We start from the raw sequence: 56,457 nt of genomic DNA, 5'->3' as shown, positions 1-56,457 counted from the left end.
CTACCGTTATAGTAGACTTAAAATATTAGTTTTTTTTTCCTAAAATTTGACATGTCTAACTCGACCCTATGTCTTGCATCATGCAATGACATTGGGGCAAATGGGTTATAGAATAGTGTAATAACTAACAATATGTTTGGAGAGAGAACATGATCGTCGATTAGTAAGGGCAAAGCGGGCTATCGCTTAGGATTTGAAATTTTTTAGGGCAAAGCGGGTTATCGACCATGATTCGAAATTTTTTAGGGTATAAAAAACTTAGTTTTATGTATATAAGATATTAATTCGAATTAAATTTATATATAAGTTACATTTTTGGTAAGTAATATGAGTTCATACTTTTTTTTATAAAGTTGGTTATATATTAACAATAAAAACAAAAGGTATATTATATTGTTCATTAGGCCTTAAGTTTTTAGGGTTATCTTTATCTTTTGCTCTGAGGCCCTAAATTAAACAAGCAACCCTAATATAGAGAATCAAAAAGAAAAAAAGGGAAGAAATTTGAAAAGATGAAATCTCTTGTTTAGATAACAAAAAGGAAGGGAAGGGATTTGGAGGGGAGGGTTTAGATGGAACATGAACATGTTTTATTAAGGATCAAATAGACAATTTTTCTTACGATGCATTTGGGAACAAACATTTCATTTTAAATTGTTGATTTCAATTATGAAATCATAATGAAGAATTTGAGAATGACAAGATTTTGGATGTCATTCTCAAATCCTCATTTTTAACTACTTTTATAATAATAATAACGGATTTTAACTCAAATCCAAATTTGAATTTTTGTTATTTGTCAAACACAAAATTTGAGTCAAATCTATATTTGCAAATGAAATCATCATTCCCAAATATAGCATTAAGGTGAATAAATTTGGAAGGAAAATACTCTTTTTTCCTTGCCTTTCCTTCTAAACAAACAAGATACACTTTCCCTCCTTACCTCTCCCTTCCTTTTTCTTCTTTCCCTTTATTTTCCCTTCTATTTTTTTCTCTTCTAATTTGCTATCCAAACATAGTGTAAGGAAAATTTTTAGACTGTTAAGGAAGAAATACATTGTAAACTTCTATACCCCTTAGGAAAGAATATAGGAGGGGAACTATATATCACCGGAGCCCTTGATTTTACGGCTTTTGGTATTAATTGGTGATAATAATAATAAAAATTAAAGTTTAATTCATGAAGGAATGACCAACTAACCTCTAATTGTTTCTGCAATACACATTTTTTTTGATTTCTTCGACGTATTTCCTCATAAAATATTTGAATTAAAATTTCTTGCTCTTTTTTCAGTTTAGCAATTTTCTCCTCGATACACATTTTTCTTGATTTCTTCGACGTATTTCCTCGTAAAATATTTGAATTAAAATTTCTTGCTCTTTTTCCAGTTCAGCAATTTTCTCCTCGACCTTCTCAAGCTGTAGTTTTGTAAATATAACATATAAATATTTAGTATCATTTTATGAACAATAAACACATCATATCATCATACATACTAATAATTTGGAAGTAAAATGACAAGGGCAAGCTTTTTAGTGTCTTGCCATTTATAATTATTTGATTGGGTGAAAAATCTAAATGGACATAATCTTTCCATATTAAAAGAATAATTTGATGGCATGTTAAATAAAGAATGTTTCAAATATATAATATATCATTATGCATGTCTAATTTGCATATTTTTGATTTCAAATGTTAATAAATGAACTAAAATCAATATCAAATTAATATTTATTAAGTATGTCTTATTAATTAAGTGTATAAAGTCATTTAAGTATGTGCCTAATTAAAAAGAAAAAGCTCGATATTGATGGTTGGTGCACTTATTCAAGAATTTATATATATATTTTTAGGGAAATTATCAATGGTACCTCTGTGTTTTTATACTTTATCTTTGGTACCACTACAAAAAACTATCAAATTGGCGACAGACGGTTTCGTCGCCATTTGATAGCTAAATGGTCAAAAAGTAGGGTTGGCGACCGGCGGGCGACGGCTAATGTGGTGGTCGCTAATCTCAAAGTGGACGCGTTTTCCTCGCCAGTAAAACCGGCGACCAACTGGCGACCACCACCCGTCGCCAAACTGGTGACCACCCCCTGCTAGCTGTTTGGCGACCATCTTTTCGTAGCTGTTACGTCGCCAGCATGGCGATCACATTTTCATAGCTGTTTGGTCGCCCCTTTTTTTAATTAATTAAAATATACATATATATAAATATATATATATATATATATATATATATATATATATATATATATATATGTATATATATATATATTATATTTATTGTAATATTAAGATAAATATATATATACACATAAAACAAGTAAATAAAAATAAAGAACTGGAAATATATATATATATAATTAAAGTTTATGTACAAATTCACAAAAAGTACATATATTTAATCATTCATTTGGAGGAGGGGGTTGATACATCTCGTTCTCTTTGAATTTGTTCAGTCTCATAGGCAGTCTAAACATTTCCCATTTGCACCACTTTCCATAATTGATTATTGAACTCCATTTGCCGTGCTTCTTGTAAATATTTCGTAGGCTGTGGCTCTTTGACCTTTCGATTGTTCTTGAAATATTAAAAAAAACGATATAAAACTAAATAATGAACATAAAAAAATACTGGAAAATTTTAGCACTAAATATGTTTCAAAAATGCCATTATTCGAAAATATAAAAAAAAAAACATAAAAATATATCGAAAATAACATAAAACAATATCTAGGCAAAAAAATAACATCATGAAACAAAAATTGGGCAAAAAAATAACATTACATCAATAATAAATTATAATAAACACTAACCTTTAAGTAACAAGATGAGAATTTTAGAGTTGGAAAGAAAGATAAGAAAATAAATAGAGAATGAGATTAATGGATGAAAAGAAAATTTAGAGTTGGTAAGATAATGAGGCGTATAAGGGTTGAAGAAATATAAGTTAAATAAAGATAGAGTTGTAGGAAATGAGAAATGAGGGCAAAGAGTTGGTTTTATAACCAGCAACTGGCGACCAACAGGTGGTCGCTGGTGGTCGCCATCTGCAACGACTTTTCACTTTCTGGAGTTGGCGACCGACCAACTGGTCGCTGGTTGGTCGCTGGTCCTCTGAAAAAAGTTTACGTGCTGCAGTAAAGAAAAAATTTGCTTGACTGTCTTACCTGGCGACCATTTAGCGACCACAGATCTAGTCGCTAAATATTTTTCAAAAAAATTATAAAATAAAAGCTTTTAGCGACCACCAAACTGGTCGCTAAATATTTTTTTTAAAAATTTAAAAATAAAAGCTTTTGGCGACCAACCAGCGACCGTACTTTTCCGTCGCTAATTTGCCTTTTCATTTGGCGACGTATCTTGCCCTCGCCTGTCCGTCGCCAGTGGCGACCAACGCATCTCATCGCCATTTTTCCATCGCTATTTCAATGGTTTTTTGTAGTGTACCCTTGTGTTTTTTCGATCATCAATAGTACCCCCAACATTTCATGATAATTACAACCGTGACATTATTCAAGTGTTTGCCGTTATCTTACCGTTAAATCTTTTTAAAAGGAAATAAATAACAACTGACCATGGTTGGTTTTTAAAAGGATTTAACGGCAAGATAACGGCAAAAACTTAAATAATGTCACGGTTGTAATTAGCATGGAGTGCTGGGGCTACTATTAATAATCGAAAAAACACAGGAGTACCAAAGATAAAGTGCAATAACACAGGAGTACCATTGATAATGTTCGAATCAGGTTCCAAATGAAACCGGAACCGGAACGGAACCGGCCCAACCCGGACCGTGGCCATCACTAGTTGCATCCACAATTCTAGCCCAAAGGGCTTTCATTTGAAGGGGCGTATTAAAGTATTTAACATATCCTATGACCTCAACCATCAGCTTAAGCTTTTGGTTGTTTTGATTCTTAACAATTTTAATACACACGCAATAATATAACATACCTCGGGATCAGTACCAAAATCCAGCTCTAATTGTCCCTCGTCATCTTCCCAGAGATTGTAGACGACAACTTAATTTGGTACCTTGGTTATCAATGGAATCAAACTACAGGAAAACAATAGGTCCATATTAGCACAAATATGTGTATAATATATAAATATACATATATCTTAGGGTCTTAACCATTAGTTTAAACTTTTGGTTGAGATGGTTCTTTTACATGGTATCAAAAGCCAGTTTGACTAGGTCACGGGTTCGAATATCAACCACCCCTCGTGAATTATTTAGTGACAGATATGAGGAGAGTCAGTGTTGCATCTACACTTCTATTCCAAAAGGCTCTCATGTGAGAGGGCGTGTTAGAGTATATGACATATTTAGGACTTCAACCATCAGCTTAAGATTTTGGTTGAAATAGTTCTTCGACAACATCATCTAAATGTGAATAATTAAGATTATGAAGCTTTGATGAAATAAAAGAGTGACTAGTAAAAAAAAATTAAATAGGTTGGAGTTTTAAATACAACATAGCTCTCAATAAAAATATTAAACTTAGACTTCTATTAAAAGGGTTTTAGGAGCTTAAGTAACCTGATTAAGAAGCTCTTGCTCGCTAGAGATTGAAGACCAGTCGGCAATGGTGTCCAAATTTAAGTGCCAATTATCATAACTTTTGCGTGTCATCTTTGTCCAAACTTCCCCTTTCTTCTCATAGTCAATCTAATTAAATATCAAAACACCAAAACAGAAGTGATAAGCAAGCTAAACAATGCATGTAATAAAACGTCGTATTTAGAGTAGGGCGAAAGATACCTGCGTTTTAAGACGACTTATAATGAATTTTATTTTATAAAGGATAAATATGTTTTAAATATTAATACTCTTTATTTTTATCAAGTCTATATATATATATATATATATATATATATATATATATATATATATATATATATATATATATATATATATATATATATATATATATATATATATATATGTATACATATATAATATATATATATATATATGTATATATATATATGTATACATATATATATATACATATACATATATATATATATATATTATATATGTATACATATATATATATACATATACATATATATATATATATATATATATATATATATATATATATATATATATATATATATATATATATATATATATATATATATATATATATATATATATATATATATATATATTCGCGTGTAATTTTGTTTTGAATTGTAAATTCTATGCTATATTTCTATTCAAATTGATCTTATGTTTGTTAACGAACATCTAGAGATTTGCGTTAGCAGATTTTGGATAATAAATTTAATATTTTGAAAAGAGTTGTAAATACTTTTAAAAAAAATTTCTATAATTATTCTTTGTCAAAAGTCCATTCGTTTATGTTTGCTAAAAAGATATGTAAGTTTTTTTTTTTTTTTTTTGAAGTGAAAAAGATATATAAGTTGATCAACTATATAAAAGTTGTTTAAGATCACCCACTAAAATAGTGAAAACCTAATCTAACTATATATCACATCAAAGACCTTGATGTTGGAAAGGCATGAAATGCAATACATCTCTGGTATGAAATCATGCTGAATTTATTGAGACAATATATCAAATATTAGGGCTTTCGAAAGACATATTTTTATACATAAAATTTAATCTTATTTCAGTGAGAACACATGTTTCTTTTTTCATGCAAGATGCTAAGTATAGTTTTCGTTGCTTCCTTCCAAGCTCCCAAAGCCCGCCTTATACTGAAAAAAATAGGAACATCTAAGACGGTTTTGAGTTTGATTATCACTCATGATTTCTTTCTATGTCCCGTGAGTTTGACCCAATTTTTCTTTTTAGATGGTCCTATTGAACTTGTCTCTTTCTATATTTTGTCATGGTTCATACGTATTATTAATTTTAGATCCACATTTAACTTATATTTTCATATAACTTTAAAAATTTTTAATCAATCACCGTAATTTATAAATCATTATAAAAGACAAAAAGAATAATAGTAAAATAAACAAAATCAAAAAAGATAAATTAAAATCACAAAATTCTCACCCTATCAAATCCTATCACATGAGTGTGATTTATTAACTATACAAATAATTGTTATTACTAAAACTTTCTCATCTAACTCATACTTCATATTTCTCTTACTTCTTCATGAAATACCACTTATATATATATTTTTTTGATTAACTTATTCACCAAATATCTATAATGCAAATTTAATGAGACAAATGGTTCCGGGTATGTCATTAGGACTATAGCTGACGTTTATTAATGATGCTTGCCTCTCAAAATTTACTAATAATTTTTTTTTATTAAATAAAATAGTCGACGGCAAGAATTATTTCGAACTAAAATAAATGACAATAATTAGCTTTTTGTTAATGGAAATAGACAAGACAATTAACTTCCCCATCCTCATCCGCCTATTGGTTTTTGCCCTGTGGCATGCCACCTTAGGCTCTTATCATCATATTGTTATTTGTTTAACTTATCATAATCTCACGACTAATCAACACTTCTAAACAAAATTATGTAGTATTCAATATTAAGAGTGGACTTAGAATTTTAACTATATAAGAGTTTAACATTGACTATAATAACTAGATGAAATAAAAAAAAATTTAGAAAAGTCATTGCATTTTTTATTTAAGAGATATTCAATATTTTTTAATAGTTTTTTTTAGTAAATTCAACAATTGTCACTCTACATTTTGATAGGATCTGTGCAACCAATAATCCCTATACAATTGTACCCGTGCTCAAGACTAAGCAACACAATAACAATCGATCATAATTCTTTTTGACTTAGTACGAAAAGTCAAGTGACAATGAATATTCAATACCAGCCTGTCAGGTATGGAAGGATATTAACTGCTTCCACACTTCCACTGTGAAGAACTCTCCTATGACAGAACATGTTATAATATATTTTTGGTTGAGTTGATTTCTTAATAAATTGTTATTTATAAGTAAAATCTAGGATAATAGGAATATTCTATTGAATATTCTCCACGAGATTTATTTTTGTTGGATTCATTAAAAATTGCAACATCCATTAAACATATATACCTTAATTTAGTAATTTACTAGACATACATTCACCAGAAAAAACTAAATACTCCTTCCATTCCAAAAATCTACTCCTATTACATAGAAGTATTTTTTAGTATTATTTTAATTAAACTAAAACATATTTATAGGCTATATTTAATTACTAAATAATTAAATAAATATATAAATAATTATTCTTCATTTACAGAAAAGGCAATAATGCAAAAGTCGAATAAAGAAGATACCCCAGGAGAAAATAGACAATATAAAGAAGATACCCCAAGAGAAAATAGACAATGTGGGCGTTGACAATAGCCTAATTCTACGTCATTGTCACCAATGGCCCATCTATTATCTATGTATGACAATACTATATGTTAAAAACTTTATTTGTTTTTGTCTATAACCAACTCAATCAAAAGTTTAAACTGATAGTCGAAGACTCAAAATATGCTATATACTCTAACACGCCCCCTCACATGAAAGCCCATTGGGCTAGAAGTGTGGATGCACATAGGCGCTGAATATTCCACTTTAAATGAGGGGTGATTGAGATTCGAACTTGTGACCTCTTATCACATTTGCTCTAATACCATGTCAAGGAAACAATTCAACCAAAAGCTTAAGCTAATAGTTGAGACCCCAAGATATGTTATATACTCTAACAGTTTTTTAATGTTCTTTAAGAAAATTATTTCTTATAAGCTTGGACCCTTATATAATCTTCCTCCATTGTCCTCCTCCTATTTAAGCTCTTCATCATTTTCTTATCTCTTCATCCACCCTTCAAATTAAATCCACAATCTTATATCCATTTGATCATCTAGAATCTCTTTGTTTCGAATTAGGAATATACAATAACAAGCACACACTTTTTCTGTATCATATTAATTGTTGAAATTTTTATGTTTAAAGGATAAGCTTTTTAAAGTTTTGTGAGGTATAGTATTAATATATTTTTTTTTGATGTGTCAAGATTTTTTAAGGGTATCAAATTTTTTTAGGAGGGGGAATATATATTTATATATATTTATGAAAAACACAATTAAGGCAAGACTTGGAAATTTTCTTCATATATGGATTTTTAGCTAGAGTCCTATTTTTTGTTGGAAGTAAGGTGTTGGATCTCTTTTTGGTTGCTTGACTCCTAAGGTTTAATTTGTAACTTGTTACAAGAAATAACATGGAGGGATTGCATGAAAAGAGAAAGAAGGGTAGTATATTAAAGAAGACATGGGAAAGATGCAAGTCATTTAGCCATGGTCAAACACAAAAGGGTGTTACTCAAACTAGTCCCCTTACAATAACACCATCACCAAACCATCCAATGGTGAAGAGCAAGTCATGGTCAAATTTTTTCCCCACAACTCCACTTAGCCCGCGAGTTGAAAAATGGGTCGGATCCAAAACCAACTTGAGGGCAATACCTATGTCACCTAAGGGTTGTTTATCGGTTTATGTAGGACCCGATAAACAAAGATTTGTGCTCAAAATTGAATATACAAATCATCCGCTTTTTAGGATGTTGCTTGAAGAAGCTGAATTAGAATATGGGTTTCATAGCGAGGGTCCATTGTTACTCCCGTGTGAAGTTGACACGTTCATTAAGATTTTATATGAAATGGATCCAAGTGATGAATATGATGATCAAATGAACACCAACACTTCACGGTGTCGGTTCCCAAGAAATCGTAGCTCGTACCGTCTCCTCAACCCATCAAGAAGATTGGTCGCTTGAATTCACCCCACTCTATATATACATATATCCATCCAAGTGTGTAAAATTATTTTTGTTGTATGAGACGGTCTCACTGTAAGATTCACCCTATACATAAGTTAAATAGTTTAATCAATACAAATTATTAGTGTATGGACTTTTTGTTTTAAAGTTGTCTGACGGGGAAATGATCTTTTACAAAAATAGCTAGTTCTGTTGATTTGGCACAAGCTTGTTTTTAGGTATGACTAATGTGGCTTATAGTGTTATCAGTTTCGAGTCAAATTGTATCGTGAGTACGTAATTTATCAAAATGATTGTAAATATATATATGTAGCCTAAAATAAATGTAAAATATTGGTATATTGCATGTTACAAACACTTAGCCTAGATTTAAGTAATTCAACACCACGCAAATATTCAAAGAGACTAATCACAATTCACAATTCACAATTACAAATAGTCCATATAGAAAACCATTTTTTACACAGTTCATTTAGTAAATATGCTGGTAAAATTATCATAGGGTGGGTTTAAGGTGAATTTAGAATACTAGTATATAATTGTATAAGGTGCGTCGAATATATATTTTTTTTTAAAGAAAAGGTAAGCTTAGACTAAGAATGAATCAAATGAAAGTATAAAACATCCTTAAGCCAGTTCAGGGATAATCAACCCAAAGCTCATCACTAACACCAGAAGCCGTCCAAAGAGTTAATCTATGGGTAGAACATACTTTATACAGGTGGAATGAGTCACTTCATTGTGATTCTTGTATTTAATATGTTACTTATGTAATATAACTAAAATTTTTAATTAAATGACCTGAATTATAAGTTAAATAGGCTAAGGCCTAAAAGTTTCATGCTTATAATTAAAAATTAATTTGCACATATGAGTTAGTGAATGATTAATTTATCAAGTAAAAGATTAAATGCAATATAATGAATTTGATTAGGGAGTTTCCAAAAAACATTGATTAGGGTTAGTTTCTCAACTTTAACTTAGTTATTTTTGTTTGATTCATCCAACTCAATTGAAATCTCTTATAATTTCTTTCAAGTACAATGGAACATAAAATCAGCCATATGTATGGTGATCTTCAACGTGGTATCTAATCGGATTCTCAAAACTTGAGATCTGGGAGACCCGTTTTAGGTTGGATTATTTCTAATTGGATTAATCGGGTTGAATAATTTTGAGGTTAGGTCATGTTCAATTATGTTGAAACTTTTGACCTAATTAATTGAATCGGACGATCCGACCTAATCTGTTTATTAAATGGGTTATCAAGTCAAAATTTTAAACCTGAATAACCCACTTGATTAAACGAGTTTATTCTGAGTTAAATACATAATAATAATAATAATAACAACTTAATTCATTTAGTATTTTTTTTTATAATAAATACAAAATAAAAAAATCATAAACAAAAATTATAAAATTATAGGATAAAAATTAGATGTAGTCCATATTAAATTAAAAACGCTAAAATGAAAACAAAAAACTCTAAACAAGTTAAGTGAGTCAAAATCAAATCGATTTGGTCTGTTGCAAGTCGAGTCAAGGTTTTGATTTTCAACTCAATTAGCTAAACGAATTAGATTTGGGTCAACGGATTTCTGATATGTTTATATATGATCCGAACCCAATCCAACATGTTATGTTTGATAGGTCTACTTTAATGTCTCCTTGAAAAGGTTATAATTGATTTATTTAAAATTATATGTTTTAAGTTGAAATTAATCACTTTTAATCAAATATTTTAAATCAAATTTGATTAAGATCAAAACTAAAAACAAATTAACTAAAAATAAACAATCTTCTCTATTAATTAGTACTTAAATTTAAAAAAAAAGGACCAAATCATAAATTCATAGTCGAAAATTTCCATTATTCAACCCTATTCCGTCAATTCCTCCCTAAAATTCTCAAATGCAAGTAATACGGACTACGGAGTAACATTGGTAGCAAAGTCTAGAAGATACTCGAAGCAATATTATTGTATCTTCCCAAACTTCCGTCGAGAATCATCTCGAATCTCTCACATTCTTCTAGAATTTCACCACTTTATTATATAAAAACCTTTAACTTGCCAATTTCATTCAAATCACAAATCACAAATCACAAACCAAACCAGAAAAAAATCACAAATCACAAACCAAACCACAAATCACAATCTTGACTCAACTATAAGGATGGATTCTCCATATTTCCAACCATACTTCCATTCTTCCTCACCTTCACCGTACCGCCGTGGTACTGCACACATGAGATCACCATACAATCACACTCCAACGGAGCCGTCTCGTCCAAAGAAGGTAATTTCAATTCCTGTACACTCTGTTGATTCGGAGATGAAGACCTACAGATCAGCGGTGAAGATCCAGAAAGCTTTTCGAGGGTTTTGGGTCAGGAAAACCGTGAAGAAGATTCTAGAATTGAAGCGACAGGTTGATGATGTGGAGAAGAAGCTTCACGACAGAGGAACTATGGTGTTGATTAAGAAAGATGGTGTAGAAAGGTTGAAGGTTAATGAGGGTTTAATGAGTTTGTTATTAAAGCTTGATTCTGTTCGAGGTATTGATGGTGGTGTCAGGGAGTTGCGTAAGGGGGTGATTAAGAAGGCGATCATGTTGCAGGAGTTGATCGATTCTTTGATAAATGATGAAAATATCGGTGATGATAATGGTGAAACCCTAGGAAATTCGGGTGAAAATATTGATAATTCTGCGGAAACTAGTAGTGAAACCCTAGAAAAATCTGAAGAGGACGCTGATAATTTGTTGGAGAATTCTGATGATTCGAGTAAAATGCAAGTGGAAAATTCTCGAGAATTCGACAATAAAACCCTAGAAAGAGATGGAATAAATGAAGAATTAGATTGTGCAAACTCAATGCAAATTGAGTCTCATCCTTCTCGTGCTGAATCCCGGGAATGTGTTGTTGATGAAACAGTGGAACAAAACTCCGAATTAACTGAAGCAAGCAAAGAAGAAGAAAACCATGGAGTTCATGAAAATTGTGAAGCTGGAGAAGGAAATACCATGAATGAATCCATGGATGAACAATGGCTTATTATAAGTGATCATAAAGAGGAGAAAGATAAGAAGGAGAAATTGTTAGAGAAAATGGCGGAAGATAATCAAAAGTTGATGACAATGATGGAGGATTTGTGCAAGAAAAATTCTTTGCAGACTAAATTGATTTTTTCATTGTCACAGAGGGTTGATCAATTGGAGAAGGCTATGAATGATAGGTTAAGGAAGAAAAAGAAGTCTAATGTACCTCCTAATTAATTTTTTTGGTTTTTGAGTATTATTGTCAATTGGTTCTTTATCTAGGGTTTTTGGTGAGATTTGGTAAATTGGGTTTTGATTAGTATGTATAATTGTTCTTGCTAACTTGGGTCGTATTTTGGGTTGATTACTTAATTGTAAAGACCAAAATTTGATGGGTAGTTTCGTGAATAAATATGGTTTTTGATTTGCAAAATTTGCTTGTTATATATAACTTGTTTGTGTTATTGTTTGTCTTGAATTGGAATCCACAAGAGCTCGGATGGTTACCCCTTATGTGTCCAATGAATAATCCATTGTTAGTAACTGCTCTTGGCGCTGGTCCTCGGTGCCTTACGCTCATTTGCCTTGCATTTTTCTGCACTCTGAGTCTCAGTGCGCTGTGTGCGCCTAAAAGGCTGAAACTTAAGCCTGAGTGCATTTTCGCATTTATTCAGTCTCAGCTCGATAAGTCGGAGTACGACTGTGCATTTTCCAAGCGTTGTGCGTCCATATGCCGTTTTTTCTACCCTCTGAAAATGAGTGCCTTAACACATTCTCCGGCACTCAAGTCTTGTCTGCAATTAGCCCCTCTGAGCGAGTACATTTGCAAATTCTGTCCATATTATTTTAGCACTTAGCACTTTGATTAAGATTTTGTCATCTTTTGCGACGCGTGTGCTATGAACTTTGAGCGTACTTTGAGCTTAGAATGTGTTGCAACTAGCATATTTAACGGCTTATTTGATAGTTCATATTATATGGTGGGTATTGTAATGAAAATTTTGTGTTATTTTTCATTATTATGGAAATGTTATGACCATCATTTAGTATCGACAATCAAGCGGACTGTGAGGATGGTGTATTACTCTTTTTGACTTATGAGTGCAGGGTGAGTATTTGAGTCTGTACATACTAAAGTAGTAGTTTTTATATATCAGTTATACGTAATGAAAAGCAACAAACAAGAAACGATAAAAAGGTATAACAACTTTATGTTAACTCACAACAATAGGCAACATTGTTTATCAGTAATTTAAAAACTCAAAAAGTGACATTAACGATTTTCTTATCTTGTTGTAGCTTGTGTCATAAATGCGCTGTTGAGAATAGTAATCAGTCTAATCAGGATTAAGGGCTTGTTTCAAGCCATGTCTTTTAGTATGAAGCTAATCTCGGTAATAATAATGTGATATCTCGGTTGAGCTTTAAAAATAATTGATAGACTACCTATATCAATAGGTGTATATTCTTTTCTAGAGAATCCACTTTCTAAGAACTCAAAAGTACTTCGTGGGGGTGGGGATGAGTAATCTTAAGATGGGTGATCTATTGGGAAATTTTCTTGGGTATGCAGGAGTGAGGTTAAAGTGCGTTGAATAAACTTGTGTTGATTTATGGGGTTAGTTAACAATATCTATGGCTTGTCACCGAGGATCGGATGGGATTGAAGTGTTACAAATAAATAAACACGACTTTCTCCTGATTATGAGTCTAAAAACAATGGTAATTTACTGGTGTTGTGCTTATGAGCGAGACTTTCTTCTAACTGGTTCAGTGTAGCTATACCTAGTATGACTTCAGATTCTCTCCAAAATAAGTTATTGTGTGTTGTAAATGTGACTTTAATTTAATTAATCAAACATATTAAATAAAGTTACATAAACTTAGTAGGTTACAAAAACATATGATAAGTTCAAACCTTTGCTTAACATACACCAAATGTGAATTTCAAAACTGGGAACATCATATATCGAACATAGTAACAAGAATATTTAGTATGTGAATTTGATATTCTAGGCGAGATGCTCTTTCCTAAAACATCATTTCCTCCCTACTACGGTGCTTGAGAATATAAATAAAAAATATGTTCTGAGATACAAAGAATTACACTAAATTCCTAGCTCAAGGAACATAGAACGACATCAGAGAACTTAAGTGGGAGAAGAAATAGAAATTTACAATCAAGGGTTGCAAGTTCTCTATGTAAAGTACTAGAAAAGAAAAGAAAAATCAGAAATTGCATGTATATTTCATGTACATCTAATGTAATAAATAACTTACACATGTCTTTTATATTTATAAAAAAGCATACAACCATTCATGAAATAATATGTCATTTCATGAACCGCAACATCTATTCACGAATCAATGTCAATATTAAATCAATTCATCCCAATAATTCAGTTAATATAATCATATTAACCGTAGGTATTTATTGCACAGCTAAAACCGAATAAAACGAACATTGCAAAAAACCAGTGCGAAATTCGCGGGCCGCGACCAGGCTAATTCGCGAGCCGAGACCTATGCTTATACCAGAACAAAAACTTTTTTGCAATCTTAGGATATTTCCAATTAATTATTAATTTAATTAATTTATTTGATTTAATTAATTATAATTTCCGATGACCATTATACGCTCTAAATGAGAACATTGTGGATTTTGTTTTGGACATTAATAAATTAATGACATGCAATAGATGTTTAAGTTGTATATAGGGGCAAATTCAAGATTTTGTATAAGATTGGTTAAATACTAAGCTCTGCATGTATGCTTAACAAACTCGATTATGCTTTTTTATGCAATATGCTATACAAATTACCCATGCGAAGGCCTATACAGGCTCGAGCCTGGATTTCTACCTGGGTGTATTGCGGACTTGAAACAATTCAGCTTCATAAATAAAGAAATCATAAACTTACAAGTTATATATATATATATATATATATATATATATATATATATATATATATATATATATATATATATATATATATATATATATATATATATATATATATATATGGGGTCAAATAAATAAACCCGTAATTTTTTTAGTCAAACCCTAACCACCCAACTCGGTCCAATAACTTCTTAAAATAACTACCCATTACTCACCATAATCTACCACTCACCCATCATCCCCATGATTCCCACATTTATTCACAATTTAACCTCCATTCTACCATGATAAATACATGTCGCGTACATCATTTGCAGGGGACTAAGCTTTTATATTGCTATCATTACACTACAATAAATATTCACCCTCCTACATACAATCTATATACTTGATCAACTATCCTTCAATTGATCGGAACTCATCCTACAATCCGTTAATCTTGTATTCATTCATTATCATATATTCATTACTTTCTGTCTCTCGATCTGACTTGAGCGTCGAAGGGGTTTTCCGGGAAATAACCCCCGGACAAGGCTAACGTTGTATTGCAGGATTTGAGGTCTCATCAGCGGAAGGATCATAAACATTTTCAGCATATTGATGGTTGTACCCGATTACACCTATCTCCAGGTATTTTAAGTGTCTTTTGCACTTCCTCGTTTCATTACCGAAACATATATATATATATATTGTGTACTTTGTTTTCATATAGATTTTCGATTTTACCGTTGCATTTCATGTCTTCAAGGTTCAAGGTATAATCGCTTTCTTATAAGAGGCTTGTTCTCAACATGAACATGGTAAAAAATTATGTTTTTGGCCTATGTAATTGTAAGTAAAAAATTGTTTGAAGATAGCTAAAAGCGTTTTAAGGTATTACTCTCTGGCTTGATGAGTTTGTTGACATTTCTATTTTGGTTTATTTTTTTATTTTGCAATATTTGATTTTGACCTTCTACTACTATCTATAATTTTTATTCATATATTTTATATTTTCTTCTTTCTTTTAACCATATCCACGTATTTTCAATGTTTGTACTATTTTCTTAATACTTGTATATATATTTGTTTTGAATGGATCATATATTTTACAATACACATAAAAATAATCATAATCACACAAACAAGTTAATTCTTTATGTACCAAAACAAAACTAACCGTCATGCAATGAAACAAGCTTATCCATTACAAACATCTTGCATGACATAATCATTTTGAACTTTCTATATAAAGTTTATACTTTATATACTCCACCTAATAACATTTTACATGATGACTTATCCAAAAACTCAAACAAATAATACAAAGAGGTGAAAAAAAAATGAATACTCTTATATTCCTTTAATTTTTATTATTATATTCCTTTAATTTTTATTATGTTGCAAATATTAAATTAAAGCGGGAGGTTTTTAAATATTGTGTAGCAAAATTAAAACAGAGGTGAATTTCATAGAACTCTCGAGTCTTGACCACCCATAGCATCATAACGCTTTCATTCCGAATCCCCGTCTTCTCTCCTAATACCTTCTTCCTTCAAAGCTTTATCCAATATCCAAATATCATTCCAATTTCCAAACCCTAATTTTCTCACTCACTCTCTCTCTCCCCTCGCGCTAACAATCTACGGCAATTTCTCTTTCAATCCCTCTTTTCCAATTCGCTGAATCTCATTTCTTGATTTCGATCTTAATCACCAGCCATGTCTGCTCGCAAAATTGATCTACCGGTCGATCCCCTTCTATCAACCACCAAAGGTAAACTCATTTTTTACTTACTCATTTCTTTTTTTTTTTTGGGGCCAAATTTTGTGTTGTTTTTGTAGATTTAATTTTTTGTAATCTGTTTTCTGTTGTTCGTGTTTTTACTACTCATAGTCAATTGCGGTTTTTGATCTGATAGTGGATCCTTTTTTGATAATTTTGTATGGGATTAAATATGTGATTAATTTCTTTAACTCTGGATCGGATTTTCCGTCCTCTATTATATTAATGTTGGTTTTGAATAACTCGTTTATTTTCGTTTTGTTCGTTTTAATTTGCTTTGAATGCACTGTTTGTATTTTTAATTCATTGATTGCGCGATTAATTCTATGAATATGTTCCAATCTGATTCATATAACTTATTTTGATGCAGTTGAAGAAATTTAAAATAGAAATGAGTATTCATTAGGAAAGTATATTATTCATAAAAAATTATTATATGTTTTTGAGGGTTTTTTATAATGATTGTTTTGCAACTTTTATTGGTTGATGATCTTTACATTAAAATCGACATGTCTAAAGTGCGTGCGATGTGTGTTGATTGTTGAAGCCTCTCTAGAAAATGGTGATGAAAAGGTCACATTGGAATTCCTTGATGAGGTTAAAGGTACAGGAGTTCATCATGGCTGTGAAGGGTTTATTTAGTTTACTTCTGGAATACTCGCGCATGTTCTCTCTATTTTTCTTTTTTCTTTTGCAGCGTGTTTTGTAACCGGTGTTTTTAATCCATGTAGATCAAGCAGCTTCTGAGAACAACATTCCACTGTCCCCGCAATGGCTCTATGCCAAACCTAGCGATGCTAAGTCGGTGCGTCTTTGATCTCTCATAAAGTTCCTGTTAATGCTTATCTTGAGACATCATATTTTCTATGTTACACATGATTTGTCGAATTGCTTTTTTTTTTTTTCCAGTTCGTGTAGAGGACCCCATATGTTGGGATCAAGCCATTAACGATTTGGCATTGTTATTTTTATTTTAGCTATGAAGACTCTCTCTTTAAGCTATTATGATTTGGGAACTTTAAGTAGGGTGTTGTTCCATTGGGTGCTCGTGTTGAAATATATTTGCTTGGTTGACTTTGTTCGTGACCTATGCTTATTGATTATTGTGAATTGGCTTCCTTGTGATGTTCTAACCTGAAGGGATTTAGTCTTTCCGTCTACTCTTTGTGATTGCCTTTGGTCTTTGATTTTGACTTTTAGTGGCTGAAGTTGCGAAGTGATAGAAAATTTTCTATTGGCTAAGAGAAAGAACTAACAAATTTTTGAGTTCAAAGCTCTCCCATGCAAGGTTTTGAGTGTCAAGGTCTTCTGTATATCCAGAGTTAGATAATAGTGTTGCTTGCCTTTTCATGATTCCGCTATTAAATTTCCCTATGATAGCTTGAAGCTTGAGACCTTCTATCCTTATCTCTTGAATGTGGGTGATAACCTTTCATTGCCTTTCAAAATTCTAAAGTTAAAGAATCTTTGTTTTTACTTTTTTTGATGGGAAAACCTTGTTTTGGTCACTCTTACTTTTTAGATCGCATGACCGGTTGAAGATCATGCTTTTAGTTTAGGTCATTTTTAATTCCATTCACTGGTTCAAGTTGTGGCCCTATTTTCTAATAGGATATTGTCCTTACTTTTTATCAGGATGTTCGTGGTCTGAACACGCTGTCTCTTGGAAATCCCAGTGATCAGTCTCAGAAGGAAAGTGACAAGAAGGACTGGAGGAAATTGGCTTCTGAAAATGAGAACACAAGACGTTGGCGTGAGGAAGAAAGGGAAACTGGCTTGCTTGGCAGAAGAGATGGCAGGAAAACAGATCGTCGCGTTGAAAATGTTTCTGTCAGGGAAAGTACCGAGTCAAGAAGTTTGCCCTCTTCTGAACGTTCAACAAATCGCAACTCTGTTCATGATGCAAGGCGTGATACCAAATGGTCTTCTAGATGGGGTCCCGAAGACAAGGAGAAGGATTCACGGCCTGAGAGGAGAACAGATGTGGAAAAGGAAGACGCTCATATCGATGGTCAATTAAGTGGAAGTGGCAGTCGTGATGCTGAATTCCGTGATAAGTGGAGACCTCGTCATAGAACAGAACCTACTTCCGGCGCACCTACTTCACACCGTGCTGCGCCTGGCTTCGGGGTTGATAAAGGAAAGCTGGATGTTCGTAATTTCGGATTTACTGTTGGAAGAGGGAGGTCAAGTGGGGGATCTATTGTAAAGCCTCCACTGGGGAGTACAAGTGCCACTGTCCAAGTTGACAAGGATGAGCATATTCTTGGGAAGCCTAGTCTTTCAGTGGATCCTTTTCGTTACTCTAGGTCGAAGATTCTTGACATCTACCGTGTTCAAAAACTTGATGCAACTTCTTTTTGCAAGCCTGATTTAATGGATGAAGTGCCCTCGTTAACCCGGATGGAGGCTGTTGAGCCATTGGCTTTCATTGCACCAGATGCTGAGGAAGAGGTTAGGTCTATATTAGGATATTTTCTAGTCCTTTGATTAGCTTGCTTCTTTATCTGATTTTTGAGTTCCTGGTCATTATTAAGGCCTCCCAGCTCATGAGAAATGTACACATACTCTCTGAGAAGCCTTTTGGGGGATTATCGAATTTTGTCCTGTTTTTGCAGATTTTGTGTTTTCTAATCTTTTTGATTCATTTTTTTACTTATAAACTTTCCGACAAGCATTTTTTACATTTCCTGATTGTTACCACTGGATCCTAGTATTGATGTTCTGTGGTACCAACAGGCAATACTTAATGATATATGGAAGGGGTCAATCATTGGCAGTGGGGCTTCTTATAGTCCATTTAGAAAGGGAAATTTAGCTGAGGTCGCCACAGGTAATCTATTTACAATTGCTTGTATTTTGTTTAAGATACAACCGCTTGGACTATCCTTGGACCTTGCCTGATGGTAGAGTGGTATTTTGACCAGGTACTGGCCACATGGATTCTATTGAAGAAAATCAGAATGTTTTTCCTCCTAATATTGCGAAGGACGCTGTTGAAGGTAATGACCTCTGTCTACAATTCATTTTCTTCATATTTTGCTGAACACAATAGCTATTCTAACTTTAACATCATTTGTTGTTCCAGAAAGACCAGCTGAATATGCTGCAGCATTTAATGTTTGGGTCACAGAATCTGCGGGACCGATGTCAGGAGCTCCAAAATTTTCTGATGTAACAATAACCCATGATGACAATTATAATATCAAGGCTGCTGAGATTGAGCGTGCTGCTTTTGATATGAGTTCTAAACTTCCTGATGATTCAAACTCTTTGTTTGTGTCAGAATCTCTTGATGATAGCCGTTGTAACAATCTTCTGTATTCTCAGAGTGTGAGAGATGTTAATTGTGTGGGAGACTGTGTATCTCCTGAGGAGTTAAGCTTATATTACCGGGATCCTCAGGGAGAAATACAGGGTCCATTTCTTGGGGTGGACATCATTTCATGGTTTGAACAAGGTTTCTTTGGTGCTGATTTACCAGTTCGCTTGGCAGATGCTCCAGAAACTGCCCCTTTTCATGAGTTGGGTGATGTAATGCCTCACCTCGTAGTTCAAGAAGGGCTTGGTATCAGGTCAGATATTGGTTCCAAGATGGATAACCTGGGAGGGTCTGCACCTTCCAGCGAAATCAATGATTTGAGCACATTAGATTGTCAATCTTGGCAGCGGTCTGAACTGGACGATCACTTAAATCAGCCAGCTCACTCTCTAAAAGTGGAGCATGATATTCCATCGAAACATGCATTTTCTGATGGGAAAGGTCATAATGATTCTTCTGCTCAGGATGAAGGTACTCTCTGCGTCCTAATTAATTGTTACATAAGGTGGTTCATCTCTTTGGAGTGTAGGTTTAATATTTAGCGTTGTAAATTTTTATTTTTGGCATGGTAAATTTTGGCTTGGGAGTTGAAAAGTTGAGCTTGGATATTATAAATGCATTAGATTAGTTGGTATTTTTGTATATATATATACATTGGTTAATGCTTAAAACTAGGGTAAGTTTTAGAGTTGCTGAGAGAAAGCTCACTAATGATATATATTATTAATGAGCTCGTCTTGTATGAGACCGTCTCACCATGAGACCAACTCATATAATTAGCTAATTTCTTTAATTGATCACTTTAAAATTGTAAGTAATCACTTTTACACATTAAGTGTACATGGGCCAGCCCAATTGAGATGAACTATCTCATTCAAGAATTTGTGTATTTGAAGTGGGATGGCCCAAAAAGGATTATATATCAGCTAATTTGTGACGGGGGGTATTTGTTTATGAGATTCTATCTATGTGTTTTTATAGCATGATGTTAATGACATAATGCTGCTTAATTTCAGAAATTGTTTTCCCTGGAAGACCAGGCAGTGGTGATAACTCTGTTGCGAGAAATTTGAGAAGTGCTGATGGGCCCATTGCAAATATTGCTGGGTATCATACCCATTCAAATGGAGCTAAAGAAACTGGCATGTCAATTCAAAAGGATGATAAGCTGCACCCTTTTGGCTTGTTGTGGTCTGAACTTGAAGGTAATTCAACCAGGCATTCCCAACCCGTAAATATGCCTTCTACCACGGGTATGCCTGGCCCTCTTTTGGGTCATTCAGCTGGTGGAGTTTCTCCTTTCAGTGGAATCTCTGATCAGAATATTGATGAAACATGGTCCAACTTTTATGACAAGGCTCCGATTTCTAATTCAAACATACTTTGGGACTCATTGGATGCCCAACAATTTTCTCACCTTGATCAAGAATCTAATCATCGTGAATTAGCTGAGCATATAATATCAATACAACTTCAGCAGCAGCAGCAGCAGCAGCGTATTCAACAAAGAAATCGGTTGTCTCAACTTTCTCACTTGAATGATTCACCTCTAGATCAAGTGCCTGGTCGAGCTTCGCTGCATCAGCAGCTGGCTAATCAACCTTTATCTGAACTTGAGCGCATTGTGGCTCTTGAGCAGCAGCGTCAGCTGGAGCTACAGCAACATTTGCGACAGCAGCAGCTTCAAAAAATTTTTCTGCAGGAGCAGGAATTACAAGCTAGACAATATGACCAGTTTCTTCATGCTCCTGAGGCTGGCTTTGCTCATTCTCACATAGATCCTACTACGAGCTTGGATCAGATTTTGATGAAGCAGCATCTTCGTGATTCACAAGCCCATTTGCACCAGCCTTCAAGGCATAGTGATCCAACTCTGGAACAGTTTATTCAAGCAAAGTTAGGCCACACAACACATCAAGATCGCCAGGCCGGTCTCTTGGAAATGATGCAGCATACTCGCAATGAACCATTTCGGTCTCATCAGATGCTTCAGCAGGAGCAGCTACAGGCACAGCAAATGTCAATGGGCGTAAGGCATCGACTGGAAATGGGGGAAGTAAGACCAACTGGCTCCATTTGGCCAGTGGAAGAAGCAGAGCATTTTCTTCGCAATCCTGTTGGTTCTCAACGAGCTCATTCTGCTGCTTTCAGCCCACCTCTATTTAGCCCTTTAGACATGCTGCAGCAGCAGGAGCACAGAGCAAAAGAGGAGCAGCTAAGAGAGTTTGAACGAAACCTTTTGCAGGAGAGACTAAATAGAGGGCTATATGATCCTGGGACGGTGTCCTTTGAACTGGCAATGCCTATGCAAGGTGGAGTTTCAGGTGGTAACTTAGAATTGGCCAATGCTATGGCCCGATTGCAGGGCTTGGATATTCAAGACCCAAACAATCATGTACGTTCTGCAGGTCATCTTGGCTCCTTAAATTCTGGCACCCATACTCATCATCCTCACCATTCTTTTCTTTCTAACGAATTCAATACACATCATGATGTTGAGGGCCATTGGCATGATAATGATAGTCGTATGTCAAATGATTGGATGGATTCACATATGCAACAGCTGCATCTTCATTCTGAGCAGCAGAAAAGAGAGAAACTACTTGGTGAAGACAACTCAAAGAGATTGTTCATGGAACTGTTGCATCAGAAAACTAACAATCAACCAACGCAACCTCTAAATTTCAATGACAGTGCACCTTTAGAGAGAACACCTTCTGGATTTTTTCCTGGGTCAAGCTCTGTAGAGCCTTTGTTTAACTTTGCCCTTGATCGTGATGTCGGTCTGGCCAGCCCCGCTGCTGTTCCATCTTTTGTTAATATTCCAGATGAGCAAACTCAACGCCGAGACGAGCAGAGGGGTGGCTTTGACACTAGTGGGAGATTGAGTGGTCGATCAAACTCTGGTTTAGTTGTAGAGGCAGAATCTATCTATCCTGGAATCGGTAGAAATTCTTCTTTGATTTTCAACAATGCTGATATGAGTGTAAGCTCTTACATCGACAGAGAATTCTCTGAGGCGGAGAGAAAGAAGTGGGCTCCCAAAATAGAAGGTTTGGTAAATGAATCAGCGGTGGATATGTCAGAGAATCTTTCTAAGCAACCTGGTGTTGCACCACTAGATGGAAGGGAGATACAAGCCAATTCCGTCAATAGGCAAACCTCCATTGGTATTGCTGGTAAATTTTCTGGGATTCACTTCTGGTAATGATTGCATTTTGCACATTTTTGGCAGTGGGTTAGTAACTATTAATTCTATTTCTTGCAGCTGGACAAGGTGGTTTCTACAATGAAAAGTTTGGACAATCTAAGTCCTTTGCTGAAGAGGTTGATAGGTAATAAATCTGATACTGTCATTTTTAGCATTTAGCTCTGGTGGAATGTAATACACTGCTGATATTTTTGATGTCTGATGGGAATTGAATGATAGTACATAGTATGTTAAAGATAATTTAGTTGATTGGAAATGTTCCTTGAAAATCTATAATTATTACATTTCTGTAGTTATCACATGAAAGAAAGGGTTGACCATGGCAAATTTGATTTACAAATAACCGTCTGTATAAATTGATGATTTCAAATGACCACTTCATTAGTCAAAATTTTCAATTTGCAATACCATGTAAGAGCTCATGTTTAGGTTGAAAAGCTGTTTGTTTCAAATCACTGTAAAGGTTACCATATGGTTTAGATGGCAGTTGACCGCTATGAAATCTAGTGCATAATGTTTCTATTTGTATTTTGAAGGTTATTATGAACTTAAAGAAATTGTAAAACATTTGAAAGTAAAAGAAAGGAAAGGGAAGTTTTCAAAGTTTGCATACTGTATATATTTGCTTATTTGTACAAAGTTTTACAAGTTACAATTATTCTTATTTTTTGTTATTACCATCTGCAAGTAAGATAACTAATGCTATCCAATTCTTTTTACATTAGGCTTTTATGTTCCTTTTACTAGACATAACGTGATACAGAGTAGGATTAAAAAGATTGGGCTTTTGATCATGTGAGTTGACTGACTTGCGACCTTGTATGTGCTGAGTTACAGTAATGATTATATGGTAATTTGGGCTCAGTGACTCTCACGGCCCGTTTGATTGTTGATACTAATTGGTGATAATGAGGATGATTTGTAATGTAAATTATCAAGAAATGTACCATGTGATTCTTATGGTAATAAAACTTTTGATCATACAAAAGGCTTTTTTCACACTTTTTCATAATATCTCTTCAAATGGTAATGCATCAGAATGAATGTTTTGAAGAAAATGAGATGATTGATGTATAACAGCATGACCATTAAATTTATCAAGAAATTTTCCATCTAAAATTGCACTATTTTTCCATTACCATTAATTTTTACCAACAAACTGGTTGTCAAGGAAATAGTTTGGGGCATGGGTGATCTGGTATTAGGTTATTGGCATAATGATTTTTTTGCCTGCTGATGACATAGAACAAGGCTGGTCTGCAAAAAGGGGGGAGTTGGCAGGGCTGTCAAATTTGTTGGGTGGTGAGGGTGGGAGATTGAGACTTTATGTGAATGGCTTTGGAACATGGACAATCTCTTGAGGTTTTGACACTAACGGCCCGTTTGGTTAATGGTAATGAAGTAATGGGAATGAAATGTTGTAATGGCAATAGTAATGTAGGAATGGATATGAGAATTGGTAATGAAGAATCTTTTGTTTAGTGTGCATGACTAAAGAATGGTAATGGAAGATAATATTCCATTGATTGCATTTGGTTGTTAGTAATAATAAATGGTAATGACTTTTAGTTTCATTATTGTATATTTGTATCTAAAAGCATTATTGTATCTAAATTATTCTATCTAATGATTCTTTTTTTAATAATAATATTTTTTTGGATAATTACATACATTACCTTTTTTTCTTCATTATTTTTTTTTCTTCAGCTCGAAACATTACCTTATTTTATTACCACAGTAATACTTCATACCATTACAGCCTAATACCAGGTTGTTTGATGGTAATAAAAATGGCCCTTTTTGGTAATTTCATTACCTTATTTTATTACCATCTATTACCATTAAAGGCATCCAAACAACCAAATTTTTTATTACTTAATTTTATTACCATTACCGCCCTCTAATACCATGTACCTAACGGGCCGTAAGTATTTGTCACTTCTTGTAAAGAAGTTATCATTGTTCCAGCATTCTACTACTTGTAACTGGGGTGTTGGAGCTGTAAATTATGTTTTTTTTTCTTATAAGTTTTTAACTGTTGGTGATTTTATTCACTTAAGTACTATCTGCCTTCCCCTTCCCATTACTTTTTATTTTGGTGACTATTGATGTGGCTGAGCTTGAGCTGGATTTAATGAGGGGGAGGTTTTGTAGGTGCATTTCTTGTTCGGCTTCGTTTCTCAGCTGCTCTCATCATTCTTATTGTACATTTGTGCCAATAATATGTACTGAACTTATTGGGGACTGCTAATCCATATAGTCTTATTTGTGTGCAACAATGTCATCTGTTGATCGTATTGTAGACATAGTACTAGTAGAAGGGTTGATAGTATTGTTAGTTTTCATCTTTGCTGGGGTTGATGTTATTCCTTTTCTTCTCCCTTTCGCTTATTCTTGTTTTAATTCACATTTTCTCGCTCTTGTTATATGCTTTTTTAAATGTTTGGCTTGCAGGATGCCTGGTGCTCTTTCCAGAGGGTCAGAAAATGTCTTGTTTAAACGTCCACTTGTTTCTCGTCCTTTCTCACCTCAAGATGGTATGTCTGATCTAACTGTTGACGCTGCCACTAAAGGAATGAACCCACCAATAAGCACTCTTGATGGTATGTATATCTTAATCAATTAATTATTTCAGCGAAATAGAGCTTTTTTATTTTTATGATGCCACTAATTAATGATAGTAGTACGCAATTCTATTTTCGGCATTTAGGTGTCACATAATATAAATGAAATATTTTCAAAGTTGTTCAATGATATAAAAGCTTTAAAACTGAAGTGTTTCCTGTGCTAGGGATGAAGGAATTACTCCAGACTTATTAGGTTTACCTGAAACTTCTTTGAACTTGTCAAATATTTCACTTATTGAATCTTTTGTCAAAGTGTATTAGGGCAAGTTAGTCACGTTAGTTCAATTTTGACTTGGCTATACTTTTAAGTCTAGTTGCGAGGGACATATTACCTTATTTGCATACATTTATCGAATGTCTGTTTATGTGCTATGTGGTGGGTGTAACTCACTGTTTTTCCGAGATATGCTTGAAATAGAAAGCTTATTTTATCATAGGCAGCTGCTTCTTCGAACCTTTTGAAATATTTCCAATATTCAATATATGATTTTTTCAGATTATTATTGAATAATATATTTTCCAATATCTAATATAATTCTAGAACCTTGTAACAAAATCATGATTTAGTTGGTACTACTAAATGTTTTACTATGGTAAACATATGCCTTCTTTAATGCTTTAGGCGGAAGACGAGACTTAGGAAGCAACACAGCTGTCCAAGCTCCTGATACTTCTAAAAAGGATATGCGATTCAGGCGAACTAATTCTTGTAGTGATTCCGATGTCTCTGATACATCATTCATAGACATGTTAAAGAGCAATGCTAAGAAGCCACCGCAACCTGATGCACATGCTACAGGTGCTTCGGAGTCTTATGATGCTACCCATGTTGGTAAGAGCGGGAAGAAGAAAGGAAAGAAAGGAAGGCAAATTGATCCAGCTCTTCTCGGTTTCAGGGTCACTAGCAATCGTATCATGATGGGCGAGATTCAAAGGATCGAAGATTAACCTTTTTGCTCTAGCGTGTCGTGTACTCGTGTTTATATACCCAATGCGTTTTCCGCCAGTTCTTGTAAGAGGTGTACAGATTACCATTTTTTGGTGTAAAGCCTTTTATTTTTATTTTCCTTGAGTGTATATTGAATTTTTCTGTCAATTACCCTGCTTTTTTACTTGTTCATGAAGGGGGTGGTTGATATAGTTTAGTTTAGGATTCCTGTGTATCGGTTGTACATACTGAGCTCGTTTTTGGAAAACTGCAGTTGAATCAAAGAAAACTTCAATAGCAATCTGCAATACGTTATACATCTGATTTGTGCTCTTTCTGTGCAATAATACCTTATTGTTCCAAGATTATACTTCTATAACAAAAATTATATTTAACACATTAATAATTATTTCTTACAAAATTTCTCTTATTCTTTTTCATACTATTACGATTAGGAGTGTTCAAATCCGGATATTAGATCGATCCGGATCCGAAAATTCAGTTTGCAGGTAATGAAAATCATGATCCGGTTCGATCCATTTCATCTCCTTATTGTAAGCTCAAACTTACATTCATTTTCCTAAGATTGTATGATTTCAGTTATCTAATCACCTAAAGCAAAGAAAAGCTCAAACGTGCTATACATTTAATATGACACATTGTTAAGGAATACCGTTACATTGTTTGTTAGAAACTTAAAATATTGATCTTTGTGGCTTGTGCCAAACCCTTAGGATAACTAGGATTCCGCAAGGTTAGACGACTCAAATTGGATGACCATGAGGACATCCCTCGGCCTTTTGTTAAAATCTATATCGTTTTATATGTCAATCAACACCTTTGTTTCATTTTGTGACCTACAATGTCTTAAATGACTGTATCTATGTGATTTTGAATAATTGAGTAATGGTTGTCACTATTAGCTTTTGGAAGTCCCGATGGATGACTACTATAGAATTAGATCGAATCATGTGGGTTGATCAACCAGTTTCAATGTTAAAAGATCAACTCCGAAACGTAACGAGAAAGACACGAAGAGTAGGGATTAAACAAAGAGATAGAGAATAATACATTCTTCATTAGATAGAACACATTGATGTTCGTATGCACATGTTTACTTTTCACTTAAGCATGCCTTTTGCTTTACATAATAAAATAACCATAGCTATTAGCCACCCAAACAAGTGACGTAGTTTTGTACCCAACCAACAACTATCTGGAAACAATGAAATATCATCCATTACAAATTTCTTGCATGACAACATCATTTTAGACTTCTATATATTCAATGAATTTTAAACAAACTTTGCTTGGATTATATTATAAGGTATCAACTCTAACAAAAATCTTTAAGTTGATAGTTGAAATTTCATGATATGTTATATACTACATTAGACTCCTTACAAGAGAGCCAATTTAAAACAAAACTTTTCTAGCAAAAATTAGTTCTCGTGTGATGGAGCATATTTAGTGACGGAGTATATAATATATCATGGGGTTTCAACCATCAACTTAAATTTTTAGTTGAGTTGGTAATGTGATAAGAGATTATGAGTCCGAATCTCAACTACCTCTCATTTAATGTGAAATATTTCATTATGAGAAGGGTATAGATTGCATCCATTTTTCTAACCCAAAAAATTCTTGTGTAACTTCGTATTAGAGTATATAACAATTTCTAGAGTTTCAACCATTAATTTACATTTTTAGTTGAATTAATTTCTTAACATTATAACTATAAACCAATAGACTCGTTCAAAAATCTAACACATAAAACAAAAGAGTTGCAAAAGATGAACAATATATTTTTCAAAAATTGTTAAATGAAATAATTTTATGGTGGGACGATTTCTATTGGGCAAACTCATCTAATTTAATTTTTTAAAATGACCACCTACAATTTTAAACTGATCATTAGAGAAATGGACTAATTATATGAGTCACTCTAATTGTGAAACATTCTCATACAAATAATTACTTCTTCCGTTCCTTAAAGAAGTTCCTTGCCGTTTTGAGTTGTTCCCATAAGAATTCTTTTTATTTATATGTAACAAATTTTGGACAAAAATAATCTTATTCATTCTCATTTTAATGTTTTAATAATACTTATAATTCCTACATATCATCCACTGACTTCATTTTAATATTTTTATACTTTTATGGTCCCCACATATCTCCCAGTAAGTTTATAAAAATATTTTTTTATTCGATATAATCTCCATATTTTTCCTCTAACTTTCTTTTAATATTTTTTAAATATTTATCGTTTCTAATTTTTCCACCAAATTTATAATTCAAAAAAAATAACACTTCATATTCACTATCTAAATATTTCATTTTTTCTTAATTTTCTTGTTTGTGGGAACTTCATTCAAATAAACGGCGAGTACAATGAAAAGATTTATCAAAAAGCTAAAAGAGCAAAAAAGAACACAAAAATGGATTTGATTTAGGCATTGTGACCACCCATAACAATAACCTCTTCCTGCCGAGTCCCCCGTCTTCTCTCCTACTGCTTCCTTCAACTTCTATCCGAGTACTATTCCAATTTCCAAACCCTAATTTCTCTCTCTCTCTCTCTCTCTCTCTCTCTCTCTCTCTCTGTTCTCGCGCTAACATTCTCCGGCAATTTCTCTTTCAATCTCTCTTTCAAATTTCAATCCCTCTTTTCGAATTCGCGAATCTGAGTTGTTGATTTCGATATTAATTACCGAACATGTCTGCTCGCAAAATTGATCTACCGCACGATCTCCATCTATCAACCACCAAAGGTAACCTCTTTTAATATTTTTTTATTATGAATTTTTGTGTTTTTTTTTTTTCGAATTTTGTCGCGGTCTTGTAGATTCTGTGTTTCCTCTGCTTTTTGTTCGTGTTTTTACTATTCATATTCAGTCAGTGCTCTTGATCTGATAATGAATTTTTTTTTTTGATGATTTTTATGTGGATTAAGTTTATGTTCAGTTTCTGTGACTCTCGATCGGATTTTCCGTCTTCTATTATATTAATGTCGGTTTTTAATTACTCGTTTATTTTCTCTTTGTTGCCTTTGAATTTGTTATGGTGCACTTGTATTTATTGAGCTTTTTTTTTGAATGGTTTTATTTAGTTATTGTTTGGCTACTTTTATTGGTTGATTTTTACCTTAAATCGAAATGTCTAATAAGCGTTCTATGTGTGTTGATTGTTGAAGCCTCTTTAGAAAATGGTGATGAAAAGGTCACATTGCGATTCCTTGATGAGGTTAAAGGTACAGTACTTCTTGGCTGTGATGGGTTTATTTAGTTTACTTTTGAAATACTTGCATATATTCTTTTTTTTCCTTCTAAATTTGTTGTAGCGTGGTTTATAACTGGTGTTTTTGGATCCATGTAGATCAAGCAGCTTCTGAGAACAGCATTCCACTTTCCCCGCAATGGCTCCATGCTAAACCTGGCGATGCTAAGCCGGTGTGTCTTTGATCTCTCACAAAAGTTACTCTTACTGCTTTATCTTGTGACACAATATCTTCTATGCTACACATGATTTCTCACATTGATTGTTTTATTTCATGTAGCACACCCCATATGTTGGGATTAAGCCATTATGGCTTTGGCATTGTTATTTTAATTTTTGCCGTGATTGCTCGTCTTTGCCTCTTATGATATGGTGACTAATAATTAGGTTTTATGTGAAGTTAGTGTAAGGTGCTTTAGTGTTGTTCTATTGGGTGCTTGTGTCATACGTTTGCTTGGCTGACTTTGGTCATGACCTATGCTTATTATGAATTTGTGTCTTTGTGATCTTCTATTCTGAGGGAATCAGTTCTTTCTTTGGTTTCTCTGTTGATGCCTTTGATCTTTGATTTCAACTTTGTGTGGCTGAAGTTGCTAAGTGATAGAGATGGAAATCCTTATTTTATTGTCAGAGAAAAAACCAACATATTTTTGAGTTTACAGCATCACCATGTAAACATTTTATGTTCCAAGGCCTTTTCTATATTGGAAATTATATAATGACTGCGGCTTGACTTTTCCTGTTCTTGTAGTTTAATTGCCCTATGATAGGTTGAAGCTTGAGACCTTCTGTCCTTATTTTTTGAATTTCGGTAACAACCCCTTGATGCTTTTCAAAGTTCTTATAAAAAGAATCTTTTTTTTTTAACTCTTTTTGACGGGAAAGCCTTGTGTTGGTCCTTTTTTGTGGATCTTAATTTTTTGATCGTGCAGCCAGCTGAGGATCATGCTGGTAATTTAGGTCTTTTTTAGATCCATTGACCGGTTTATGATGTGCCCCTAATTTCTAACAGGATTTTGCCTTTGTTTTTCTACCAGGATGCTCGTGGCATGAACACGTTGTCTCTTGGAAATCCCAATGATCAGATTCAGAAGGAAAATGACAAGAAGGACTGGAGGAAACTGGCTTCCGAAAATGAGAGCACAAGACGTTGGCGTGAGGAAGAAAGGGAAACGGGTTTGCTTGGTAGAAGAGATGGCAGGAAAACTGATCGCCGCGTTGAAAATGTTTCTATCAGAGAAAGTACCGATGCAAGAAGTTTGCCTTCTTCTGACCGTTGGCATGATTCTACAAATCGCAACTCTGTCCATGAGGCAAGGCGTGATAGCAAATGGTCATCTAGGTGGGGTCCTGAAGAGAAGGAGAAGGAATCACGGCTTGAAAGGAGAACATATGTGGAAAAGGAAGATGCTCATATTGATGGTCAATCAAGTGGAAGTGGCAGTCGTGATACTGAACTGCGTGATAAGTGGAGGCCTCGTCATAGAACAGAACCTACTTCCGGCGCACCTACTTCACACCGTGCTGCGCCTGGCTTTGGGGTTGATAAAGGAAAGCTGGATGTTCGTAATTTCGGATTTACTGTTGGAAGAGGGAGGTCAAGTGGGGGATCTATTGTAAAGCCTCCACTGGGGAGTACAAGTGCTACTGTCCTAGTTGACAAGAATGAGTGTATTCTTGGCAAACCAAATCTTTCTGTGGAGCCTTTTCGTTACTCTAGGGCCAAGATTCTTGACATTTACCGTCTACAAAAACTTGATGCAACTTCCTTTTGCAAGCCTGATTTAATGGAAGAAGTTCCCTTGTTAACCCGGGTGGAGGCTGTTGAGCCATTGGCTTTCATTGCACCAGATGCTGAGGAAGAGGTGAGGTCTATGTTGGGATATTTTTTTTAGTCCTTTGAGTAGCCTTCTTCATCTGATTTTTGTTGTTCCTGTTCATTATTTAAACCTCCCATCTCATGACAAATGCACATGTAGACTCTGAGAAGCAGTTTTTTTTACACTTCCTAATTCTTATCACTAGATCCTAGTATTGATGTTATGTGGTGCAATAGGTAATACTTAATGATGTATGGAAGGGGTCAATTACTGGCAGTGGAGCTTCTTACAGTCCATTCAAACAGGGCAAGTTAGCTGAGGCTGCCACAGGTATTCCATTACCATAGCTTGTATTTTGTTTAAGAAACAACCACTTGGACTATCCTTGCCTGATGGTAGAATTGTTTTTCAACCAGGCACTGGCGACATGGATTCTCTTGAAGAAAATCAGAGTGTCTTTCCTGCTAATATTGTGGAGGACACTGTTGACGGTGATGACCCCTGTCTACTATCCAGGCGATCATGCCTTCATCTTTTGTTGAGCACAATAGTATTTGAATTTGTTAGTTCTAATTTTAACATTATTTCTTCTTTCAGAAAGACCTGCTGAATATGATGCAGCAACTAAACTTTCTGTCACAGAATCTGAGGGACCAATGTCAGGAGTTCCAACAATTGCTGATGCAGATGCAGATGTAGATGCTGATGATGACAATTATAATCTTAGGGCGGCTGAGAATGACCATGCTGCTTTTGATATCAGCATTAAACTTCCAGATGATTCAAACTCATTGTTTGTGTCAGAATCTCTAGATGATAGCCGTTGTAACAATCTTTCTCAGTGTGTGAGAGATGCTAATTCTGTGGGAGACGGTGTATCTCCTGAGGGGTTAAGCTTATATTACCTTGATCCTCAGGGTGAAATACAGGGTCCTTTTCTTGGGGTGGACATTATTTCATGGTTCGAACAAGGTTTTTTTGGTGCTGATTTACCAGTTCGCTTGGCAGATGCTTCAGAAAATGCCCCTTTTCATGAGTTGGGTGATGTAATGCCTCACCTCGTAGTTCAGGACGGGCTTGGTATTAACTCAGATATTGGTTCCAAGATGGATAATCTCGGAGGTTCTGCACGTTCCAGCGAGATCAATGATTTGAGCACATTAAATTGTCAATCTTGGCAGTTGCCTGAACTGGACAATCACTTAAATCAGCCAGCTCACTCTCGAATATTGGAGCATGATATTTCTTCGCAACATGCATTTTCTGATGGAAAAGGTTTTTATAATTCGTCTGCCCAGGAAGAAGGTATGTATATATCTATATATATATATCTACATTATGATACTCTCTTTGTCCCAATTTAATTGATACACAAGGGATTAGGGGTTATGGCTCATATTTTTGGAGTGTAGAGTAAGATTTTTAGAATATTAAATTATCAGTTAATCTGAGATGTAGGGATTATTTTTTGTTTATGAGATTCTATTAATCTGTTCTGATAACATGGTGTGAATGACGTAATGCTGCTTTGTTGCAGAAATTGTTTTCCCTGGAAGACCAGGGAGTGGTGATAACCATGTTAGAGGTTTGAGAAGTGCTGATGGGCCCATTGCAAATATTGCCGGGTATCATAATTTTCCAAATGAAACAAGAAAAACCTGCATGCCAATTCAAAAGGATGATAAGCTGCACCCTTTTGGCTTGTTGTGGTCTGAACTTGAAGGTAATCCTACCAGACAATCCCAGCCCATGAATATGCCTTCTACCATGGGTATGTCTGGTCCTCTTTTTGTTCATTCACCCAGTGCGCCTTCTCATTTCGGCGGAGATCAGAATATTGATGAAACGTGGTCCAACTTTCATGACAAGGCTCCGATTTCTAACGCACACATATTTTGGGACTCATTGGATACCCAACAATTTTCTCATCATGATCAAGAATCTAATCATCGTGAATTAGCTGAACATATAATATCGAGACAACTCCAGCAGCAGCAGCAGCAGCAGCAGCGTATTCAACAAAGAAATCGGTTGTCTCAACTTTCTCACTTGAATCAGTCGCTTCTAGATCAAGTGCCTGGTCGAGCTTCACTCCATCAACAGCTGTCTAATCAACCTTTATCTGAACTTGAGCGCATTATGGCTCTTGAACAGCAGCGTCAGCTGGAGCTACAGCATCATTTGCAACAACAGCAGCTTCAGAAAATTTTTCTGCAGGAGCAGGAATCACAAGCTAGACAACTCCATGAACAGTTTTTTCATGGTCCTGAGGCTGGCTTTGCTCATTCTCGCATAGATCCTACCACGAGCTTGGATCAGATTTTGTTGAAGCAGCATCTGCGTGATTCACAAACCCATTTGCACCAGTCTTCTAGGCATAGTGATCCAATTCTGGAACAGCTTATTCAAGCAAAATTAGGTCACACAACTCATCAGGATCGTCAGGCCGATCTGTTGGAAATGATGCAGCATACTCGCAATGAACCATTTCGGTCTCATCAGATGCTCCAGCAGGAGCAGCTACAGGCACAGCAAATGTCAATGGGCGTAAGGCATCGGCTTGAAATGGGGGAAGGAAGTCCAACTGGCTCCGTTTGGCCAGTGGAAGAAGCAGAGCATTTTCTTCGAAATCCTGTTGGTTCTCAACGAGCTCATTCTGCCGCTTTCAGCCCACCTCCATTTAGCCCTTTAGACATGCTGCACCAGCAGCAGCACAGGGAAAAAGAGGAGCAGCTAAGAGATTTTGAACGAAACCTTTTGCAGGAGAGACTAAATAGAGGACTATATGACCCTGGGATGCCTATGCAAGGTGGAGTTTCAGGTGGTAATTTAGAATTGGCCAATGCTATGGCCCGATTGCAGGGCTTGGATATTCAAGATCCAAACAGTCATGTGCGTTCTGCAGGTCAACTTGGCTCCTTCAATTCTGGCACCCATACTCATCATGCTCACCACCCTTATGTTCCTAATGAATTCAATACACATTTTGATGTCGAGGGCCATTGGCATGATAATGATAGTCGTATGTCGAATGATTGGATGGATTCATATATGCATCAGCTGGATGTTCATCCTGAGCAGCAGAAAAGAGAGCAACTACATGGTGAAGACAACTCAAAAAGATTGTTGTTGGAACTATTGCATCAGAAAACTAATAATCAACCTACACAGCCTCTAAGTTTGAATGATCGTGCACCTTCAGAGAGGAGAACACCTTCTGGTTTTTTTACTGGATCAAGTTCTGCAGAGCATTTGTTTAACCTTGCCCATGATCATGATGTCAGTCTAGCCAGCCCAGCCTCTGTTCCATCTTTTCTTAATATGCCGGCTGAGCAAACTCAACTCCGAGATGAGCAGAGAGGTGGCGTTGACCCTAGTGGATTGAGTGGTCGATCGAACTCTGGATTAGTTGTGGAGGCAGAATCTATCTATCCTGGAATTAGTAAAAATTCTTCTCTGATTTACAACATTGTTGATATGAGTGGAAGCTCTTACATCGACCGAGAATTTTCTGAGGAGGGAAAGAAGTGGGCTCCCAAAGTAGAAGATTTGGTGAATTTATCAGTGATTGATATGTCAGAGTCACCTTCAAAGCAACCTGATGTTGCACTAATAGATGAAAGGGAGATACAAGCCAGTTCCATCAACAGGCAGAACTCTATTGGTGTTGCCGGTAAGTGATCTGGGATTACTTCTGTTAATGATTGCACGTTTTTTTCTAATGGGGAAGTAACTATTGTTTCTGTTTCTTGCAGCTGGACAAGGTGCTTTCTACAATGAAAAGTTTGGCCAATCTAATTCCTTTGCCGAAGAGGTTGATAGGTAATTAATCTGATGCTGTCATTTTTAGCATTCAGCTCTGCTAGAATATATGTGAATGGCTTTGAAATAGTACCACCTCTTGAGGTTCCAACACTAATTGACTGTCACTTCTAAAGAAATTTGTAATCATTGTTCCAGCATTCTACCAACAGGGATTTCAGAGTTGAAATTGTTATTTTTTCTTTTAAATTATAAACCATTGGTGCAAACCTCCCTATCCCCCTTCCAGCATTCATGTGATGTACTGCTAAGCTCCCCCTCCCCCTCCCCTTTCCCTACCCCCTACCCCTACCCCTACCCCTCTCCCTCCCTTTCCCCCTTCCCTTTTCTCTATTTTGGTGACTTTGATGTGGCTGAGCTTGGGCTTGAATTGGGGAGGGGAAGGGTTTGAAAGGTGCTTTTCTTGTTCGGCTTCATTTCTCAGCTGCTCTTCACATTCTTGTTGGACTTTTGTGCCAACAATGTGTATTGAACCTTTTGGAAACTGCTAATCCGTATTCTCTTATTTGTGTAGAACATTATCATCTGTTGATCTATTGTAGACGAAGTATAGAGAATTTGATAATATTGTTTATTTACATCTTTACTGGGGTTGATCTGGTTCCTTCTCTTTTCCCTTTTCCTTGTCTTAGTAGTCTATTCTTGTGTTAATTTATGTTTTCTTGCTCATGTTGAATGTTTTTTTATAATGTTTTCCTTGCAGGATACCTACTGTTCTTTCCAGAGGGTCAAATAATGTCTTATTTAAACGTCCATTTGTGTCTCGTCCATTATCTTCTCAAGAGGGGATGTCTGATTTAGTTAATGATGCTGTCACTTCAGGAACAAACCCATCGATTAGCACTCTTGATGGTATGTTAATATCTTAGATAATTAATAATTTCTGTGAAATAGAGTTTAGTTAGTTTCTCTGATGGCTCTATTCTGACGCCACTAATCAATAACAATGTACTCATTTCTATTTTGGGTATTTAAGTGTCACAAAATGTAAATGAAGTTATCTTGAGTCTTAACATTGCTTGAGCTGAAGGAATTACTCCAAATTTATTACTTAGACCTGAAACTTTTATGAACTTGTCAAAGTTTTCCTTTAACTTTTAGGGCAAAATATTCATCAGAACTTATTTTTCCTTTAACTTAGTTTCTATAGTTGAAACCATAGTGTAAAAATGCGCTAACAGTCACGACGTGATTACGGAATGGTGATGCGACAACGGAAGTGATGCGGTTATCGTAACGCCTAATATCAGCCAAATCATACTTGATACGGTCTAAAATGCAGTTTTTTGACACCTTTACAATGCGGGAAATATCGGTTTGTTTGTTTTGGAAACCTTTATAACGCGGCCGATGCGATGTGATGCGGCCTTGTTTTACACTATGGCTGAAACAACAGTGTATCAGTGCTATTCTTGTGCTATGAGTCGCATTGGTTCAATTTTGACTCGGCTATACTATTTTCTATGCGGTTCAATTTGTAAGCTCGAATTTGCTGAGATAATCAGTAAGATCTATTTCACAACTAGAAAATACGCTCTATTTTGCTGAATAAGCTTGAAATAAAAAGCTTATTTTATCATAGGCTGCGGCTTCGTTGAACTTATTGATTTATTTTCCTATATATGGTTATTTAGATTTGTAAAATTAAAGGCTTTATTTTGTGTTATTATTGGATGATTGTATTTTCCAATTAATGATATGATGCTAGAAGCTTGTGACAAATTCATGCCTTGTTTGCCTGTTTGGTACCTGTTAAATGTTTTACTTGTTAACATACATGCCTACTTCAATGCTTACCTATAGCCTTAAGGTGTGTAAATAACATTTTCCAGAATGTAATGCTGATGATATCTATCTTTAGGTGGAAGACGAGACTTAGGAGGCAACACAACTGTCCAAGTTCCTGATACTTCTAAAAACGATATGCGATTCAGGCGAACTAATTATTGTAGTGATTCTGATGTCTCGGATACATCATTCATAGATATGTTAAAGAGCAACGCTAAGAAGCCACCACAACCTGAGGCACATGCTACAGGTGCTTCAGAATCTTATGATGCTACCCATGGTGGTAAGAGCGGGAAGAAGAAAGGAAAGAAAGGAAGGCAGATTGATCCAGCTCTTCTTGGTTTTAGGGTAACTAGCAATCGTATCATGATGGGCGAGATTCAAAGAATCGAAGATTAACCTTTTTTGCTATACCGTGTCATGTACTCATGTTTATACCCAATGCGTTTTCCGCCAGGTCTTGTAAGAGGTGTACAGATTACCATTTTTTGGTGTAAAGCCCTTTTTATTTTTTAATTTACCTCAAGTATATAAATTGAATATTTGCGTCGATTACCTTGGTTTACTTGTTCATACGGGGTAATTGATATAGTTTTAGTTCAGGATTCCTCATTCCTGTGTAGAGGTTGTACATACTAAGCTCGTTCTTAAAAAACCGTGGCTGAATGAAAGAAAAGCATCAGTAGCAATACATTTTACATCCGAGTTGTGCTCTCTTTGTGCTATTGACCTTATTGATCCAAGATCTACTCGTATTATAATTTAGTTAATTATGTAGAAATGTTTTTTTTTTATTTTTTTTTATTTTTTTATTTTTTTTTATTGAGGTAAGGTTGAATAATCCCTACTGGTAAAGGGAAGTTAAAGGAAAATTACTTCTTCATATAGGTAGTGCAACCTTTAGGTATTTAATACAAAACTTAAATCTTTTAGTGAGGATGAACCTGAAAAAAATTCAGAGTTAATAGAATGGTGCAATTAGAGGTATTTAATACAAGTCCGAGGATTCGATATTCACCCAACTCTGTAATCGAAGTCGATTTTACCCAACTAAAAATTATATTTGCAATCATGTAAAAATCAATGTGGACATCCAATTTTTAAACCGACTCGAAACAACTGACCCTGAATCAATCCAATGACCTGAATAAATACCTCTAGTTGCAATCTTAAGAACATTATAGTATCATCATTACATTAGTGTTTGGCTACGAAAGTCAATTATTATATTGTCCAAAAACAAAGGTAAAACCGTAAGCATTAAAATATCAAGTTAAAATTTAGCCAACTTTATGTTCATCTGTATCCATCACACAATTTCCACATATCAGAGCATATTTAGATTTGTATGAATATCAAACTAAATTAGAACATGCAAGTCCCAAATTCGAATATATTGTTGCAGATGTTGGTAATTTCCATTAGCTCACGAAGAAAGCCAATGACCTTGGAAAAGCTTCATGATTGTTCCACCCATAATCAAATCTACATCAGAAGCTGATAAGCTTGCTTGTTCGGCAATTAGAGACACCACTTCTTTGGCTTCTTTGTAACCACATTCTGAAACGACAAACGGAAAATCGCTGCAAGTAATAATTGATCTGTGTGCTTAGTTTCGCATGGATTAATTTTGAATCGTACGTATTCATCCATCTAGTCTTATATATGAAATAGTTACCTGCCCCACATGATTCTATTGGCACCGAAACTTGAGACAACTTGAGAAAATGAAGGCATCAAGTCCTGGTATGGAAATGACTCTCTCGAGATCCTGAACAGCGCACTGAATTTTACATGGACCTGTACATTCGACATACATCATACGTCAGACCTATGTTACTTGGACTTGGGTATTGTTGTGGGATACTGGTATGTGTCCAAGTGTCAGATACGTCTAAACATTCAATTTTACGCCTAAATTGAAGTGTCTAAGTGCCATACCAATGTCCGAGCATCAAGGATCTGACACGGGTGCGTGAAGCAAAATGAAGAGTTCGAGTAACATAGCATTAGACTGAGATATGTTGAAAAAGGTAATATGAGGACCGAGGGCATACTTGTCTTACGGTAATGCATTAGGTGAACAATAAAGTCGAAAACTCACAAAAATAAGGGGGAACAGCGACAGTCGCGAAGAGAATAGGTTGGTGGACATGTGAGGGGGAATTTGTACTCTCATTTGGACGTCATATACTATCCTAGTCGGTGGCGGACTGAAATGCCCTTGAAGGCATTTGGTTCAAAAAACGTTATAATATTTTAATATTTTAATGGTAAATGATATATTTGTGTATATATAATTTTTTAATGAATTCCTGGAGGCATGGTGATGGGTAATCTATTGAATCTATTCCCTACTTATTGGAGTATTAATTCCCCCTCATACTTTTTCTTATAACTATTATCTGTTTAATCCCATTTCATCTCGTTACTCTCAGCTCGCATTCATTTTCCTTAGTTTGACTTCTATCCCCAATTACATGTTCCCAAACAAGATTTTGGGTTCATTCTCACTTAACCCTTCATTTTCCTTAACCTACCCTGTAGTCAAAAAATCACAAATTCTTGTGTGAGACGGTCTCACCGTGAGATGCTCTCCATACATGGGTTGAATAGCCCAACTAATATGAATTATTAGTATATGGGCTCCTTGTTTTGAGGTTATGGCTAGCTAAAACTGAATTAAGGAGTAATGACTGATAAGTTAGTATGCTCAATTTGTAGTCAAAGTAATAAGTATACATGTCTATACTATATAGTTTAAAGGAAAAAATGATATCATGTGACATATTGTTATGAACGATAGCCAAATCCTTACCTGAGGGAATTGCGATAACTTCAAAAGATTTGAGAAGCTCAATCGTTCATCGTCATTACTGCAATACAAAAGAAAAACAATTTCAGTAATTTAGAAAGGCAAGTGAATTCGGAAGCTGCAAGTGATGAACGTTATCAAGAACAGATGTACGTTGGCGATTTGCAGAACCCCATATGATCTATCAACACAGGAGTTGACGGATATTCTGTGCACAATTCCTCAATCTCTGAAAAATGTAGATTTAGACCCTGAAAGTTCAGCATCGAGTACAACGATATAAAAAGGTTGAAGACGTTTGTTCCCTAGATTCTACTATACATCAATTGTTTTACTTTATATTCTTTAGGAAAAATTACCAAGAATAATATAACTTTTTACTCATTTTCCTACAATAATACCAACTTTTTATTAACTATGAATAATGCCAATTTAGGAGGGTGTTTCCCTAGAATATCCCTAACATATTAAAAATCAAACTATTGGAGATTATATGACAAAAAAATTGGTAAATTAGCTAATAAATTAAAGTTGGTCTTATTCTAGGAAAAACCCCGTTAAGTTGGTGTTATTCATGGTTAATCAAACGTTGGTATTATCGTAGGGAATTTAATGAAAGGTTGTATTATTCACGGTAATTTTTCCTATTCTTAATGTATAAGAAGAGATCTAGATTCTAGTTTAATTGTATATTTTCATCACATCAACTTTTTATGGTTTTTAAATCATGCATATATATATATATATATATATATATATATATATATATATATATATATATATATATATATATATATAAGATAAAATACTACATTGGATAGTGTGAAAACAAATTTATCGAGGAATGTATAGAGATGGGTATCACTAGGATGAGAAAAGGTAAAACGGGTGTGACCTTCATACACATGAAGCCTACTGGTATACCAAGTTCTCCGGCCTTAGAAAACATCGCCTTTCCCACCTCATTTGTCATCTGCGGAAGTCAATTCATCCAAACACAGTTAAGATGTCCCGTATTTCAATATATACAAACGTAATTTCCAAGTGATTCAGACGAAACTTATGAAGTACTATCGGTGAAGGAAAACTGACGTGCCAAACAGGAGAACGAAATAAGTTAATCAACAGGCGATAGTAAAATGATTCGATCAATATGAAAAATTACCTTCTGACCAGATGGCCATAAGTATGGATTAAAACGAACGGCACAATATCCATCCTGACAAAGAAGGAATGATTTATGTGAAGAAAAATAGCTAATACATTGTATGTGTATATTTAAGGTTGATCACAGCAGTCACCTTTTTGACAAGATCTGTTAGTTGATCTATCCCACTACCGTCATCCGCTGGATTTGCGAGGCAGCAACCGGAGAATTTTGATGGGTATCTCTCCAAAATGCTGAATAAAAGTTTGTCTAATTATGATCGACACTCATTAGCGAGCACGATGAGTCATCTATATTCAATTTTACATAAATCATAGTAGACCAAGACCAACAAACTTTTGACGGCCTTTCCCTTCCACACCCTTGAGACAGAGGTTCGATGCCCCCCTCCCCTTGCTTGTAGGGGATTCTTCGGCTTTAGTTTGGTTTAGAAAAAAGACCAACGAACTTTTGTTTGGAAGCTCTAATAAACGATTTGGTGGATGTGACGAAATCGAATTGTTTGAAAGTTCAAATAATGACTAGCAACCTATGTTACTTGGACTTGGTGACTGATGTTGGATACTGGTACGTGTCCAGGTGTCGGATACGTCTATAAGTGCCATACCAATGTCAGCGTTATCAAGGATCGGACATAGGTACGTGAAGCAAAATGAAGAATCCGAGCAACATAGCTATCAACCTTCTAATCCTCAAAATTCATGATCACAAATTAGAAATCACCATAGGTTCTTAAGACCCATATCGGTTATTATGCTAATTAGGTTAATTACCAAAGTAAAAGGATGAGAGAAACTATATTAGACAGACCTTGTGACATAAGAATGATCAAACTTGTGATTAATTGGCTGCACAATCAATGCACCATCTACACCTGCTTCTTCCATACACTGCCTCAAAATTTACAGGTACAGATCAAAAACAAAAAAGGATACTCATCAGTGCTCCTTCAATAATCCACAAAACCCAATCAAAAGCATGCATATCAGTAACTCCTCCCACAATTCATTAAAATCTGCACATTCCTAACATAATCAAAATGCTTTGTGCAGAATAGAATATCATTTGAGGTTTAATTACAAGGGTTTAGGTAAGAAGGGCAATCCATATCATCATTCCTGCAATTTGTTTTTGTCAACTTATTAATGTCATTTCAAGGACATCCAAGGCTCCAATAGATTAAACCCTGGTCAGTGGTAGGCCTTGTGCACTAATAGCTCTGCTTAGAGGTGTTCAAAACTGATCCGATAAACCGATATTTACCTGACCTTGTGACTAAAGCCGACTTTGATCCGACTTCGAAAATAGATTTACAATTAGGTAAAAATCAAGGTGGAGACACGATCGGATTTTAAACTGGTCTAAAACACCTAATCCAAACGGACCTATGACCCGAATGAACACCTTGGCCCCCCAAACCTTAAGTTTAAGCTATATCACAATTACTTAGATAAGTCAAGAAATGATAGATAGTAGTCTAATACAGTACATTAGAAGGTGCGGTTAAAAGTTGAACAAAATGATACCTCAAACAAGAATTCAGCATGTCCAGTCAAGCTGGGTTCTTGGCCAGGGAAATAAGGAAATTTATCTGCAGCCTTTTCAAAAAAATTACAAACCCATCAAAAAGGAAAAGAAACAGAGAAATTGGGACAATTATTCATAGAAAAGTCAGGAAATTTAGGATAAAAATTACCTCTTGAGGAGATGCCCAAACATGGAGGTGAGAATCAATGACTTTAGCAGGAGAATTCATGGCATTAGAAGATGGCATTTTGGCAACTAAAGCATGGAAATGAGGTGATTTTGGAATAGAGTGAATAGAGTAAGGAAGTTTTGGGTAATCTGAGACGAGCCCAAATGGGATAATAGCCGAATTAAGAAGAATTGTACGCCTTAGCCTCAATGCCATTCGTGAAGTGATTGGGGATGTAATCATGTAATCAATATTCAAGTGTGTGAGGTGAGCCTTTCTATTGGGAATGTAGGATTTGATGTCCTTTTGAGTTTAATGCACATGAAAATTTAGACTCGAATGTGTACAAGTCATGATTCGATAAATTTGCTTTTAAAGTTTAACTGATATTTTGTATGGAAAAAAAATTGTATCATAAGGCAAAATTAAATATGTTGAGAGTAATTTTTTTAATCTATAAGTGTTTACATTGATAATAAAAACTAACACTTTTATAAGGATTTAATTGTTACACGATGGATTAATTTTCCTTTTCCCTTGTTATAACTAATAGGGAATCCTTCGATTTCACTTCTGTAAAAAAAAAAGTTAACTCTAGCACTCTCATTATCTCTTTTAAAATTCAACATTACTTATATAATACTCCTATATCATCTCAAAAAAATATGATACTCCTATATCCCTCGGATTTGTACACAAAACAATAAAACTAACAAAAGAAAAATGGGTAATAGTGGGATATTGTAATTTGTAAGTGTGTTGATGTTCTTTAATGAAGTTTTGCGTTGATTATTGTGTGGAAGAGATAATATAGCAAACCATATAAACAAACTAAAATATTATTTATAACAAAATTAGAAGAGACGGGGAAAATAAATTTTTCAATAAAAGAATATTTGTTCCAAAAAATTTTGGTGGTAAAAATTATTGTTTGAATTTTTATTTAAATATATATTTATTTTGATTATCGGTAGATTAAAGAAAGGAATTAAAAAACAGAGGAATTCAAAATCTTATAAACAAAAAATGATATTCAGTTCTTAAAATGAGATATTTTAATTAGTAAAATAAAATCATAGTTTTACACATTTACAACCATTACTAAATCTTCTCGCATTTTTATTTCTAACAAAAAAATTCTTCTCGCATTTATCTCCAATCCTTTTAGTTTCTTGTCAACTACCCAACACTCGACAGTCATCCGTCGTCAAAATATTCGCAGCTCCTTGTATCTTCATCAATCGTCAATGGCGGCTTCTTTCGTAACCCAAGTAAAAACCCTAACAAATTGCAGTCCTGATTTTTTTTCAAAATTTAATCACACTCTTTAATATATCAATTTTTGTCCTTTTTTTTATTTCAGGCAAAATTTAATTCAATTTCCGGCAAAGGTTGTTATATTCCGATGAATGTCGCAGTGAATTCTGCCGTTTCGTGCTCGCTTAAACTTCCAAGGAATCTATTCTCGTTTTCAAACTCCTTATGTCACGTGTCTCTCACGTGCACCTCTCCCGCTTCAGCATCTTTTCGTCTGAAACCTAATTTTGTTCCGTCTGTTCGTGCTTCTGCTGAGGTGAGCTCATTCGATTTTTCTTCGTACTTTTTTGGAAATTTTAAGAAAGTTTTGAAGCCTTTTTAACTTTTTATACTGTTTTGTTTTCAATTATTTGCTGCCTTGAGGATGTTTGAGTTAAATTTGTTACCTGTTTTAATCTGGAACCTTTGTAAAATCGTTGCAACATTGTGAAATACTTTGTAATAACCTTAGTTATAAGAGGTGTGAAGGGCTATTAGGCTTCAATGGTCTCTAGAGCCAAGCCGCTAGGTGAAGCCTGAAGGTTCTAGCCTTCAGGCGTGAGGTGCCTAAAAATCTGGAAAATAAATGAATAAACCCCATAAAATACCTCAAATTCACAAGAAGGGAAATAAAGATGTAGAGAAGAAAATTATGGGTTAGCCTAGTAGATGAGGCTTTTCCTTCTACCGACGCTCTAAGGCACCCTCAGGCCCTTGTATGAAAATTTATATGACACTTGGCTTGAAGAATTGCCTCACCTAACCCTATCAAGGTGCCAAGCCCATTACCCGATAGGCGCGCCTAGGCCATCTTTTTGAAAGTAAGGCAATAACAAGATGATAAAGTCAATGCAATTTTGTATCAATTTACAATAACTATGAACTTCCACAAGTAAATCAAATACATATTGTAGGAGATAGAATGCCTGAGATATAGGAATGGAGTAATGCTTTTTGATTATGTTGACATTATGTCCATATTTTGATCGGGGGTTTGGAGGAGTTTAGGCAAGAGTCTACTATTATAAATCTTAACTTTTTTTAGTTGAATTATATTAGATTGTATAATGAGGTGTGGGGCAATGTCGTAGCTATGTCCAGATGAAAGGAGTTTTTATTTGTTTATGTTTTGAATCTTTTTCTGTTTATGGTAGTCTGATCTGCAAGAGACTTTATTGCAAGCAAAAGTGACGAATAAAGTATATTTTGATATAAGCATCGGCAATCCAGTTGGGAAGTTAGCTGGTAGGATTGTGATTGGTCTCTTTGGTGATGATGTGCCTCAAACTGCTGAGAACTTCAGAGCTCTTTGCACAGGTTTGTCTCGAAAAGTTTTTAAGGGTTCTTCCGGTCGAAATTTAATTATGTGCTCGATAATTGAATGTTTGAAGCTTATGTTTAATCTTGCTTTGACTTTCAGGGGAAAAGGGATTTGGTTATAAAGGTTCTTCGTTCCACCGTGTTATCAAGGATTTCATGATACAAGGTGGAGATTTTGATAAGGGAAATGTATGTATTTACTATCTCAACTTGAATCTTTAACATGATTATTTTCACATATTAAATTTTTAATATGCTCCATTTCTGCCATAATGGTTCAAAGACTTTGCAATATGATCATCTACTCATCTCTGCCTATGGTGGGATGATGGGGTCTTTACTTGTGTTGCAATCAACTTTATTATCATAAGCTTATAGGTAAAAGCCTGGGTATTAGCTCGAGTGTATACTTCCAGTGAACCTTTTCTTAGGGATTTGATGTAATGTAGTCTATGGAGATTTGAAATACAATCTAGCACTGCTGCTCTCCCTCCCCCCTCCACATCGCACACCCTACACACATTCATAGGACTCATGGATGTGAGGTTACGGTAAAGGCTTGAATTAGCTTTATAATTTGGAAATGATATTTAGTATTATAAAGAATAATACTAAGCAATAATAACATTGGTCGGATTTGCTTTGTAATAGTTTCTTAGTCTAATACAATTTTGAGTAATATAATTAATGTTATACATACTTCTATCATTTATCATAACCCTTCTATTTTAATATTTTTTTGATAAGGATAACACTTCTATTTTGTGTGATCACAACTAAATTTTTTGAACTGTTGCGCTGATGACTAGGTCCAACTTCGTGTCAGTAATGAGATTTCATGTATCAATGCTTGTTCCTAATTCACCAATTTGGAAGTTAGGATATAACAACTCATAATGCAGATGTGGGCCAACTTTATGGTACCATGCTCACAATAAGATATCTTTGTCAATTGTTCTCTTTGATTAATTGATACTTACTATTTTTGGAGGCAAATGAGAGGAATTGTTTTGGTATTTTAATGAGTGGCGAGTGGCCACATTTTGCACCTGAACCCTAAAAGTAGATGTGTTCTGCAGGGAACCGGAGGCAAAAGCATTTATGGCCGAAACTTTAAGGACGAGAATTTTAAATGTAAGTTGATATTGGTTCAAAATTATGAATTACGTACCTATTTTTTAAAAAATGAAGTTGAAATATTAGTGCTGGTCATGGTTTTTTACCCCATCATGCTTCATGAGGTTATGATTTGTCTGGTTCTGCAGTGGCTCATATTGGACCTGGCGTTGTTAGCATGGCAAATGCTGGCCCCAATACCAATGGCAGTCAATTTTTTATTTGCACCGTCAAGGTAACACATACCCTTGATATTTACTTATTTTCAATTATAGTATTTTACAATCCACTAGCTTGTCTTGGTTACTGTCAACTAGGAAAAGCTTTCAATTACTGGCGCTATAGTTTCCTTGAATAACATAGATGTAATGTTGCAACTTGCAAGTGCCTTAATCGTCCGTACAAGTCCTGCCAAGTTCTAGTTTGGCGGACTGAGACAGTCCAGACAGCTAAGAATGCATAAAAGTAGAATTGGAAATCTTTTTCTTCCTGATGGATACATATGAATTCCTATAGGGAAAACTGATGTAAACGGTGGGATTAGTGTTAAATATTAATGACAGGATCAATTAGGTTGCTGTTGTTGACAAAAATGAAGATGTGGGTTTATGTAACATCATCCATTTTCAAAAATCAGATAAAAAGCCGATTATTTATTACTATGTGGTGTTAATTGAAAACATTTAGGAATTAGAACTGAGAGTAAAGATAAAAAGGTGGGTGAGTCCCAATAGTGGGGTAAAAATGCAAAAAAAAAAAAAAAAAAAAAAAAGATGTTGACTTAAAATTAGTACGTCTCAAATGTGGGGTGTTAACTTGAATAAAGAGACTGGGGAGATTTGAAAGAAAAATATGGAGCGGAAATAAATGTGAAATAGGATGTTCTAACTTCTGTCTTTCTATTTAAATGGTGGGTTTGTTAGTTTTTACCTTGGTTGATACATAATGGTGTGTTCTCCTAAAGTGATTTTGAGATTTTTCTTGGCCAAAGTACATCAATGTTGATCAACACTGGTGGCATTTGGTGTGTTGCTTTGATATTGGCATTTGGGGATATCCCATGAAGATGCTTTTTAGTTTTGGTTTTGTAGGTAAATTATCATGTATATTGTTATATATTTTATTCTGGTATATTATTATAAAACATCTTTTTAGTTCTTCAGGTTGTTTTAGCCTGGATCCTGAGTTATGATTTACTCTCAGTCTGTTGTACGATGTACATAGTACTTTCTGGTTGTGCGAGGGTTCTAAAATACTATCTTACTCGGATTCTTTTGAGATTGGGTCTCAGATTGCTGGAAATGCAGTACAGCAATATAGTACTGGCAAAAAAATGTGTTTTGGACTTTTGGGCTATTATAGAGTGTTCGACCCAACACGGGATTGAGTGATTCTTCAGAGTAGCAACGTACTGTTCAAGTTGGTTCCTCCTATCGGTGAATTTTTCTGTGTGATCATATGATAAGACTTGTGACCTTTTTAGTGCTAAACAGCTGTGTTGTAATCTTACTTGGAGTGGTGTACGTGTAGTCGTGTACCCACGTTGGATACAGTTTCAAGTCCAAGTATCTGACTTGGCTGTTTCCTGATTTTTAGAAACATTTTATGATTTTGGCCCAAAATAAAGTGACCAAGTGTGTACCCATGTTAAATTATCGAGGTTTCAACACATGTTTTTGAGGTATTGTGAATTGTTGAACTACAATCTTGTTGCTATTGCTTTTGCCTTGATGTCTGTTACTTTGTTTCATTCTAAAAGACTCATGGACACTCTACCAATGAGCTTTTTCAAATGCTCATAAATCAGTTAATTTCAACCTGGGACCCCAAAGTTATTTTTTATTCACCTGCACATCTAGTGATTTCCGTGTATTTTACAGTTGGTCAGTGTCAGTGGTCATCGACACATAACATTGCATTTTACAAGATTCTCTATGTTGAGCTTGCTAAATCTTTTCTAGCATTTTATTTAAGTGTGAGGTACCAAAGGTTTCAGTACCAGCCCTTAAGAGGTCGGTTGCATCATGTAACGTGTACCGGTTGGTGCAAGTCTTTGATTAGGCACATTTATGTAAATCGAGAACAATGCAATCTATATAGATTGCTTTATGCCTGGCCTTCTTGGCCGGCAAACACTACTCTGGACAACATAATTTGAAGATTACAATTTACAAATGCCTATAACGTTTTGCCTTAAAGTTTAAAAATTATCTCGTCAAATTGCAGACACCTTGGCTGGACAAGAGGCATGTAGTCTTTGGGCAGGTTCTAGAAGGCATGGATGTTGTTCGACTCATTGAATCACAGGAGACCGACAGAGGTGACCGTCCAAGGAAAAGGGTTGTCATCAGTGATTGTGGCGAGCTTCCATCAGTATAATGCATGATGTGGTAGTATCTGGATGGGTTAAACCATATTGCAGGCTTCGAGTTTTACCCTCTTCATCTTGATTTGATTATCAGAACGAGGTTCATTTTCTACACATGTTATTCTCTTTGTCATCCCTCTCTTCCTCCTAAGTTTTGCCCATCTAGAGAAGTACAGTAGTGTGCACTGTGGAGTATTCATAGTGCTTTTTGACCATATTTCTTAAATTTTAGAAATCCTTTGGTGGATAATGAAATACTTCTATGTAATGACTAATGATGCCAATATTTCCAGTTGCAAACATAAGATGATATATGATTCAGAATCTTGTTCTCTTGGAATATGATGTTGGCACTCCTATTTACTTTCACATTACAATAATTAGTCCTTTACACTATGTTTGAAAAGCAAATTAGGAGGAAAAAGAAAGGAAGGGAAGGAGAAGGGAAGGAAGAGAAAGGAAGGGGAGGGATAAGAAGGAAGAGTGTACCTTGTTTGTATAGAAGTAAATGAAAGGGAAAAGGAAGAAAAATAAGTGTTTTTTCTCCAAATCTTTCCACGTAATGAGAGATTGTATTCTTAACATAATTTGTTCATGTTTTCCCTTAAAACCCTCCCCTCCAAATCCCTCTCCTCTCTTTTTGTTATCCAGACAAGGAATCCTACATTCTTACAAATCCTACCCTTCTTTTCTCTCTATCCAAACATAATATTAAGCTCTTAAAAATCATCAGTTATCAAGCTTAATTTAAAATCATCCTGCAAAGAAAGTTGAGCGATATGGCCAAGTGACTGGAGTTCGAGATAAGCTCACAGGAGGATCTACAAAGCTTTACTTGTGTGTCTTATTGTGCTTTTAAGTTTTTTTAGCTACTCTACGCTCTCTTCAAAGTTCAAACCATTTTGATTAAAATTATGCTTCAAAAACGCAATCTGGAATAAAAGGATGAATTTTTAATTGTTTGGTAAATGACTTTTAGATTTGTATTTTGGTTGATTTTTAGCATTTTGATTGGTCAAACAGTTGCAAAGTATATTGTAAATAACTTATAAGTCAGCCAAAAATTTTGATTTTAAGTCAAAACAAAAAAGCTATTATGATTTGTGAATAGTATTTTATTGGTTTCTATCTTTTAGACCCACTTCATTTCTAATAAACAATCGATAATCAGCAAATGATATTTTCCAGATTGTTGTGTGAGTTGATCTAACGGGGGATCCGTCCTATATATGGTGTAAATATTCCAACTAATGAATATGAGTTTGTTATTTTGATATCGTCTTATTAAGAGATAATCTCTTACAAGAGTAAGAAAATAATTTTTACCATACAACTCCATAAGAATTGGTTTAAGCTCTGGATAACCAAGTAAAACTCTCATCTATTAGTCATAACTTTATCGAACAACTCTATCAAAGCTCATTTATCTTAGGCTAATAATGTTACTACGTAGTACTTATTACACTAGCTTAACTCTTTGTGCATTGCACTGAATATCTTCATTTAGATATTCTTATAATGAAACGAAATGGATATCATATTTGAATATAGATTAATGATAGATAACATTTTGTTAGTTATTATAGAGAATATCTTGCTTGATATTAATAGCAAATAAATATTTGCTGATTTGTTGAATATTTTTCTCTTTTATCTCTTTGATTTTTGGTGGAAAAAAATAAACATAATTAAAGAATGTTTTATTAAAATTAACAACTTAAGCATATAGTATAACGATCTACCAAGTATTGATTAAGGTGTAGAACTACAAAATGAATATGAAAATAACTAATTTACTTTAATGACATGTCAAAAAGCAACTCAACATAATATAAAGAAAAATTTGGGGGGAATTGATATATTCCAAGATGAGATTTGAATGGAAATAAAGCTCTTAAAAAATTGATACTATTATAAATTATCCAATTATATGTATCTTCTTTTTAAAGGAAATTTCAAGAAAATCACCCAACTAAAAAGCCTATTCTTTTTATATAAATAACATGAGATTATAAAAAGAGTGTAGGAAAAACATTAATGAAAATTTGACATCTTTCGATTTGAATATTTAATATTGTGTAGTCCTTTAAAAAGTTAATTTAATAGAAGTATTGATAAAATAAGAAAATAGGAGAGATCGATTGTAAAAGTTCTTAGTCTTGCAAAGAAAATTACTGCATTGAATTTACTAGTCACTACTTAAAGAAAATTAAGATAAATTTAAATATAAAAAAAGTAATATTGATAAAGTGATATTTTCTTTGTTTCTTTTAAGGTGGATATATTATTTATATTATAGAATACATCTTTATTATCTTACAACATTTTCATTTTTTAATTTGCTCTCTTGTCTCGTTCTTTATCTCCACTTTAAACATACTTTTATCTATTTACTTATTTTTATCTTATTTTCTAATTACTCTATATCAAAGCCTTAAAATAAAAAAAAAATTAAAAAAAAAAATTAGATAGTGGTTTTCAAACCTGTAACTCAGTTGTCTCATTGAATTGCAATATCATATAAATTTATGTAAGAGCTTTTAATTGTAAATATGGCAATTCTAATGGGAGAGAGGGAATATATATTAAAGAATAAAGACCATATGTCTTTCCCCTGAGAGTTTATCCTCAATCCAAATTGTTTTTTAAAAATATAAAATATACTCCAAGCTCTCTAAAGGAGTTTGGATATTACAATAATTACAATAATGTCCAACATTAAGTTAGCACTGAATTCCACAAACCCCATATCAAGAATTTCCATTTTGCCCAAATTTGAATTCAGCCCAACCGCAAGTTCATTTTTTGTTCTGCTTTTCAAATGTTTTTGTGAGTTTTATACAAAATAAAAAAACACCAAGAAAAAAAAAATGTGAATTGATCTTTTTGGTTCTCCATACCATTCTTATTTCTTGTTAACAACAAAAACGTCTCACAACATTGCCCCCACAATACCATAAAATAACTCCCGTCTAGACTTTAAATTTAATTCAAGAAATATAATTATATAAATACACAATTTTAAATTCTTAACCTTGTTACTAATAACAAATAAATTGTCTTTAGCTGACTGTTGATAGCAAGTATTTTTGTCATTTAAAAATTCACGTAAATTACTAGTGAATATATTTTAATTGATTATTTTTTAATATAGTGTATTATATTATAATAGGGTAATAAAGGAATATTAACCATTCTTGCACAAAATCTACAAAATCATAGAAGTATTACTCAAAAATTTTAAAAAATACACTACTATAGTCTATATTACACACATTTTACTTAAATACTTGCCAAATCCAATACACAAACATAAACCAAATTAAAAAAATTAAAGCTTTTAATCAAACTTCAACCTAATTGATTTCTCTTACTTCACTGATCAACAAGATTTAACCCAGATAAGAGAGCAAATGAGTTCTAGAAAAGTTCAAGAAAAAAAATAGGTTTTTCCATTAAACCCAGATCAATAAACTCACCTCAATCAAAATTTTACCAAAAAGTTTGGAATTTTGCAATGAAAAACACATCCCAATTCCCGATTCATCTTGAACTTTGAGAACCGCCATCATCAACAAGATTTTGCTGATGATCACTACTAAAATCAACCTCTTCTCTTCCATGCCTAATTTGTTGATACATTTGATTAATTGCTCCATAATTCAAAACACCAAAATTAACATTATCTTGTGATAAACCAATCTCTAATTTGTCCCTTTGTTGTTGTTGTTGTTGTCCATAATTCACCAAACCCATATTCAAATTTGATGTTTCCATTGCTTGAACTCCAATTTTAGGCCTAGAATCCATACTTTGTCTCAAAAAACTCGAGCTCGAAAACCCTAAATCATGAACCAAGCTAGACCCATGTGGCCATGATCCATCTACAAAATGGGTTCTTCCCAAATTTCCATTTATCAAACTTAAACTCCCAGAAATTCCAGAAATACCAGAAGAAACAGAGTTGTTCTGTTCTAAAACAGAGGATCCTGAAGTAGTTGAAAAAGAAGCTGGCATAGTTCCAGTTCCAGTAGCAGCAATTATTGATTGTTCCGATTGTTGTAAAAGCCATTGAATTGTTTCACCATCAGATTTATGGCCTAATTCTTTGGTTAATTGAAAGATTCTAGAAGCACAAAGAGCAGGCATCCTAATTCTTCTTCCCCTACCATCAACTTTTTTATGTCTATCTTTGTTTGATTTTCTTTTTGGTGGGCTTTGCTTCTTGTTGATGGAATTGTTATCATCAAGATTAGAAGTAAAATTTTGATTTGTATTAGAAATTAGAATTTGGGGTTCTTTAATGTCTAAATAAGGGTTTGTTTGTTGATGATTGTTCAGGAAAGTTGGCATTTTTTCTTGTGATGGCTGCATTGGAAGGAAAGGGGTTTGAGGGTTTTTCTGTTTGAAGGGTGAAAAAGAGAAAAATGTAAGAGGGTTTTAGGGGGAACTTTGGAATTTGTGTATGGTTGAAGAATGGAAAGAAAAAAGTGTTGCTATTTTTCGCCATCCCTTTTTATTTTTTCGCCACCCCCCAAAATTACTTAATTGCCCCTGAATTTAAAAAAATTACAAAAATGCCGTTGGAGTTAAAACATAATTAATAAATGCAAATCACGCTTAATAACACTATTAAGAATTTAATGCGGATGATTTGTCTATATATATCGAATTCTGAGATGCGTTTGAAGTACGAATTCAAACACGGTACTATCTCTCTAAAAAACTGGTACTATCTCTCTAAAAAGTGTTAAAGAAGTTGTAAGGCGTAATTGGTTGAATATGGCTAACGAAAGCGACTATGAGTCGGATGCGGTACGTAAAACTGTCGTTCGAAAAAAAAAAAAAAAAAACAAGTCGCACAAATCTAGGCGACTGAACCATGGTTCAGTCGCACAAATCTGGGCGACTAACCCATGGTCCAGTCGCACAAATCTGGGCGACTGATCCATGGTCCAGTCGCCCAATTTTGTGCGACTGGACCTTGGGTTAGTCGCCCAGATTTGTGCGACTGGTTTATTAATTTTTTTTTTTATTTTTATTTTTTTTTTTTATTTATTTACGTATTAATGTTTTTTTAAATTATTATTATAATTATTGTTAGTACTATTATTATTATTATTATTATTGTTGTTGTCATTATTATAATTTTTATTGTTGATATTTTTATTTTTTAAATTTTTTAATATTTTAATTTACGTAATTTATTTATTTATTTAATTTATTTCTTTGATTAATAGGAGGAATTTATAATGTTGGTAGACAAATATACATGTATATGCGTGATGTGGGTTAGTGTGTATATTTATGTAAAATAAATGCAATCATTGGCGAAAATAAATGCAATAAATAATGTAAAATAGTTTCAGTACAGAATATTCAGGGCCTTGCCCTTGATCAATTTGTCATTCATCAAATAAATCTCTACAATCATTAAGGTATAAATCTAAAGCATGTCGTTGACGGGAGTTCAAATCCGCAATCCGCGTAGGTAGTCTTGCCACTAGAGCGAATCGACTGGCCCATTCTTTCGCGAACTGAAAACACAAAAAGACAATGTGCGTTATTAATTCATTAAAAAAAAGAACCTGGAAAAAAAATTGATAATAAAACTCACGTAATCAGATCTGCTCTGACCAGGACCAGGACCGGAAGCCAGCAATTCGTCTCGGGATATGTACGGGTGCGAGCACACTCTAAACCATTCAACGTAATTAGGTTCAGTCTCTGAAGGAACAGTAGCCCGTCGAAGTCCCTGCTCTACAAGGCGGGCACTGTAGGGGAACCTACTCCACGCCTCCACAAATGCAGCAGCAGAAGAAGGAAAGGTCACGGAGTAGGTTCCGTGTGCCGGTCGAAGAGCCTTGGCTGGTCTAATAGGAGCTGGAGGAATAGACTGCACGAACCCAATCTGTCGCAATGCCCGCTCCGGCAAATACACCTCCACAACATCAAAGCAGGTGATACCCCCGATGACTGTGGTGCGTGGGTGCTTATTCAGCAACGCAGCAGCAGAAAAATTGTAGGGAGTCCATTCAACCTGCATACAGGCCAAGTTAAAAAAAAATTTCCTACAAATAAAAAACAACATGCATGACAAAATGTAATGTAAAATACCTGAGTCTCTGTCATTGAGTCCAGAACCTTGCGGAACTCCATCAACCTGTCCAGCTCACGACCTACTTTCTTCGGCGTCCACATCTCCGCCCTAGTCATGTTTGGCACATCATCTCGGCGAGGATAAGGGCGGAAAGCGGGGAAGTACTCATAGATCCATGTCTGGAGCAATGTGAGGCATCCAGCAATGGTCTTGCAACCAGCCCTAGATGCCATTCCGAGCTGCTTGTACAAGAACGCCAAGGTCACCGCACCCCAGGCCACGTCATGTTCATCGTCGTTGACGACAACTATCTGGTGAGGTCGCATGCCAGTCCTGGTCTTATCCGCCAACAAGGTAGAGCCGATGACAGCCATGTAGTACGCTGTGGTCTGGGTATCCAAGGCCTGCGACCTATGACACAGTCGCATCAGTTCAGCAACGCTTATGCATCCGCTGGTGAATGAACCTTTACGTCGAAGCTCAGACAGAGGCTCGCCGACCAGATTGGTGATACCAACCTCCCACTCCGCCTCCGAAGGCTCAGCCGGCAGAGAACCATCAATAGAAATGCCCAATATGCGTTGCACGTCGTGCAACATAATCTTCATCTCTCCCCAGGGCATGTGAAAGGTGTTCGTATCCGGCTGCCACCTCTCGACGAACGCCGATATCAAAGCAGAGTCGATGTGCTGGTGCATAATGACCGGTAGTCGACCGAGGGAAGTGGAAGGTAGAAAATCGACTAGCTCATCGGACATATCGCTCAGTCCGATGATGGACTCCACCGGTCTCTTCCTAAAACGGCACTCCAGAATCGGAGGCGTACGCTCGGAGCCGTCATAAATAAGTTTAGCTATGTGCCCGCCATAGCTAGGGATCAGTCGCGTATCTGTCGGCCCCCCGGGTTGGGGTGATGTCACTAACCAGTCCGTGTTAGTGGACTGTGAGGGCCTGCCCCGTGGCGGCTCATTATCGACAAAACTTCCTCCTGCACGCTCAGATGCGGCGGAAGAACTCGGGTCGCCAAGGGCAAATCTGCCGTCGGGGCCACGAACTATAGTCCAGTCCAATGGGGCAGGCTCAGGAGCTTGGAACTGAACATCATCAGCATCATTATCATCATCACTATAAACCCCCCAACTACTCTGGAGGCTATCAGCCTGGTCATCAAAATGAGTACGCACTTGGTTCAGCGTACTCGACCTTTGGGCCTCACTGTGTCTGGCCGCCTCTTCCTGCCTAGCCCTCCTAGCAGAACCCGTGACCCCCCTCTCATGCGGGTCC

The 56,457-nt window shown here is 34.9% G+C and overlaps 7 protein-coding genes across 9 annotated transcripts; 5 read left to right on the top strand and 2 right to left on the bottom strand.

Moving 5' to 3' along the window:
- The first annotated feature begins 8,237 nt into the window (after positions 1-8,237).
- Positions 8,238-8,792, top strand: LOC130821780 (auxin-responsive protein SAUR36-like). The gene has a single exon (XM_057687559.1). It carries the CDS (start codon positions 8,238-8,240, stop codon positions 8,790-8,792), a length of 555 nt encoding a protein of 184 aa, XP_057543542.1.
- Positions 8,793-10,735: 1,943 nt separating this feature from the next.
- Positions 10,736-12,315, top strand: LOC130821319 (BAG family molecular chaperone regulator 6-like). The gene has a single exon (XM_057687020.1). It carries the CDS (start codon positions 10,970-10,972, stop codon positions 12,068-12,070), a length of 1,101 nt encoding a protein of 366 aa, XP_057543003.1. The 5' UTR covers positions 10,736-10,969; the 3' UTR covers positions 12,071-12,315.
- A 3,821-nt stretch (positions 12,316-16,136) lies between these two features.
- On the top strand, positions 16,137-26,991 carry LOC130820460 (protein ESSENTIAL FOR POTEXVIRUS ACCUMULATION 1-like). Of its 2 annotated transcripts, XM_057685842.1 has the most exons (11): positions 16,137-16,491; positions 17,048-17,104; positions 17,232-17,305; positions 18,136-18,954; positions 19,240-19,333; positions 19,428-19,502; positions 19,589-20,293; positions 20,839-23,001; positions 23,091-23,157; positions 25,488-25,636; positions 26,283-26,991. In XM_057685842.1, the coding sequence occupies exons 1-11, from the start codon at positions 16,437-16,439 to the stop codon at positions 26,606-26,608; spliced, it is 4,584 nt and encodes a 1,527-aa protein (XP_057541825.1). In that variant the 5' UTR covers positions 16,137-16,436; the 3' UTR covers positions 26,609-26,991. The 2 variants fall into 2 exon arrangements, with proteins under 2 accessions (XP_057541825.1, XP_057541826.1); XM_057685843.1 differs by lacking the exon at positions 17,048-17,104 and having other exon boundaries at positions 26,283-26,988.
- Positions 26,992-29,000: 2,009 nt separating this feature from the next.
- LOC130821291 (protein ESSENTIAL FOR POTEXVIRUS ACCUMULATION 1-like) lies at positions 29,001-37,994 on the top strand. Of its 2 annotated transcripts, XM_057686984.1 has the most exons (11): positions 29,002-29,359; positions 29,782-29,838; positions 29,964-30,037; positions 30,902-31,729; positions 31,921-32,014; positions 32,101-32,175; positions 32,282-32,989; positions 33,222-35,357; positions 35,440-35,506; positions 36,210-36,358; positions 37,368-37,994. In XM_057686984.1, the coding sequence occupies exons 1-11, from the start codon at positions 29,305-29,307 to the stop codon at positions 37,691-37,693; spliced, it is 4,569 nt and encodes a 1,522-aa protein (XP_057542967.1). In that variant the 5' UTR covers positions 29,002-29,304; the 3' UTR covers positions 37,694-37,994. The 2 variants fall into 2 exon arrangements, with proteins under 2 accessions (XP_057542968.1, XP_057542967.1); XM_057686985.1 differs by lacking the exons at positions 36,210-36,358; positions 37,368-37,994 and adding an exon at positions 36,021-36,185 and having other exon boundaries at positions 29,001-29,359.
- A 503-nt stretch (positions 37,995-38,497) lies between these two features.
- Positions 38,498-43,256, bottom strand: LOC130821292 (uncharacterized). The gene is made up of 10 exons (XM_057686986.1): positions 42,974-43,256; positions 42,804-42,875; positions 42,088-42,167; positions 41,411-41,510; positions 41,275-41,328; positions 41,005-41,082; positions 40,263-40,360; positions 40,113-40,170; positions 38,973-39,094; positions 38,498-38,877 (listed from the first exon to the last, which is right to left on the bottom strand). Exons 1-10 carry the CDS (start codon positions 43,214-43,216, stop codon positions 38,721-38,723), a joined length of 1,062 nt encoding a protein of 353 aa, XP_057542969.1. The 5' UTR covers positions 43,217-43,256; the 3' UTR covers positions 38,498-38,720.
- A 764-nt stretch (positions 43,257-44,020) lies between these two features.
- Positions 44,021-49,413, top strand: LOC130821293 (peptidyl-prolyl cis-trans isomerase-like). Its single transcript, XM_057686987.1, has 7 exons — positions 44,021-44,244; positions 44,337-44,546; positions 45,424-45,586; positions 45,690-45,778; positions 46,669-46,723; positions 46,855-46,940; positions 48,932-49,413. The coding sequence occupies exons 1-7, from the start codon at positions 44,221-44,223 to the stop codon at positions 49,082-49,084; spliced, it is 780 nt and encodes a 259-aa protein (XP_057542970.1). The 5' UTR covers positions 44,021-44,220; the 3' UTR covers positions 49,085-49,413.
- A 2,869-nt stretch (positions 49,414-52,282) lies between these two features.
- LOC130821360 (transcription factor TCP20-like) lies at positions 52,283-53,548 on the bottom strand. Its single transcript, XM_057687090.1, has one exon. The coding sequence runs from the start codon at positions 53,445-53,447 to the stop codon at positions 52,617-52,619; it is 831 nt and encodes a 276-aa protein (XP_057543073.1). The 5' UTR covers positions 53,448-53,548; the 3' UTR covers positions 52,283-52,616.
- Positions 53,549-56,457: the final 2,909 nt, after the last annotated feature.

This window comes from Amaranthus tricolor, chromosome 8 (genome assembly GCF_026212465.1).
Source record: "Amaranthus tricolor cultivar Red isolate AtriRed21 chromosome 8, ASM2621246v1, whole genome shotgun sequence".
Lineage (NCBI taxonomy): Eukaryota > Viridiplantae > Streptophyta > Magnoliopsida > Caryophyllales > Amaranthaceae > Amaranthus > Amaranthus tricolor.
Note: the sequence above shows the minus strand (reverse complement) of the source record. Positions and strands in the feature narration are given on the sequence as shown.

Coding starts and splice junctions, on each gene's coding strand:
- LOC130821780 (XM_057687559.1), top strand. CDS start 8,238: ATGGAGGGATTGCATGAAAAGAGAAAGAAGGGTAGTATATTAAAGAAG.
- LOC130821319 (XM_057687020.1), top strand. CDS start 10,970: ATGGATTCTCCATATTTCCAACCATACTTCCATTCTTCCTCACCTTCA.
- LOC130820460 (XM_057685842.1), top strand. CDS start 16,437: ATGTCTGCTCGCAAAATTGATCTACCGGTCGATCCCCTTCTATCAACC. Junction 16,492..17,047: donor CCTTCTATCAACCACCAAAG/GTAAACTCATTT, acceptor TGATTGTTGAAG/CCTCTCTAGAAAATGGTGAT. Junction 18,955..19,239: donor CACCAGATGCTGAGGAAGAG/GTTAGGTCTATA, acceptor TGGTACCAACAG/GCAATACTTAATGATATATG.
- LOC130821291 (XM_057686984.1), top strand. CDS start 29,305: ATGTCTGCTCGCAAAATTGATCTACCGCACGATCTCCATCTATCAACC. Junction 31,730..31,920: donor CACCAGATGCTGAGGAAGAG/GTGAGGTCTATG, acceptor GTGGTGCAATAG/GTAATACTTAATGATGTATG. Junction 36,359..37,367: donor ATCGATTAGCACTCTTGATG/GTATGTTAATAT, acceptor ATCTATCTTTAG/GTGGAAGACGAGACTTAGGA.
- LOC130821292 (XM_057686986.1), bottom strand. CDS start 43,216: ATGATTACATCCCCAATCACTTCACGAATGGCATTGAGGCTAAGGCGT. Junction 42,168..42,803: donor ATGCTGAATTCTTGTTTGAG/GTATCATTTTGT, acceptor ATTTTGAGGCAG/TGTATGGAAGAAGCAGGTGT. Junction 39,095..40,112: donor AGTTATCGCAATTCCCTCAG/GTAAGGATTTGG, acceptor TCGAATGTACAG/GTCCATGTAAAATTCAGTGC.
- LOC130821293 (XM_057686987.1), top strand. CDS start 44,221: ATGGCGGCTTCTTTCGTAACCCAA. Junction 44,547..45,423: donor CTGTTCGTGCTTCTGCTGAG/GTGAGCTCATTC, acceptor TGTTTATGGTAG/TCTGATCTGCAAGAGACTTT. Junction 45,587..45,689: donor CTTCAGAGCTCTTTGCACAG/GTTTGTCTCGAA, acceptor TTTGACTTTCAG/GGGAAAAGGGATTTGGTTAT.
- LOC130821360 (XM_057687090.1), bottom strand. CDS start 53,447: ATGCAGCCATCACAAGAAAAAATGCCAACTTTCCTGAACAATCATCAA.